Source organism: Pholis gunnellus, assembly GCF_910591455.1.
Source record: "Pholis gunnellus genome assembly, chromosome: 19".
Taxonomy (NCBI): Eukaryota; Metazoa; Chordata; class Actinopteri; order Perciformes; family Pholidae; genus Pholis; species Pholis gunnellus.
In genome coordinates, this window is record NC_136546.1 from 5727751 (window position 1) to 5799839 (window position 72089).

Sequence of the window (72089 nt, forward strand, 5' to 3'; positions counted from 1 at the left end):
GACGAGTCTTCCCCATGAAACAGTGGAAAATGGCCAGAGGCTGCTGGAGGAGATGCAAGGTGTACCGACGACGTTCATTGATTGGTCATTGCTGCCGTCAGTCCATTATTACGAAACCCAGACAGTCCGGGGACTGAAAGCCCATTTGTCCGACAGCCTGATATCCCAAAAACAAAACGTTGATTGTTCCGGGGCTAAGCGCTCCCAAAATACACAGCACGTGGCTAATGATTATGAACAATGATGGCCAAGCCATCACCCGACTCACTCTGGTTGGCATACCATGACATTGCTACCCAAACCCTGACTAGTCTCGCTCCTCATGCCGAAACCTAACCAACCCAACCGACGAAGGCAACGAGCAATAAGTGGCAGAGTAGAGAGTCACGCCAGTCGGAAATAATTTCGGAATAACCGGCCGGCGGAACAATGGGCAGTCCCCCATTGAATCGTTTTTTTTTGTCATGTCAGAATTCTCTCAAGCTCACTTGGACATTTAGCTGCTTGCTTCATGGATGTGGACTTGGTATGTTTGGCGTCCCCATTATTTAAACTTGAGCCTAACTTAAAGCAGTTAATAAGAGCAGTTGATAGGCCCCCATTCCTCTGCTCTGAGCAGTGAAGTGTATTATTTTCAATAGTCGCATAATCATAGAGAAAAATTAGAAGACAGTTGTTGACTGGTATTCATTCATTCAGACTTGACCCCGTGTTTGTTTGAAGCTCTGTGATTGGATGGGCCTGAGCTCCAAGTGGGTGGGCCCAGGCCTACGAAGGCCCACCTGTGGCTATGCGTATATTTTGTTTGTGTTTTGAGTCAAAGGTGCAATTGAGTGTGAGAATATGTGACTTGCTCACTAAAAGTACAGTTTTTATTCATCATCACCTGTTTGAGAGCTATCTACAAATATTGTTCTAGATTTCAATATACGTGTGTCACATAAATGCAGTCTACATTTCAATTAATTAAATTTGCGCCTTTAGGAAATGCACGCTGATCCTGCTGGGAAATGTTTTCCCCCCCGTTAAGTTTTATGAAGTCAATTTTCAGTCACAGTTTGCATCAATGCAAGAAATGGGAAGGAAAAGTGTGTTTGAAAATGATTAGTCATTACATTACACCAGGAGAGCAGCAAAATACTGCAAGGAGCACATGCTAATGAGAAACAAACACATTATGCCTTTTTACGCTATTTCATCACAAACACGGGCGCCTGAAGACGGGAGGGAAACGAGCGCGCCGTCGCAGCCGGAAAATCAAACCGTGGCGTTACGACTGATCAGAGCCTCCCCCTCCGGCGTCGGTGAGACGAAATACGCCTGAGCTTCACTCTCTGTCCGGCGGTTATGAGTGGAAGGAGCAGCTGAGTGTTTGAAGGTGTTTCACAGGGGGCCGTTCTCCAGCCCTGAGAGACGAGCAGAGAGTGTTTCTGATCTCCCGTTACACTTCATTTGAGCCTTTGAATGCATTCACTGGATGTAATTGTTCTGAGGCTGAGGAATAATGGGATCACTTAGAAACAGAATACAATGGTAATTTAATATACGTGTGTGTGTGTGTGTGTGTGTGTGTGTGTGTGTGTGTGTGTGTGTGCTGCTTTGTATCCAGTTACGTCTTTCAAAGATCTCCCAGCTTCTCCAGGCTCTGTATTGATTTGTAACTCCATCCTCTGGCCTCCAGTCCGCTGTCTTTACACACTGGTGTACCGGCTGTTTTGCCCTCAGCTCATTTGTAATGTTTCTTACTGACATGTTTGTCCAAAAGAAGAGTGTCTGGGGGCCCATTATTGAAATAGGACTGCCACTACGAAATGAGGAGAATTTACCATCGGAGCTGACGGCGATTTAGAGAAGATCATCCATTGCATTAAAGCTTTGTACAAAAACTTTGTTCAGAGTGATGACTTGACTTGTTTTGAAAGTAGGACAAAGAACAGGCTAGCTTGTGTGGAATAATATTTACCCATCTGGATCAGGGCTGTCACAATATCACATGTTCATGACATGACTTTCCTGGTGAAAATAATTCATGGATATTATTGCTTGCGATATCCATAAAAAAAACCAAATATCTATATACGTATATTGCTCTCAGTCAAAGTCCTCTTCAACTGTGTTTATTGTTAATTAATTTTCAGCGGACTAAAACTAATTTCATCCGTAAGAATGCGAGGTCTTTCATCAGCTGAATTATGCATAGCCCGTATGTAAAATATTTATCAGCCCAGTAACCGGTAATTGTGAAAAAGTATAATATTTGCATGTCAAATATTATACCCAAGTAGCATGCAAGTACTTCTTAATCACAGTACTTGAGAAAATGTACTTACTTACATTCCAACACTTATTAGCACACAGTATTAGCATTCATCTGAGGTCATGTTTGTGTCCACCTGGACAATGTCAAGCTCCATTATGTTCACCAGCTAGTTGCTAACTCTGTCTGCTGTGTACAGGTGCTTCACAGCAGGTTTATCAGAGCCTTTTCCCTGAAAACAGCTGCAGCTGGACTAGCGCTAAAAGAGGCAACGTTCCACATATCACATGATATCTGATTCATTGTAGATTAATGAGTGCAGGTTTGATGTTTTCTGACTCAAATCCATATTCTGTGCGTTCTACATATTCTGCGTTTCTGACATTTGTTCACATTGGTGTCTTTTTTCCCCAGACTTGTTTGTTAAAAAGCCTATTTCCAGAGCAAATTATTAGCAGACAGTATGGCACTCATTACACATGAAATGTTTTCAAAGAGATCCTCTCGCGCGGTGCAACTCATGTCTGTGTTTAGAGAGGTTGCGCTTGCTGTGCATCCTACGCACATATCCTACAGCAAAGCCGATTGTATCACAACTAAGCTGACTTTTTCAACTTTCTGGCAACACGGCTTCAGATAGGGGAAATTTGCATTAATTAGATAGGCTCTTTGAGTAGCAAGAATATGCTGCAGGATGAATATATTAAAAAGGAATTTTGAGACATGCTATAAATACTAAACAACATTGTTTTCCACAACTTGAGATAGATATATAGAAGGGTAGATACGGTGCTTGAGCTGCAGAGAGGCTTACCCATTAAGTACTTGTTTACAGAAATGGTTAGTTCAAATAAAATGACTGATTAAAAACTCCTTTTTCAAATGGGACCTTTTGCGTACCTGTTAGAGCTTCATCACTCTCAGTGGAGTTGTTTCCCTGGTGTTTTCAAGGATTTTCATTATGAATGTGCCTCCTGGTTTAAGGACAACATTCAGTAGAGTACCTTCAAGCTACGAGCTGTCAAAGCTCAGCCAGTTAAAGCACATAATTATACTTTTTAGCATCATCAAGCACTTATGCTACTGCTTTCGGTAAATATTCAGGCTTCAAACTCACTGGTCCAATCAGGGCGTTAGCCTACTAGATACTATCTGTCCATGTGGCACTGGGAGCTGTGTTGTTGGTGGTCCGTGGAGGCTTCCGAGGACAAAAAGGTCCCATGCTAGGGGCCAGGTATAGTGCAATTCAAGAACCCTTAGGCCCTGATCAGAGAGGTTGAAAACGGACTGCGTCTTTGTTTTTTTGCTAGGCAACCACTGAATGACTGCTGATATCAACCTACCAAACTATGAACTTATGCTACCTAACAGTTAATAGTACAATTTAAATGAATGAAAACAACTTTCCCGAAATCTCAATTACCGCACTAATTTGTCGCAAGTTGTACATTCAGATCCTGGTAACTAAGGTTGGGAAAGTCATATAGCTCTGGGTATCCAGCAGGGCCTGAGAGGTCACGATGAGTCAACTCTTTCAATAGGAAATGTAGCCTTCACCTGTAAAACTAACCCTGATCACAATATTTCAGGGCCAGGGAAGAAGGCAGGCCAAGAGGCCTGGGTACAGGGATCGTCGCTTCGGAAAATGACTGGGAAATCAGAGTTACCCTCGGTAGCAAACTCAAATGTCCAGAAGAAATTGCAGACACAAACCTCTGACCTGACATTGCGCTCTGGTCAAGAACAACAAAACAGGTGGCCCTACTTGGAGCTAATGGTACCCTGGGCTGAGGAGGTACACGAGCACGAGCTTGGAAAAATAGCAGTCTGAAACATCCCGATCGAGGTTGGTTGCAGGGGGCTTCCCAGGGCAGTCACATTGAAGATCATTGGTAGACCTTGGGGTCAAAGGTCAAGCCTGCAACAAATTGGTCATGGCCATCACTAGGTGGGCAGAAAAAAGCATCCAACGTCCTCACGTATGGTACAGGAGGCAGCACCTGCCAGACGAGGCGGCTGTGATACTCTATTGTGTAAAGATATGACATTATAGGTAGATAAAACACAAGATAGAATATTATTAAAAGAGAGGCAGAGGGTCCATGTGTTCTCATAAGCTGCTGGCTAGACGGAGACTTGTGGAGTCAATGATGTGAGGGTTATGGGATAATAATGACATGAGTGAGGTGATAATGACAGCTATTATCGTCATATAGCAGCACTTCACCAAAACAGCTTGCGAGACTTAACTGTATCTACATCGCCTCCGTAGGTCAGGACATAGGAGTCACGGTGACACGTGTCATTAAAAAATGACAGGGTCGTTACCATTTGTCAATCTGGATCGTTGGCGAGCGTTTGCATTGTGACGCACCATTTGATATATCGCTGCCGGAGCAGCGCGTACTGTCCTTTACCAGATTTTATGACCGAGCATTTTTCCCAAAAGCTAACATCAGCAGTATAACAGCATCAGCGGGGTACTTCGGCAGGCCTTCCCTCGAAGACGTCAATTCCTCAACATCAGTTTCCTTCAGGCATGTCATGCAGTATTATTACTGTGAATTAAATCTCGGCAGCTTTATGATTATTGTATAGCCATATGTCATAAAAAAGCAAATTTGTTTCCCACTGGTGGTATAAACCTTTTAATTAAATATGGGATTTGCAATGGAGCAATGCATCATAATTGACTGTGTTGCTGCGGAGGTTTTGAGGTGCAATTTCTAAGGAAGAATTTTCAAACATCACAACACTGAATGTGTCAAAGGCACATTAACAACTGATGTGTATGGGAGCAGCTATTCTGAGCTTTTGATGAGTCAGTGAGGTCACCACGCGAAGAAAAGAAATCCACCTGAGACAGACAGCTGTGTCGGTGCTGGCGGGCTTCCTTCTGCACGGCGGAACAAACAGCAGCATATGAAAAGGGGGGCCTCGCTTCAATTATGCATGTGTTCAAATGAGGTTCTTGCAGTGTTGGCTCCTTTTTGCTTGCATATGCATAGGCAGCAAACTGGATCTCTGAACTATCTTCAAAGACTTTTGCTCGTCAAGTTTTCCTTACACGTCACATCAAGCTGGACGTAAAGATGCATCCACACACTGGAGTCTAGTTCGGTTGAAGATGGTCGGATATGAAAACGGCTCAGAGGTTTTGGTCAAACAGTGAGGCCACCAGGTTGTATTCTTGACAAGAGTCCGAAGGGTCTTCTTTATGGAAAAACATCCCGTCTTGACCCATTTGTCATGACAATTAAAGTACTGACTCATGGGCAAATTGGGGGTCATGTCTGCCCCCCCCCCCCCCCCCCCGCCAATATCTGCAATTGAAGGATACATCACCAGTTCCCTCTAAAAACAACAACAAAGAAAGCCCAATATTTAGTATTAACCCGACACTAAAACGCACTGTGTACCAGTCGGGACATCGGGAGTGAGTACGAAAAGGTGTTGGAGTACTCCTCTGCACGGCTGGCACAGATCTCTGATGCACAAGTAGACATACAAGTGTGGCTGCGCAGGTAAAACGGACCGCTTGAATCGCGACATTACAGATGAAAATGTTAAAAATAAATATAATAATACAGAGTTAGGGGATGTTCTAAGAAAACACTCAGAATTTCTGAGATTAAAGTGGTGAATTTATGAAGAAAACCACCCAAAAAAGAAGTTATTCTCAGAGATTATAGTCACAATTATATGAGAGAAATATGTGGGGTTTTTTTGTCAAGGAACCTCTTCACACCACATAAATCCTAAAGATTGCTGTTTCCTCTGTCCTTTTTGATGGCCGGCCTCTGAGGTCCTGAAAGATACAGACATGTTTTCTTTCACGCTCTTTCTGCGTTAATTTATGAACATAACTAAATACTAATTTTTTATTTCTCCTTAATTTGTGACTTTATAATCTCAGAGATCATTTAAGGTTTTTAGGCGTTATTTTTCTCAGACAGTACCCACTTTTTTCAGAATACAACCCCACCTCCCAATATTTACTTTGTTTTAACCCATAATACTGATAAGCTGTCATGGAACACCCACACAATAAAAAAGAAAAAGGAGGTTAAAAGGTTAAACATAGTCTTTCCACCACGCGGCTTGCCGTTAACGTGTGCAGCGTGTTAGAAATGCGCTGGAAAATAAATTCCTGAGAAAAATCATCCACTTCAGCGGTTCATCCCCGGAGGTCACGTCTCGTGTAAACACACCCGGTGTCCTCACCTCTTTATTCGACGATTGCCAGGCGTCTGATGTTAAAGTCACTCGCGCTTGTAGACATAGTCTGGGACTATGAAGTGCGAGTGTTTTGACAGGCTCATAATATATCTCTCTGTAGTGCTTGGCAGCGCCGATCAACAATAAACATGCCTGGATGCCTGCTGTAAGCTATTTTACAGCTCTTGAATTTTGCTTCTACTTTTTGGGGAGGAGAGACACTGCCTGCACGATGTTCAACACTTTCGCTGTCTGGAAAGTGAAAATTGAAGTCTGGTAATGGGCCTTGGTTGGTCCTGTGCTGTGACCTTGCAGTGAAAGAGAGGTCTGTGTGGGAAAGATGGTCGAGCCACAGTCAAGTCCAGACAACAGTTACCATGTGTCCTTAGGCTGGGGGTTAGCTGTGTCATGTAATACAATGGTTACAATTATGGATACATAATCAGTTATTTACTGATAGAAATATGTTTCCCAACTATTAGAGGATCCCATGGTCCAATCCAGTGGAGGCTGAGGTCCTGGAGGCAGACTGGTACAGTAGATGGTTCACAATGGCATCCAAAGTCAAGAAGTTGTTATTTCTTAAGCCTCTTTCCTACTGGACAAAAGAAACCTGACTAACACCCGCTAATATCTGGCGTTTGTCTTCAGTGAGGGCTAAATGACTCTGCAGTAGTGTATTATATGTATTAATCGGCTCCAGCTTCGATCGGCAGGGATGGAAACATGGCACCCGGGTGGTCATTTTCGCCTCCTTTTAAACATATTTTCTTTAAGTAACTTTGTTATGTCCGCACTAGGTGGGTGAGGACTAAAAACATAACGGACAATGATTGCAAAAGAGCAAAGCAAGAAAAGCACAAGAAAAAAGCAATGATATCATTTTAATAATACATTCTATTTCCCTTAGAACACCAATGCAATATAATAGTATAATATTACACAAGACTAAAATATATAGGTTAAGTTTCCATAAATATCTCTGAATTATATGTAGCATTTTTTATTTGGGATAATAAAGTACTGCATCTGTATTTTTTGCAAGCACATTCTTTCCAGCTCCAGTTTCATGTGGTGCAGTATAAATGCCGTGCTATTATTCACTTTAAATCACAGTTTAGGAGTCTTTGTCCCATTTTTTGCGAGCAGAAATTGGGGCACGTTCTGTATCATTTATGATGATATTCTCCCCACCAAAGTAAGTGTGGAGAGCTCAGACTGCAACAACATCAATAAAAATAAGGTTCAGTGGTGCACGAGTGTTCCCACGATAGACACCCTCATCTCCTATCAGGCATGAGGCCAGACCTCTTTCGTATTACGGGACAACAAAGTATTGTTTTGACAATATAAAAATTCTCATCTTTTGTTTCCTCGTAATTATAAAATCAATTTGTAATCACATTCATTTGAAACGCTGCACAGGGTCATAGTTAAAAGATGGATGGCACAACATTTTGAAATAAGCAAAAACAATTACTCATGAGTGTTACACGACTCTTGTGTGTTTGCAAAATAATCCGCTTTTTTTCTGATCTCAAGAATCAGTTTGTTTTTTATATGATTAAAATGTAACTTTTTTTGTGATAATGAGTCTCAAAATGTCATACAGAATGCATGTGCTGTTAGATCGGGACAGAAGGAACACAAGAAAATGTTTGCATTGAACATTTCTGCAGAGTGTAGAATCACACTGCCATGAGTTTAGGAGAGTTACGAGTGAGAACAGTCAGTGGTACTTGTGGCCTAATGGTACAGGAGTAGTCCAAATTGTGGCAGCAGAGGACAAGTGATCCTGAGTCTGGACAACCCCCCAGTTTGTAATGCAGGTTTTCCATTAGACATTTCACGCAATGATGACGAGTTATTTTTGACAGACTCAAAGGACCAATGTGTAGGATTTGGCAGCATCTAGGGATGGAGTTGCAGATGCAACAAACCAAGTGTGTATGAGAAAAATGATGGGCGACGCAAAAATGCTAAAAACGTTCAAACGTGAAAATGCAAAAGACCCTCTCTGGAGCCGGTGTGTTTGGTTTGTCCGTGTTAGGCTACTGTAGAAAAGTGGCAGTACAGCATGAAGAGGACCCACTCCGTATGTCGAAGACAAAATAAAAAGATATAAGCTAACAAAAACACAATTCTTATTCACAGGTGATTATACAAGAAGAAAACATACTTATTAATATTAATTCCATTTCTGAAAAAGATTCCCACTAGTTCATACACACTGGACCTTTAACAAAGCTTGAGTAAACTGACCTTCATGTGTCAAGTTGGTGGAGTACTCCTTTATTAATAACTTGTCAATGGAAAGAAAGAAAAAAGAACAATTTTTTGTCCTTTTTTTTTATTTCATACAAGCATCAACACCTGCAATTAATTATTACGGCACCCCTGTCGTATAAAACCGTACAACACCGGTGTTATGTTTTAATTTCATTACAATTACTAGCATTCATGTTTATGAGCTGAGGAAATTGGTACAGTACTGGAAGCTAATAGTAATGTAATACAATCTGGTGCACAAAGCCGCAGTGAATTTAGGAGTGTGGAGAACTACTATTATTGTACATTAGGGGAGCGCAATATCCACAGCGGATCCATTATGTTTCTGCTTACATCATCAAATAAAGCTCATTGCTGAATAGCTCAACGTTTCTTTTTTTGTTGTAATTAACTTATTTTCATAACTCTTGTATATGATCTTTGGTGTTTTATCTACATACACAATATTGCACAAAGTATTACTGGAGTAACATTCCTGTAGCATGTTCCTGCATTACACAGGAGTTAAGAACGCCGAGCTCTGTGGCCACAAATACATGAATTATCTCTGCCATACGTAAGCCTGTGGGGAGATCATGCACTCGCTTGTGTGTGTGTGTGTGTGTGTGTGTGTGTGTGTGTGTGTCCACAGCTAATCTTGCATACTACTGGACCCATCGGCATATTTCCTGTGCTCATTTATTAATGTATGTTAAAGGACTTCTTGTGGTTGTGATGATTGGTAATGTTTTAAGGAAAATATATGTTAATGACGGTTTGATACCTCCGTTGACCACTGACTCCTCACTCCTGCTAACTGGCCAGTAAAGGGGTCGCAAGTGATTAACGACTGCTTCAGCTAAAAGGCATTTCCAGCTATCGCCAACTAAAAAAACAGGCCTTCCCTGTTGCAGGCCACATTTCGGCCTTTGTCGTGGCTCAAATACTGACATCCATGGAATAGTTTGGGCTCATTTTGAATTGGTTAGCATGACCGCACCCACCATTGAGGTTGCGGAAGTCCGAACATTCTTACTTTTATGACTTTTGTGCGGCAAAAAACACGGCAAAATGTACTGACTTCCTCATCTGATCGCCCTCATTGCGATGCGCGGTGAGATGGATGATCTTGTTGTTTAGATGACATTTTTACTCAACACGGTGCTCCTTTTGATTATGACAACAACTAGAGGAAACCAGCAGCTGAATCAATCTAAGGCCTGATTAAGGTAACTTGCTAGTTTCACCAGTTTTACTGCTTGTAGTTGAATGCCACTCATCCCCAGACAGACGTCATCTGAGCAATGGGTCCTCTGTGGTTGCGCTACAACAAGCGGTGTCCGGCGGTGGCAGTTAGTTAGTTTCACTTTCACCCTTGTTTAGCCTAAATGTACTTTCTTCACTGAGAACAGCTCAGCTTTGGGAACAGAAGAGATATGGGAGCAGATGAGAAGACTGAGAGAAAAGGGGGGGGTGATGATGGAGGTGAGAGAGGAAGAGGAGGTACTGCCCACTGTGTACAGGATAAGATTAGCATAATAATAGCAAACTGTCATTACCACAGAAATGTATATGTTCTCTGGTTTATACAGTGGTTTCTAGAGGCTCAATTTAACAAAAAAATAGCACAATTATAGTGTAATGATATAGTATTATTGTTTACATATTTTACTGTAAAACACACATTTTGCTAAAGTTCAGGTGCTGTTTAAGATTCCATAATTCAAAATGGTGCAAACTCAAAGATCATTTTACCAAATTATTTCTAACACATGTTGGCAGGAGTCAAGTGAAGAGTCACGAAAAGAAATGGACAGGCGGTGATTGAAGAGGGTGAGAAGAGAACTGTAGTATGAATTTGCTTTTACTTCAACGCTTTGGTTCAACATTAATTTACAGATGTTTTGTGATCATTTCAGCTTCTTCCGTATTCTTTTTTTTTCCCCAGGGGAATAGCAGATAAAGCAGCCGAGGTCCCGTTAAAGTGTGCATGACGCTGAAACAAATCAAAGTCTATGTCGTGGGGGATAAATGAATTGTATTTCTTCAGCCGCAGCACACTTTACAGCCTCTTGATGTGATGGGAAAATAATTGTCTGCAGCTGCTTGAGTCCTCTCATTCATGTGTGCGTTTTTCTTTTTTTTTTCCAAACGTGCACTCGCTTTTTCTTTTTTTTACAATGTCATCGCATTTGCTCCGTTTCATACGAAACGTGCACGGGGAGGCTGTTGGAATAACGGCACCGCTTAGAGGTTGAGGTAACCGAATGGAAACTGCGGCGCGGGCACCTTCTTTATTCCCAGGGGCCCCGCACGGAGCGCGTTTTTTCCCCTCCCCAGTCTAGAAATGGAAACCTCCTTCCTTCAGACTCGCGGGAAGCACATCTGAAATTCATCCATCAGGTCTCTCTGGTGTATATAAATACCCATGTGGAGCAGTCACACACAGGTTTTGTCCTATAATATGAGGCTCACAGATGGGAATGGATGATTCAAGTAGGTGGTAAAGTGCCGCCAGCAAAAAAGCACAGCACTCTGTTTCCAGGCCTATCTCCCCAAATAAAAGCAATCAGTGAAATATTAGGCTTGCTGATCCACATTTAGGGTTGCGGGGAACCGTCTCCCAACATGGCCTTCCTGTAAAGAGGTCTACCGTAGAACGGGATTAATCGCACAGGCGGACATGCCGGACCTGCTGTTGGTGCTTCAGGAAGCGGGTTTTCTCTAAAGGTTCTCTCTGTGAAAGTGATACTTTGACATTTTTGGATTTATTTATTTTTTTCCTCGCTAGGCTTCTGTTAGGGGATGGGAAAAACATTAGTGTGCCTCGCTGAACGTGGAAGACAAACAGTGTTAACAATTCGCTTTCAGCATAACTCAGAGGCAAATACACAAACATTTTTTTTTTACAAAAGTGACAAGTGCTAAGAAAAGAAACACAAAAAAACCCGCCAAAATGTCAAGGTCTGTGGTTATTTGTTGCATTTTAAGTTGTTTAACCTTTTACTGCTGTGCATGTATCAAAAACCATTAGCTATTAGAAACGAAGCAGACGGTTTGTTTTTGTAACAGAGGTATAAAATGATTAATAGCTTTAGGAAATGCCAGATGTATAAATATCACTGTTAAACCATTTACATTCTAAGCAGCCACAGTCTTTGGAAAGAGCAAGCTGCTACCACCATAGTGACTGTGAGAGGAGGTGCTGAGGCACCTGTCAATGAGGTAAATAGACCCCAAATACATATATACACACAATACAATATCTGGTTATTTCTGTGGAGCTGTGTCCAGAATTAGTTAATTTCTTATTGGTAAGCTGTTTCCTACGTAAACGCCCTGAAAAGCAAGTTTCATTTTCAGATAGCAATGTTTGTCTGTGTTTCTTCTAATCATACTACATTATATATCTTATTATGTTTTTTTAGCCTGAACTAAATTAATAAAAGTCTTGAGAAAATAATAGAAATATTCAATAAAAAATAACAATAATAAAACTATTTGTATTCCTCCCTTCCCTTCATTTTTTTCTCTTTTCTTCTTCTCTATCTCCCTTTTTGTTTCAACTTTCAAACAACAAACAAAAAAAACAACACCCCCACCTCCATTGTTCCTCAACACTACATAGATAACCATTCACAGGATCCTCACACAACAGACTGCCCTGCACCGTCACCAATACACACACCCCACACCACAAGATCTCACTTTTATTGCTTTTCTCTTTTATGTTTGTCGATAAAAGGGTGAGAAACATTACACCGTCGGAAAGAAAGTGAATAAATGTATTGACCAAAATGTAACTTTCTTTGATTGCGCACAGTAATTATGTACCAGGGGATTTATTTATTTTTTTAATGAAATGCTCTGACAAAACAATAGTTTATTGGAGTTTTTTAGTTTTTTTGTGGAGAGGCAGAGATTCAAAGCTTTGGCCGTTCCTCCAGAACTTCGATGACGACGTTCAAAGGTTTTGACTTGTGTCCTAAACAAACAGCTGAGGCCAGGCGCCTCATTTCAAACAAAATGAAATAATGATAGCACCCAATGGACGCTGTAAGCCGCTTCGTGTTCCTCTTATCTCCTGTGACTGAGAAGCGGAATTAGTTGGGAGGCATGAATGTTGAGAGATGGTTAATGGTTCCATGCAAGATTTAGTGATCTTCGGGTTCTTCAAGTAGTTTACGCTGTTGGCAATTATGTCGGCATAAATCAACCCTTTCATTGCCTGTGAAAAGCAACACAAAAAAAGGCACTTAGCAGATTTATGGCATCATAATATGGGCTTCGTTACCCCCTCCGGGGGGGGGGGCCCATGTAAATCCCCAAAAGTCGAAAGCATGCGGGCAGCGTCAGATGGTTAATCGCCAAGGGAAAACCTTAACTCATTCACACACGACTTGTACGCATGCAAATCCAGCTGTTGTGGCACTTTGCATGTGGAAATGGGGCAAACGCAGTGACGGTGTGGTGTGCCCAGCAATTAAAAAAAAAAGCTGGCATTGAGTCATGCCACACCATCATACACGCTAGCCGGGGGGAATGATTCACTGCGCGTTGCACCAAACGTGGATTACATGAAACAATTATATAACTCAACTTATTCTTTGCTGCAGAGAACCCCGCTGACAAACATGTTTCGATAAAAGAATAGATTATTCCTAACCCCTCATTGATTGTGTAATAATAATTCAGATTTATTTGGCCTTCATCACACACGGTTAGCACGTCACATCATGTATAATGATCGCAGTGTCCCACTGTACGGAGGACCAGAGGCCAGGAAAACACGCTTTAAGCAAATGATCAGACAAAGCTCCATTTGCAGAGGAGGCTTGGTCGGTTTTAAGGATCGGTGTTAGTGTTGTAGATGTGACATAGTTGTTGGCATAGCGATATGACAAAAAGGAGTACCAGAGGAGGGTACCATGAAGCAGGATTAGTGGAGTTTTCAATGTCACAAAGGTGGCTTTCTTTTAGCCTGGCTAGATCGCCATGGTATCTTGTCGACTAACCTGGTTCGGATCAGTTTGTGTTCAGAGATTCTGATTGAAATCGGCTCTGAAAAAGCGCACTTGGACCATAGGCACCATGACTTCACGAGGTTTTCCTAAGAGGGATACAGATACATTTTATTGCAGTGGTAACATTAGGTGATATTAGCGATGCTTAAAAATCTGCGCAATAAAGGAAAACCTCTAAAATCACAGGAAGCATACACTAATAGTTCAAAATATTATGTGTCAGTATGATGTCTCCTTGCTTATGAAATGGGGTATAATTCAATACAACCATAATGTTACCACTTTGAGTTATGTTTTCAAGATTGGTCCGGATTTTGCAGTTTTATAATGCTGGTATATTGCAGCCAAAGGAACACTATTAATCAACACCACTTAGTTATTGACCAAATCAAAGTGAAATTAATTGTATTGATTGATTTCCACGTATGCCGAGTTTAAATAGTTGAAGCTGTAGAATGTGCAGACGTCACGGTAGAAATAAACCGTCTGTGCTGAAAGTACATTGAGCAGTAAAATAAATATGAATGTCCAAATTTACACAATTAAGTCATTTTTTCTGCCAGCATTCCTCTCCTGCCCTTTTTGCAGCAACAGTGTAATGTTTTTGTTGACCTGGATCAACAAAGCAAGTTAATAACCATCGTGGTCCCGGTTATTGCTGATTGGGGCTTAAGGCTCAGTCTAGCCAGCTAAAGCAAAGAAAGCCTGGCTCTGTCAAACTTGCTTCGTGGAACGCCCCTCATGTCAGTTATTGACTCCATGTCACATCCCTATATCGGAGTGGCACTTAAATCCGTTCGACACCAGGTGCTTTTTTTATTGAAACTGATCCACTTAAAATCACATCTGTGTGATGAATGTAGCAAAGATAGACTTCAACGCAGCCATAAAATCCTCTCTCTCTCTCTATATATATATATACTTTCGCCGTGGTTTGTACGATCGGCGAGCTTAGCGGCATCGCTTTGCCGTCCACGGGTGATTTACCTGTGCAGGCTGACCAGCGGCAGCGTCAAGAGTGACGGGGGCCGGGCTACTGTGCAAGAGGAGAGGAAGGGGATCAGGGCTTTAGAGGGAGGCTGCAATGCCTATAGCCTACAGTAATCCCGGATCACAGAGTTAGCTCCGTTAGCTTCTCCCACTCACTGCGGGGATTAGAGACACTGAGCTGACCACTCTGATGAAACACTTTCAGTATCTGGCGGACTGACAGAGACCCGTCAGGAGGGAAGGGGGTTATTCAGGGGGTGATGGGGGGCCGGGGGGGGGGGGGGGGCCTGCATCACCTGATACAGCTCTGATGGAGACGTCCGCTGTGGCTTTCTAATGAAACCAGAGATCGTAGCGCCCTAATTAACATTATTTCCATGTGGGCACGGGCTATTATGAAAACTGCACGGTGAGATTATCCTGCCAGTAGGCCTATTATCTACAGTTGATGGAAAAAAAAAAATACCTACAGTTCTTTAAGCAAGCATACCATCTGAGAAACAATAGCCTTCGTCCCAAACTAAATCTGCAATGCATTATTATTGTTTCTTTATGTGGATAAGGGTCAGGGTCACATGATCACATGAACCTCATAGCTGTGTCGTTGACGCTTATGACGTTTTGGTTCGGCCTTCAGCACAAGGACTCAGATCATATCATTTATAATATATATTTATCATTTATGAATTTCTTAAAATTCTAATCGTTTACCAGGTATGTTCTTTTGAAGACAAATAGCTCATGAAACTTGAGAAAGTAATTTCTGAAGAAATTGCGGTTGGATGTTACGTACATAACATTTCTAAGGTTTGTTGAAAATATGACACCAACCACCACTGGATGCTGGCTTTAATCTGCATGAAAAAAAGCAGTTGTAGGACTATGAATGACTTATTTAAAAGTTGAATAATAACCATAATGTATGAGAGACGCAGAATATTCTAAAGTTATTTTGAAAAGCTGATGCTCAACTGCATTGCTGGCTTTACATACCCATAGTGTTAAAAAGCTTTTGAATATTCCTGGTGTATGAAAGATGTGGAAAATGTTAAGGTCTGAATGGAGTAGGAATCAGTAGATAAGAGTTGAAATTGCATGAAATAGCAGCTTAAGCCATATGAATAGCTGGAAAAGAGATGAAGAATGCAAATAGCGTGAAATGACAGAAGCTTAAATGGGAGTTTTATGAGCTTAAGTGTACTGAGAAGGAGTTGTGGTTTCCTTTTAATTGTTTTATTTTTGGAATAAGAATAAAACATCAACTGAGGTCTAAGCCCTGACGAGAGTTGAACTAATAGCTTTTATTTTAAAAACTAGGTCCAACCCTAGTTTTCTGTTAGCATACAGGGCCTAGCTGTTCTAGCTGTAGACTTCTGAAACCATTTTGAAACTTAGTACTATAGCTGGCTTTAAAAGTAGAAAAATACCAGTAACGTAATGAAGGATGTGGAACATTGTGAGGCTCAAACTACAAATAAGTAGAGAAAAAGCCTGAAAATTGTGCGTGTATATGTGTGTGTGTGTGTGTCAGACTGCACTGATTAGCTTGTCTCAATCAGCTGTCTCATCCAGCTGCAATCAAAGTTAACTGCTGAGAAGTCCTCAGTCAGACAGTTGATCTCATAGGGATCGAGCTGAGGCGCACCTCTTTGCTTCCCATTCAACACCTGTGATTTTCTACAGGAAGGATTGAGGACTCTAAATCGTATGAAGAAGCACCTTTTCCTACGTTTAGATCTAAAATGATGTTTGAAGTGGGAACATTTTCACAAGATTTTAAAGACACTCTAGTTCTAATGTAAGAATTTGATAGGGGCGCTTTTAAAGAAAGTTGATTATTAAATGGGATTTAAGAGTTGAATAATATCCAGAATGTATGAAAGATAATGAACATTTTGATAGCGGTATGAAATGCATACAAAAGACTTCCGTCCATGCATTTGAATGAAGAAATTTTATCAGAAAACGTTGAATGTTTCTAAAAGTATGAATGAGAAAAGTAATAGCACACATGTCCTAATTATACCAAACATAATAGTATAATGACAAAAAAAATGCTGTGGAATAATAAATATATACATAATAATAATAATAATATAATAAAGTGAATATGTTTTCAGATTCAGAAAAGTTGGAGGGGATAGTTTCTCACATAATGAGTCTCTATGACACTGCACACAACATCACTCTCATTCACTTGTATGGACCAATTGTGCAACCAAGTGGTAAATGTGAACAACAGAAGGAAAGACTCTAGAACGCATTTAGGATCACAATAACACCAGTAACATTGCAGCAAAATGAAAAAAAGACGATATCAACGATAATACCACTGCCCCACTGGGGGTGCCGACCACCACGGGGGGTCTTGAGATCAGTTATGGGGGTCACCAGATGGTTTTGGAGAAAAAAACAAACATGTTATGTTATAATAGAATAACATATATTTGACTGGGGTTTTTACATTGCATTGCCTGTACTAGTGATGTAATGTGCCTTAGAATAGATTTCATTGAGCGTGTTTGTGAGAGTCACAGTTTGCGTGATGGGGGGGTATTTCTAGCAGGTCGGGGGGGGGGAGAAGTCACGGAAGGCATCTAAAATCCACAACGCCTGGAGCACATTGGACGAAACAAAACTGTCATCACAAACAGAGAGCATTATTTATTCACATTTATTTATCGGAGCATACACAATAATGACTCGCAATCAGCAGGGGTAGCAGCTGTTGCGCCGGTTTGCAGCTCTCTCCGTCTCCCTCTCGTTGACGGTTCCGTCACTTCCCTACCGATCCCCCTCTGTCTGTGGGTAAAAAAAAAAAAAAAGGTATCCAGACGGAAAGTTCTATTTGCAGCCATGAAAAGCATGTTTTCATGCTCCATTTTACTGACCTTTTGTTATTCATTTTAACAAAGCGCTTATGAAGAATTAACTGGGGGTGGCGGATTTCACTTCATACGATGGTTACTAAATGCATAATCAGAGAGGTCAAAGTCACGCCCCGTCCGGTGGACCACCATGGGACCTTATTTGAAAATAAAATGATATATGGTAGTCAACGGCTAGAGGCAAATAATTATTTGATCCCACTTGAATTGTGCCATTCAACACATGTATGATGTTTTGTCAATTCAAACGATCATTTTGAAAGTCAAGAAAGTGGCATTTTGTGGTTAGACTGTGAAAATACGTAATTAGACAGACTACGCAAACACGGGAGACGCACCAGTGAAGTCTCTCTCTGTGTGATACCGGGATTTACTCACACAAACAGCAAGTCTCTCTGGATAAAAAAACACATCAGGCTAGATAACTTTACATTTGTGCATGGAACATAGCTATGTTACCTAGCTCGCTAGCTAGCCAAGACAGCGGCCATGTTGCCGATGGTGACGTACATTGCGCAAGACGAGACACTAAAGTTAATGATACAACGGAACCTACAACAAACTGCGACTTTCTTGACTTGCAAAATTATCTTTTAAATTGACAAACATTCCGTGTAATTCATGATACAACATTGTTTTTCGGAAACAAGTTGTCATGGGGTCCACCAGACCGGGAGGAACCACCCCTCCCTGTACAATAAACGGGGGACAGTGTCCCTTGGCTTCTGATTCCTGCAACCAATGAACACTTTACGCTCATTAAAGCATGAGCGAGTCCATCATTTACACAGCAAATTGCTTCTGTCATATCTTAAGTGCCACTCATTGCGGTTGTCTCTGTCAGGTTGGCTAGCTGCTGGTGATTTTATCAAAACCCTTCTTAAACGAACCCTGTCGCCGGAGACAGAAAGTGGCATGCATAATTAAAATTACCGTAACTCCTCTTTCACGCTATCGACGTAATTCCAACGGACTCTGAAAGCTGAGAAGCGGAGCTTTCCAGTGATATAAGGTACATTACGGTAGTGGAGAAACCAGTGCCAGGATTGGCTGTGGGGGAGGGGTGAAAGTGAAGAGAGCAGGAAAGCAGCACCTGAGATTCTTCTGATGAATGGCCATCCACCAGTACCAGCAGTGGTACAGAGTGGGGGCGGAGTCGGAGCCGAGGCCGAAGCAGTAGAGGTGTTGATACTGCTGGGGATGCCCCTCGTAGCCGGTCACCAATTCGTCAAGAGGCCTGGAAAACGGTGGTAGACCCTGACATTGCCAACCCTCACCCACCCAGATTCATCCCCCAAGAGGAAACGGTGCACTCTCTGCCATAAAAGCACACCCTGGATGTGTGAGTGCAAGATTGGGCTCTGTCTTCAGCTGGAAAGGAACTACTTCAGGGACTACCACTGCAGCTAAAAAACGCCTAGACATGGACAAATATAACAGCCTGTAGCATGGACACTGAAAGCTCTAGGCAAACAAAACTGTTTGAGATGTAAAATAGGTTGAGTTTCATTTTTGTAATCTCAAAAGTTCTGTTCATGTACATTTACAACTGTTTATAGAGAGAAACCTGATACATTCAAATCAGTGTATTTACTTTTTTGTTATTACACTGTTTTAAGCATTTATAACATAAGGACAAATACTTGCCAGATTTTGAAAGTTACATTTCTCCTGAAAAAAAGAGCAAAATAATTTTCAAAAAATGACATTTTCTGACACATTTATTGAAGAAAAAAGACAAAAATGACCAGGCGGACTGTCATAATTATAGTATTATAAGGAGACCAGTGTGATTATTTATTTTTATTTTTTTTAAAACTTAAAGATGGCAATAAAAACATGCAACAATAATGCCTTGGTTCCACGTAAAGTCAGACCAAGGTTTGTTTGTTTGTTTGTAAATTATGTATTTTATACTAACCGTTTGTACATTCAGCTTTAATAGCAATCACTCTGTGCCTCTAAGAGTGAAGTGAGTTCAAACTGCGGCATCTGACTCTTAATGTATAATGTATGAGAGGCCGTGCAAGATGCAGCTTTTTTTCAAGCACCGCTACCGGCATTATTTATCAACTGTGTACTGAGTCATCACGCCAAGACAAACCCCCATCCCTCACTTTCTCTGGGTTTGCAATGGAATAGCTGATTTATATATATACACGCACACATCACTATTGAAAGCTGAGCATAATGTATCTCATGAAAATGGCTCATTGAATCAGACCAGCCTAACTTAGCTCTCAAACTAAACTTTTAAGAAATAGTTTTTGAGAAATATGCTTTTTTGCCTTTCTCCAAACATTGGATGAAAAGTTTGACACCAGTTTTAAGTGCAGAGCTGGTGCCAAGTTGTAATTAGCCTAGCTTAGCATCAAGACTGGACTGAGGGGGGGAAAATAGCATGAAGGTCTATCTTTCTAGATTATCCAGTATTCAAAAATAAATGTATGTAATAGTTATATTGATCCAGTGTCTGTTATTTCATCCACTGCCGAGCTAGAGTCAGGCGTTGATAGCCTAGCTTAGCATTGAGCCAGGAACCAGAAATAGTTGAAGCGTCTAACTCGTTTTTACATTACGGTTTATGTCCACGTTAAGCAAAGAAGGTACAAAATGTTAATCAGTGAGCTTTACAGGTGTTGGTTGGTGTATTTGGGGATTTGAACCAGGATAGCTGTTTCCCCCAGCCTCGAGTCTTTATGAGTTCCATTGCCTCCAGACTCCCTTAAGAAAACCTCATTTTACTGCAGCAGGGTCTGACAGTCTGCCCCGCTCAGTCCTGTTTCTAGTTCTCCCGTGCCTTACTTCCCTCCAGTGGGTCCAGCATTACCGCCTGGTCTTCCAGCAGCTTGGCGTCGATGTTTGCTCCCTTGATGCGGGCAGTGAGCTCCAGGTCCTGCAACGTCAGGCGGCCACTGCTTCCTCGTTGCACGCCCGGATTGAGTCTGAGCTGAAGCGGTTTTTGTGAACCTGCGTGCCATAATATTCTCGCTGATGGTCCCGTTTGCTTATGTGGGTCATGTAGAGGCATCCGTATTACATGGAGACTGCTTCATAACCAGTTTAAAGTTCCTCGCAGTAACTTTCAGTACACATTCACTTTAACACACTTCATTATTGTAGCAGAACAGTTGCAGATGTATTTGCATGCCAGTGCCCATTTTGTTGAGGGGACTTTCATACCACTCAAACGTCAAGGCAACATCAGGTTTTGGTATTTTAGCTTCTGATTGTGGTACACAGTAAATTCTTCTGTCACCACTGTGACATTTTTTTACAGCTGGAAAGTCACACTGCACTGTTTCTCTCCACCTACATAGGCGCTGTGCAGACAAGCCTCTTCTCTGGGGATCAGCTAAAAGCCATTCTGGGAAATTCAGGAAATCGCTACTTGAAGAACAAGAAGATGAGGCAGTTTGAGGGAACATGGCTCATGGAACATGGAGGGAAAAAAAGGTAAATTACAACACTTCATCACTCCTGGGACACACTGAACATCACAAATTGATGGTATCTAACAGTGTGAGAGTATGCGCAGGTGGATTTTTTCCCCTTTCACCTCCAGAGTCAGTAATGCATGGTATTAACCTGGATCTTACATTTTATTTTTTTTATAACAAGTGGAGATACACCACATTCTACTGAGACCACATTTCATTTTCAAGGGTTTGTAGATAGTTTCTGTAAGAGCTCTCAGTTATGCCTCACCGCTGCAGTGATGGCTCCATTAACGCCACCAGGCCCATTTAACCTAGTTACCGCTCAAACAGCAAATGAATGTTTCACTTCAGTGTTCATGAGGGCCCTGGCGTCACATTTTAGGGCTTGGTGAGATTAATGGCATCAGTCATAATGTGGTAACATCTACCTCTGTCTCAAGGAGGAGGCGCGGACCAGAACCCCCCGCCCTCCAATATGTGACCAACATTTCACGGTTCTCCAGCCGCTTTCTTTCAAGGACATAGCAGAGCAAAGCTCCGCCGCTGCTCGGAGCTAATGGACCTTGAATGTGGAATGTTCCAAAAGAGTGGGCTCCTCACTCCGAAGTGTGGCAGGCCCTGATTACAGAAGTGACAGTCTGGACATCCAGAAGAATTACTGTGATTGTTCTGCCGGAGTCAAAGGAAAGGGGAGGGCCCGCGGGATAAATCACTCTTTATCTAGTCTATCAGATGATTCCATAGTGCGTATAGCAATAACAATTTCTCCTTGAGGACCCTTGAGTAGTGTGTGCTGCACTTACACAACTCTGAGTAGATCTTTGAGAGTATAAGACGCAGTTGAGAGACCATAAGAAAAATAAAATTACACCAGAGCTCCATCAACCACACAGGCTTTTCTTTTTGGATTTGCACGAGCTTTGATTTTGCCCATCAATGCGCCTAGTTCACTTGCATCTCGTTTCCCTTGTGCAGGCTTTTGAATAATCCATTGATGGAGAAGAGAGTGAGTGTTTACGATTACAAAAAAACAAACAAGTCATTTTTAAGCCGCGCCAATGCAAGCTCGCGTTTCTCAACAGCAAGCAGGTTCCTCTTTCCTATTAAATGTCTACTCAACTTGAGTGTCAACAAGTGTGCAGCTCTGCAGATCAATCATTTTCCTCCAGTCCTCTCAGACATTACTGGGACAACGTAGAATGAAGCATCAATTCAGTCACAGCCAAAGTAAGCAGAAGAAAACAAACAGCCATTTCTTTGCATATTCACCAGCAGACTGAAAAAGGTTACTTTTTATGGGTGATTTGAAGAACTTAAAGTTACAGCAAGGAACTTTTAACTGATCGTGTATCAGTCTCAATTTGATCTTGATGCCTCTATATGACCTTCATAAATAAACAAGACCATCATCAAGAACATTGACGATTTCTATGTTGTTTTTCTACATCATGAGGTCTGTTTTCATGAGTCATCGGACGAAGCGACTTACAATATGCACGACCAGCCCACCATGGACAGACCTCTTAGATCGGGCTTCGCTGTCAACTTCAACCTGCATTCAGATCTCCGGTCTCCAGAAGCAGAGCTTTGATTCGCTGCCAGTGGACGGAAAAGCTGCATCCATGGTGGCGTGATGGATGGGTGTGTGTATCAAGTCTGACTTTCATGCAGAAGACCAGAGTTTATGTCCAGTCACAGACTACCAAATTATTGTTGGCCTCTTTATTAACCTTAAACACAAAATGTCTCTCACTTTAACCATGACAATGACAAATCTACAGCCAGTAACCTGAATCCCTCCGTATTTTGCTTGGTTGAATATTGTAGTGTTGGGTATGAAAAGGCACCACAACCACGTGGTTAGGTTTAGGAAGTGATCGTGGTTGTTAACTTTACTGACTAACAACTCACTTGACCACCAAGTGAATCACAACTCACAAGGACCGAATCGCGGGACCAACGATATAACGAGTCACATGAGTTACGACTGACATGACGATACTAACAACTCGTGTGATTAACGTGACAAAATGAGCCAAAATTTACGTAACGCACAGGGAGGTTTACATTGGAGTTAGTCGACAGCACGGTGCGTCGCATACGGTCGCCAAAGGGGGCCTCCATGCGTCAATATCCGATACCGAGGGTCACTGACAAGGTGGCGGAATTTGAAGAGCTGGGAGTGAGAACAGGTTGCTTCCATACTAAAGTAATGTCACTTCCGCGGTATATTTTTTCCCCAAACTACAATCTTTTCCTCAACCTTACCAGGTAGTTTTGTTGTCGAAACACGGCAGGGGCTTGCACCGGCGCACTGCTTGTTCACTTTGCTGGACAGTGGGCCATTAACATTGCAAAAAATGTTGGCATTGGACATTAAAAGCATCGTCATTGGACATAATTCTGTAATTTGCAGAACCGTCAAGTCCTGATGTTCTTTCCGGCAACATGTTGCTGCTGTCCGTTATGTCAGCTTTTAAAAGTACTGAGTGAGTCAGGTGTTATTAGACAATACAGTAATGATTGAATGAAATGGTTCCAAGAAACCACAACATCCCTTTAAGTCGGTTAGCTGTGTCGGTATCAGAATGCAGGGTTTCCTCGGTGCGAATGTAAGAGTGGAGCCGAAATGAGCTCTGTGCCGCGTTGCGCCTTGAAGTCTTGAAGGACATGCCGTAAGCCCTCCACCTTGTGAGCCAGGTCATGCGTGCTTCCTGATATACTTTTTCATCGTGTCGACGATAGCGCGGATTACAAATGTCCTTTTTCCTCTTTTTATTTTTTGTTGTTGTTTGTGACGAGCAGAATGTCATTCTTTTGTTCCCCTCCCTCAACCGCCAGCACCCCTCCCACCTTATTGTTTTACCGGTCGCCTTTCATTTGGCCACTGGCCACTTCAAAAGGCAATGCATAGTCAACTCCCCTCCTGAGATGAGGTCAAACACATACAGAGCATTGCCCACCACTCTTTTTATTACCATAAATGTCAGTAGGCCTCTTCATCCTTTACACACTATTATTACACCGGTGGAAATGTCAAACGTATTTGCAAGTCATAACACCGTGATGGCCCTGAGGCTGAGGAAAAATAATATGTTTTTTTTTTTTTTTTACAGCTGCTCTCTGTTGCACTTCAAAAAGCTTAAATCATGAAAACTGACTATTGCCCCATCTGTGTTTCTAATATATTTTCTCCTAATGGGCTTCAAATCCTTTCTCTTAGATCATCCACTGAACTCCCACTCGGAGGCCATCAAATATGTAGACCACCCCGACTGTGTCATCCCAGCAGTGCCTCACAATGACATGTTAACATATAGGAATATGCCCCAGAGGGATACAGTTGCCGTGCAGCAGCCGCACAGGAACTTTGCTGCTCTTCTCCCTGCTTGGTTCGCTCTCGGCGAGCCAAGGCGCCATCTCTCTTCGTGCATAATGATATACTCCGGAGCGCATGAATTGAATTTGTTTCCTGCCACTTTTTTGCATGTTGTCAACACTGTGGCAGTTGCTCGCATTTCTGGCAGCGGCCGGCGGAGAGGCTTATTAAGGGTGACACGGTGGTGAGAGAGCACTGCTGACGCGACTCGTTCAGAAGTCATTGGCATTCTTGGCTCTGTGATGTTGTCAGAATTGAAACTTTGAGCTAGTGGTCATTGTGGACGGTGAGGTGCTCAGCGTGAGCATGACATAGACCTGAGGCCAACGCCAGGTGTGATGACTTTACTATGCTACGCCCTATGCTTTAATAAATGGGGGACATTTGTATATGTTTCCGCGACCACCTTCCAAAATATATGAGAAAAAAACACGACATGACAATTGGACTGTAAATATGTGTTCTGCCTAAGTCAGCTTTAACAACCAAAACAAATGCGCTGTTTACCCTCACCCATCACTGCTGGCCTTTAGTTTTTAATATTCAGGGTACTATATATATATATTTATTCAGCACACTGGTGCAGGGTTGACACCCACATCACTTTTTTTGTCGTGTTGTGGTTGTCGTCGTGATAATGAAACGTAACTGGTCATTTGAAATTGTGCATTTTAAATCTGTGTTTTGTATTTATTACAATGATTGAGCATATTTAGATATTAAAGTAACTAGCTTTGTAAATGACCAACACAATTTAATTCAGGGGCTTTGCCTTTTGTTGAAAAAGAGTTGATGTGCTTAATGAGATAGGAAAATGGTTTTGTCAAATAAGTTCTGATGTAGCGAACATTTAACTCACATGGCGGCCCTTGTTCATGCATTAGAATAATTGCATTCATTTGTCTTCGTCTCAGGGGAGCATGACTCTTGGCTGCTGAAAGAACAGTTAAATCTTGCCCAGTTTAAACAAATTCCCGAAGATCTCTCTACATTTTTCTATTGTACATGGGTTTTATTTGCCGTACTAAAAAATTGCAACAATTCTGCATAATAATTAGCCATGTGCTTTTCTTTGTTGCAGGGAGAGAGTGTATTTTCAGAACAATGGTGGTTTATTTCGGGGATAACAAGCTATGGGACAAATAGGTTTTCGTCCAATGGGACATTTTCCGCACTATTGGGGATTTGGCCCTTGGTTCAATAGGCAGTCCCTGCATGAAGAGCATGAAGAGTATAGTGCCAACTTATGACAAAACTATGCTTTGCATCGCCAAGTTTATTTGATGGCATTTGATGGAATACCGCCTAATTCACAATTATTGTTTTTGGGGCAACATTTCAAAAGTTTGATTAAAAATAGCTATTGGCAATTAAATGGAAACACGACTAGTGTGATTCATTGAGTTGTTTTTAATAGTTTTTGGACAACAATGGAGCTCTCTGGCCAGAGAAAGACCATGTTTAAGATAGACACACACTTTGTTAGTAACCATTTTACAGTCCTTAGCTCGTTGGTTATTGTAGTTTTAAAACAGTTAGCCAAAACAAGTTCAATGCAAAAACTAAATTCTAGTGCAAGTGTCTAATAGCAAGTAACTCAGCTACTATTCCACACTGAATTAAACTAAATCTGGTGTACACGATGAAAAGTCGTTCTGGTGAATAACCTGGTCTCATGTTAGTGTCGAGGGGGAAAACTGAGCACATTAGAAGCCCTAGAGCAGAGTAAAGAGCTCTGTGGCTGAGCTGGCCTGCTACCCTGCTCAGCTGTCTGCCGGGTGAAAGTGGAGATGGGAGGATTGTTCTCAGGTCATGGATGAAGGGATGTTTGAGCCCAAAAGCTTGCAGTGTCCACTGTCCCATAACTGAGGAGATTGTGTATGTGAACCAAGAGTGAAATTTGCCCTAAGCCTCCTCACGAAAGAAGAACATGAACCACGGAATGAGCGGTGTCGAACATCTAGGCAGGAATAAAGATCGATGACAAAATCAATCTAAAGGCAATCCTTTACACCTGTGTACACTGGGAGCAGTATTGTATAGTCTGAATACATTTTGATATGCAGATGCGAAAAATGCGTCAATACGTGAGAAAATACTGCGGCTTTCCTCATTAATCATCACCATGACCCAGATAGTGTATAGTCAGGTTAAGTAAAGACCCTGCCTTCGAGGAATAAACAGACACAATATCTATTTCTCAGACAAACTCCACTGAGCTCTGGGCCCTCTACACAGACAGGAAAATAGGAGAATTCGAAGAAAAACAAATCATGGAGAACTGTCCCTCTAATGTGCCTGTATTTGCATTATTTATGGATTAACATATCACCTGCAAATACACAGGCACAATAATGTTGAGTCCCTACCTCACAGAACAAATCACGAGGAGAGTGGTGGAGGTACTGTGGGTTAATCCAATTGAAATGTATCATGGGTATGACTCAGGACCTTGTAGCCTGCCAATCAGGAGAAAAACCTGTTCTCTTCAGCCGAGTCCCTCGTGTTTCTTACTTTTAGAGCTTGGGCAGCGGGGTGTGATCACACACTCCAAGCCATAATGGAAAAGTTTACTTTGGTCTTGAGTGTGGTTTGTCCACATGGCCCATTTACAGCCAAACCACAGCCGGTACACACAAGTTTCGTGGACTCGCAAGAGATTAGAAACCCTGTCATCCCTCAGGGCAGTGGTTCACAAACCTTTTTCTCAGCATTGCATCACCAGTTTTCTTGTCCTTCTTGTGCAACATGTAATTTTGCTTTGACTGAATCTAACCAAGCTATATCAACATGTATCTAACACTATCCCTAACGGGAGCACTTGGTGACGTTATTAGTTACCTGTTAATCTGTGTTTGACAAGTCCACATTTCTGCTGTAAAAAATGAATTGTAGACTGATGGGACGAGAAGTCTGTCACAAGACAATGACATTGCTTCATATCTAAAATCACAAAATCACCAGATATGAACATAATTCCTTTGGAGACAGAGCTGGTGTCAAAAGTTGTGTGCACAAGTGTCTTTCAGTGTATTTTTCATACTGCCAAAAGGAGTCGCCAAAGTCGGTCAGTCCATGTTAGATTCTACAGGGACTTTAACGAATGACAATTAAGATGATTCGGGGATTTGGAGAATTCTCCAATACCAAGATTCTGTTTAGCAAGTGAGTTTCTGACACTTTAAATGCCACCGTTGGCACGCACTAGCTCAACCAATGGCATACTTGCAAAAAGTGTGCAAAAGAGTTTTTAACGAACCATCTCGATAACAAACAATCTTGACAGTTAAAACCGCATGCAAGGGAAAGGGTGTCCTGCGGCTCCCAGTGGGTATGGGGATTTCAGGAAATTCCGTTTTGTCTTTGGCGAGTTAAGTGATGACATAACAACTAGAGTTAAATTGATTTATAATACTGGGTCTCATTCTAAACCTGAATGTTTCGATTGCATCGTCACTCCTAATTAACTCTCAAATCTTAAAAAAAACAAACTAGTAAGAGTTTGTCCAAGATTTGTGTTGCAGCCCTCTCAGAAATCTGTCTTTGCCAGGTGCAACCTGCTCCTCTGCTGTCCGCTTCTGCGCAGCAGGAACACCCGCACTGTAAACTTGGCTTTAGTGAAACGTGGCGAGAAATGACTCGGCGCAATCAAATGTCCCGTTGACCAGAGTGTGCAGAGCGAACACCCTGCCGATCCTGTTGTGGCTGGCCTGTTGCAGTAAAGCTCGGGAGCCCTTTGCTGTGAGTTAGTTCCACATGCTGACCCAACTCCCTCAAAGAAGACGCCTCTCCTGTGGCACCATGCGGCCAGACAGAACACACTCGTCCTCTCTGACATTCTTGCGTGCCTGTAGCCTGGGGAGAGAGCTTTTCATGCTCCACTGTGTCCACAGAAAGCAGTGCCACTTCAACTCCCAACTGCCGGGAGGCTGGGACCTTTTCTGTGTTACTGTGCTGCGAGTCACGTAGTCCGGCCCACTTTATCTGGGAAAATGAGGCAAAACAACCAGGATCCACGTTGTATGGCCAGTTTAATTGCAATTTGAAAAGTTACATTTTCTTCTAGCAGTCATTCACTGCTTTACATGCACAACATCTGAAACACAAGAAAGACGAATTCTTAGCAGTATTGAAAGAACCCTGGTTATAATAATTGATTTCTGCTACAGAAACCTGATTAACTGGCCATTAATCACTTGACCAGGCTTCCAAAGTGTGTGTACGTCAATGACAAAGACCAAGGACAAGTAGCGGCTGAGCAAAGTAAAGATCAACAAGACTAGGAATCCAAAGTTGTGAAGTTGTGTTTTGAGCTAAACGCCATCATCAGCGTGCTAACATCGACGTGCTAACATCGACGTGCTAACATCGACGTGCTAACATCGTCAAAATGAGAACGCCAACATACTTATGTTAGCAGGTGTAATGTTTACCATGTTCACCATCTCACCATTAGCATGCTAATATTTGCTAATTAGCACAAAACACAATCTGCAACTGTGGCTGATGGGAATGTCATTAGTTTTGCAAACCTTGGTCATAAATCAAAAGTATTTGACGAATTGATGATGGCGCTAGATGAAAAATCCGGGGATTGGCCGAACTGAGGGCATTGCATCCTGGATAAATGGGAGACCGATTGACCGACGTTGCCAGCTGCCTTTACCTGATTTCATAGAGGAATCAGAATTCTTCTTAGCCTGCAAACAATCACATGTTGTGTTCTGTGCTGCCTTTGCAAGAGCTGAAGGCATCCGTATGTTTACCAGAGGCACAGACAGCGGTGTATTTTCAAAGATACAACAGATTGTGGATCAATTCTCTATACCAACTACAACTCCTATATTTAATGACAAAGTGTTGTATCTGTTGTTGTCCTCGTTGAATGTTTAAAGTCAGCAGACGCTGTGGCTACATACACTGGTAAGTATGAGTCTAGCAGGACATCTTTTGTTCCAATCGAAGCAGAGCTGGAGCTGTTGGAGCACGATGACCTCAGGTGTTAATTCCTCACGCTTCAATAAAGCAATCACAGGGACAAGTAAACGTGAAGGAGAGGCTTTAGAAATGAAAACAAACCTTGATGGCTCTCAGAGCCGAAGCTGCTGTAAAAAATAAGAAGAAGACAAAAAAAAAGAGATTTAGCAGAATAGCCATGAAATGAAGAGCTTCATTTGAAAATCAGAAACCCACTGGTTAATAAATGTGTCGTCTGCTCTGATGAAATGATTGCTGGCATTACATTTAAACTCCTAATGGAATATCATTTCTAGAATGGTTATTTCAGGACGTGTAAAAGCAGCTCCACTTCAGATGAAATAATCACCTTTGGTTTTGCCCAACATGGATATAAAGCTCGCATAGAATGAAAGCCATTAATTTCAGAGACTATAGGCATTGTGAATCATAAATGCCATGCATAGGGATTTAACGGCGGTTTTAAGTATGGTATTAAACCCATCAATTTGCATTAATCAGCTTTGAAGAGTCTGAAGAGGACATTAAGAGCTTAGTTTCAATATGGTTTATTTTCTATATGCTCCAGTGGGGGTTTCACAGTTTGGGCCTAAAGCCTTTAATAAGAAGGAAGGGAAGTGTTAGTCATGACTTACCGCTACCGCTCAATGCAGTTTCACTGTTCCTCCAGTGTGGGCATTTGTGACCTGTGACACCAAAGATTGAACTCCATTTTTCCTGGTGTAATGTTTAACATGCTCGCCATCATAGTTTAGCGTGATAGCATGCTCATATTAGTACTAAACACAAAGTACAGCTGAGGTTTATGGGAATGTGGCAGGTATTTCATCATAGAATCATTTCGAAGGGAACGCTAACCCTTTAACCAAATTGTGCGCATTAAAGCTATGCTGCTGCATTCAGTAGCAGCTGTAGGCTGAAAAGTGTATGGTATATTTCCATGAGTGAACTATAATTCCTCGTGACAACGAGGCATGTACTGCTTTTGCCCAGATCACCTCACAAGACATTCCTCAGCTGAAGGAAGGAGGATTTTACAAACTCTAAATCAGCGCAAACCCAAATTTTGTAGCTGTGGGCGTAACATTAGCTCATTGGCTTCAAAGTTTATCTTGGAATAGTAGTGTGTCTGTGGGTGGAAATAAATCAAACTCCATATTGTCCTGATCAAGCTGCAAGACGCTTTGTAGTCTGCTAGCAATTAATGTCATGGAAAAATAGGTCCAGAGGGGAGTTAGTGTTATTACTAATTTAATTAGTTGCAAGTTTCATGTCTTCATCAATACAGCATGCTGTTTGTTTCGTAAATTATGGTAACTTATTTTATAGAATACACTGCATATTTGTCACCTTTTATACATCAAAGCTCCATGTTTAAATTCAAATTGGTTTCAAATTTACTCAAATCCAATTTACTTTGTCCTCTTCTAGTCTTTATCTGCTTGATATTTCCAATCAACAACTTGTCACCGAGAACATTATTCGATGACACGTCGCATTTAGTCGCGTTCCAGCTGCAAAACATTTTGACAGACACCAGATAAAGACTTGTCAGTTAGCACAGCCATATTGTTTTCCCACCTCGCTAACCAGAAACCATTTCCCTACAGACGAAAACTGTTTTGTGATTGTGCAAAACGAAGAAATAAGCCCTCTGTCTCAAATGCCACTTGTCAAATGGATTTGACTGACACAGATTGCAGAGGATAAGGTTTCAGACCACAAATTTCCAGCCTGACGTACTTTGCAAATCTGGCTTACCAGTGAGGCATAAAGAACTGTCGTGTTCCCTCGGAGAGGTTTACTTTGGAGAAAACTTTGTCTTTCAGACCTTTTGACAGCATCTCCGGCTCCACTTTCCCTCAATGTATGACCCTGAATGTGTGCCATTGTTAAAACCTTGTTATTTCTAATGTATTCTCTTAGTCACTCTTAAACAGTTGCCAATTGAACTTGCAGTATGTCACTTCGGAAGCAATTACATGCTTACAGCAATTATCGGTCTTCCATGCCTTTTCTCTCCTGTATCTCAAAAATACTTTTGGATGACTTCAAAGTCATATGCAAACTCTGACCTTAATGTATTTAGTGAATGGGTTTTTAAAAACACTTTCCATAATTCTCAAACTGTATGTGTCATCATGTCAAGAGTAATAAAGAGTACAGATTAAACAAAGCAGACTAAAAGGGGTCCAACAGAATAATGTGTGTCACCAGTCTCACTCCCAACTCGTCAAATACAGCAACTTGGCCAGTGGCCCCGTGCTTCAAACTGTGAGGCTGGACGTAACCCTTTACTGTCAGTTTTGCATGTAAATTATTGCTCGTTACACACATACACTATCTTTCCAAACTAAAATAAAAATACTTGGTTATTTTTAGGAAAAGATCGTGGTTTGGGATAAAAATAAGTATTTTTGTTGCATAAGTAAAGTAAGAGGCTGGTCTAAATTCAGGTCCATTGAAAAAACAATCCCACAGGCATCCATTGTAATTACGTCTCAGTCACTGCATACGGGTACAAACACCACTAATATTACCGAATCAAGTGCGCAATACATCATCATTATAAGTTACATGATGCATTCAAGCCTACGTTGGCCCTTTCACTCCCATCACTTCTATAACACAGACAATACATCAAGGTCGATGAGTTTTCATGTTCACGTCATTTTCTATTGAGGAATTGCTTCTCTGGTTTGTAAAATGTTTCCAAGTAAAAATGAAACGCTGTGTTGCAGCCAGACCTGACATTGCCTCAAAGTAAACAGAACATGTATCACGAGTAATTCAATTCCAAACAACAATGAAGCCAACGGTAAGGCACGCAATTGCTTTGATGCTGCAAGTTTGCAGTCAAATTGGTGCTTTCAAAAAAGCACCAGGGTACATCTGTGTTTTTCGGACCAGCTCTTGGGTATAAAATTCAGCTGCTCCTCTATGATTCCATCTGAGGGCCTGTATTTTGCAGACAGTCGCTGTAGCGCCTCAGGTAATTGTGCAATAGATCTCTGCCAGATGGTGACCCTCTGCCAGTGATGCAATAATGGGGATTGGACTCTCGCAGGTTAATTTTCTCTGGCTCGGCGAGAGATTTTCCAGGAGCCCCATCGCTCTTTGATACAGTTTAAGATCTGCATCCTCGGCCCTGCCCTCCCGCCATTCAGCCAATTCACTGCAGAATTTGTCATTTTAGCTCCGTGTGGTTTCAGCCGCACCCGTTGAAATGATGACAAACTCATCAGACCCAACAACTGTTTACTACCTCATCTATATTCCGCAGCCTCATGTCCTTCCTTTTATTTACAGCTCGTGGCCTCACTTCCTCTCCCACCTCACCCAAGTTGTTATTGCCGTCATCATCGCAAAAAAAAAAGAGAAAGAAAGAAAGGCAGCAGTTCCGACTTCCACATGGGAAGCAAAACAGTCTCATATGCTCGGTATGGCAATTTTTACTGAGGGGAAATATTTCACCTGTGATGAGCTCTGTGCCACAACACGTCCGCAGAGCACCATCCCTCTTCCTCAAGGAGTTAATAACATCCCCCGTGTGCATTTCTGGGCAAGGTGAAGGTCAGCACCGACATGATTTCAGTGCTGCTCCATTTCAAGTTATCACTAATAAAGGGCAGCCACTCACACTCTGCTGTCAGAGTGACACACCCGATCAGCCCCTCAGCTCCTCAGAGGGCCGAGGCTGTTCAGGCCGCAAGGTTACATCTTACAAACCTCCGCAGGCCCGCCGGAAAGGAAAATCTGTCATATCTAGAATGATGGCATTGGGAAACTACATACAGTATTTTTGCAAAAATATTGTATGTAGGCACTAAGCAATACCCTGACATTTCTATCCTGGGTTCTAGACCTCCAAATACTCCTCACATCTATGAAATCTTTTTTTTTTTTTTTTGCCAGCAAAACACATCTGGTCTCCCTTGCCCAGTAGTAAATAATATTAGAGCCAATCCTAGGTTTGTAGGTGGGATTAAAAATGGGACACCATCAAAGCTTTACAAAGATTCCGAGCTGATAGGAGTAGGAATGAGGGGACAACAAAGACACTTTCAGGTGTTATGGTAATAAATTAGTACCATGTAAGACAAGTATTAAGTAAATCAGAAATCCAAGTGATCTGACATCCAGCCCGATATCCAGTCCGAAAATGGCTCTCGCCTGCAGTACACAATGTCAGACTGCATAATGAGGTGAAAAATGGTGACAATGCTCTCCCAAGAAAGCATCCGCATCAGGTGTTCAAATCAGAGGTGATCTCCAATTCAATATTTGGGAACCAGAAGTGATCACATTTGGACGAGAGGATGGAGCTGGGGAAAAGAGAGACCTGTAGTTAACCTTATAAACCGTGGTTGTTAACCCACATGGGTCCCCGGTTAAAAACAACTTATGTTTGTGTGTAATGAAAAAGTGACCCCTTCTGGTTGTATGAAATATTACTCTTCTGTAAAATTAGGGTATGATTGTTTTAAAGCCTCAAAACGACGTTATGAGGAGGTGAGGGTTGTTGGATGGGTCAACAAATGGTGTGGGATGCATGAGTATGTCCATTACATTTCACGGTACATTCAATGTTATTTCTCTTGTCGGAAATTTGGCCAGATGGTGTTGTATTAGTGACAGTGAAGAGGTAACGAAAAACTTCATTCGACGACCCTGAATATTCAAATGTCACAGCAATCCGGCCAGTATTTGCAAAGATATCTTTCTCATTGTTAAAAGTGTTGCACAAGGCAACAATTCAGAAAAGGACCAACAACAGCAAACACGCTCCATTAATGACACTGAAGGTTCAGAATTTGATTGACATTTGATCAAATATACCGAAGACATATACTGCTCTGTTTGAGCACACATACAGTCTGCCGTGAAAGTTCCCACACGCCGCGGCTGCTGAGCCCGAAGTTCCCTGACAAGGTAATCAGTCGCCGGCTCTGCCTCAAATAGGCTCAGTCCTGACTGAGCTGTATTAATAAAGCACAAGATATGTTCAAGGTTATTACTGCTTATATAGGAGTCGCGCTGCCTTCTGCGACTGAGAGAGAAAGTCAGTGTAAATTGTTGAGGGAGAAAAAAATATGAGATTCGAATATTGCTTCTCTCTCATCATCCTCCCCCTCAACCTGCGTGATATCATGAAACCTGGAGAGCAGCATCTTTTACCATGAGCTGCTCCAATATGGTTATTTATTCTGATTCAACAGAGCCTGTTCTTTTCACAGTGCATGTTAGAAAAAAAAAAACTCTTGCAACACGACAATGCCTCCACGCACAAAGCCTGGTTTTTTCCCGCTTGCTGTAGAACAACATGACCTCTGACCTCAACTCCATCAGAACACCGCCCTAGACCGGACTTTTCCCAAACACCAGTGTTGGACCTCACTTGTGTTCTTGTGACAGAACGGGAGTCCGGGAGCTCAGGTGTCTGCACGTAGTCATCGTGACATCACCCATTGGTTTGTAGAATGCAGTTTTGAAGCCTTGAGTTCGTCGATTTTGCCGTCACCATCTTGGAATACGCCCGTTGCTAATGTGGTTATTTTTGCAACTGATGAACGGAAGTTACGATATTTGGAGTGACGCCAGGTATGGCTCTAGTACAGTAAGCCCGCCTTAAAGCATACTCTGCATCTATTTTACTCTTAAAGAGACCATCATTTACTAAATGAACGTCATGCTGTATTGAAGAAGACTTGAAACTAGAGATTGAGGCCATAAACTCATGTTTACAATGTTTACTGAGGCAGTAAATCAAGTGAGAAGTAGGGTCATTTTCCCATAGTCTTCTATACAATCTGACTTCTTTTTCCAACTGAGGAGTCGCCCCCTGCTGGTCAGCAGAGAGAATGCTGAGAAGTTTTTAGACACTTTCGCATTGGCTTCACTCGGCAGAACCAGAGCGTGCCGCCTGGTCTGCATGCTATTTGCTATGTAGAGTATCTCTATTCAGCTGCAGGTAGCTTTGAGACATTATTACAGTAATATCATCCATGCCATTAAGAGGAGATTTGATTGACTTCTGAACACCCGCTGCTAAATACAGAAATAGCCGCGTAACAAACTGTTTCCTTTTGATCCGTCATAATTAAACTGTAGCACATCAACCCAGGGACCAAAATGCACAACCTCCCTTTAACTAGTTTTTGCTGGCCTGTGGCTATAATTGACCCACGTGGCTTTTCGAGTCATGTGATGAACATGAATTAAGAGATAGCTAATTGCATCATTGAAAGTGTAGCATGGCCCAGGGTTGGGGTTTTTTTCCGTTCTGCTCCAGCCTTATCGAGACTCCTCCAAAGCACTACATACTCTTGCAAAAAAAAAAAAACACAGCTTCTTTTCATGCACTAATCAACTTTGAAAGTTTATTTCAGAGGAAATATGCACTGTCATCACTGCATGAGCAGGATACTGCATCCATTAAGTCCTCATGCATTTTTTAACAAGCATAGTTCCTGTGTACTCCTGCAAATACAAACAAAATACACCTTTCGCCAAGATGTTGAGTGACTCCTGATATAAAGACTTTAATTAGCAGCCGACTTGCTTGGAAACGCTGAGCTGTGATGTGTTAAGCAGTACCCCGACCCCCATCCTGTGTGTTTCAAAGAACATTTGCAATCCCAAGAGGCGGATATTACTTTCCTTTTTCTTTTTTTTTATTCTATTATCAATGTCCCCTCGTCTCGACCTCACTGAAGACGGCCGGTGTGTTACAGGACAATGCATGGACATTGCTGCCCAGACGGTCGGCTCCTGCTGGTTTCTTCTGCGGATTAGCCGTGAGGAGATGCGCGCATGCCTCCCCAAACAATGCTGCCCCCTGAGCCCCGTGCGGATTATAATGAAGACACAATATCCACGTGGCCATGGACCTGCTGGCCCCTTCTCTCATCAAGCCTGTTTGGGTGATGTTCCAGCCGTACAAAACACAGCCAGTTTGGGGGAAGCTGCCTTAATCACCCTCTCCAGAGGCACCACGTGAAGGTGAGAGCGAGTATCAAGACTTTTTTTCTTTTTTTTTTATCACCACAGTAGTGTGATACAGACAGTGGCGCTAGTTATCCCTGGGTGTCTCGCAGCTGGGGCTTTTCACAAATCAGCAGAGAAAAAACTGATTTTTAGGAAGCATTCTTGTACTACGATTCATGTTTGGAGTTAGGGCTTCTTCAAAAGGTTTGACAGAGGATAATAAGAGTCAAAGAAGTATTCCATTTTGTTAGAACTTGGTGCTTTCTTTCATATTTTCCCTATCACTCATTAAAACATTGTATTCTCTAGTTTATTTGAATAGCTGGGCCCATCGATTTCATGGTGACATTGTTGACCAAATTAAAACCTTTTCTTGTACATGTATGAATGGACTTTCTTGCCGATGTGGTCAGGTGCTCAGGTTTCCGAGGGCTTACGACGCTGCATGTGCACATTCTGTAGATTAGCTATAGCTTCCATTAGCAGACCTCCCAAATACAGAGCTACTTGGAGTCCCAGCAGGGTAATGAGTGCGGCCCTTCGGAGAAGCAGGTTAGCGTGTTTTTATTGCTGTGCTGAAGCTAACGGACTTAGGTTGACTCACTTTTGGTGAGCCCTCCAAATGAAGTGGTTCATATAATCTGTACAAACTGTTTGCTTGTGTGCAGTCCGTCTGATCGCCCGAGTTAACGTGTTTCAAACTTTGTCGTCACGTTCCCAGATCTCAGCAGTTGACTTGATTTCTGATAAAAGTGATTGCTAGGACTACAAAAATAAGTGGTAATAGATCAAAACTGTTCTTCATGGGTGTTGAATTTGAAATTCCGAGTGCATCTATAGCCTCAAACGACTCTCAACATGGCGCTGGCTGAGCCGGCTGGTCGAGAAGCTAGTGGTGCTAACCGCGTCAACAGCGCTGACAATGCTAACAGCGTTCGCCTGAGAGGGAACCGGAGGATGGACGGCAAGCTTAGGCTACGCCCAGTGTTGTGCAAGTTCACATTTCACAAGAGCCAGCTCACAGTTCGAATACAGATTCAAATTAACTAGTTCTTGTTCGTTATTCACAACTTTTGAATTTTGAACTAAGTTTACAGTCCTCAAGAGAAGACTAACGTTCATTTTCCTTTTGAAAACATCACAATGACTCTTTACCTCTATAAACTTTACTTACAATTCTGTATGTATATATCTTCGTTCCTGTTTACATTCAGTGTATACTTTCGAAAATACTTTTTCTTACTTTCTACTTTCTAAATTTCAGCTATGTTTGTATTTTAGCCCTTTAAACCTGCGCACATGAAAACCAGGCAGGTACGCGTGATTCGAGCACACAGAACAGTCCCCGCAAGCAGAAAAGAATCCTCACGAGGAGCATTTCTGATCGCGAACACGACCCTTATGGGAGAGTGACTTCATTCTCTGCTCAGGAAGAGACACACTGTATCCTTACCATAGCAGATAGTTGTTTGCTGCTATACTAATGCTCTGAATGTCGCATATAGAACTTGTAAGCAAAAGGTCACGCTGGTTTCTGGTTGAGCATCATGCAGACCAAGGCCCCGGCTGGAAGAACAACCCTCACCGGGTTCAGCCGTCTCCGTCGCTGAACTCCTCACCTCCCTGCGCCGCTCTCCCCATGTTAACAAGCATCATTCAGAGCAAAATGTTGCTCGGCTTCAGGTGAACGTCCAGTTGCAATAATGCATCTGAGATCCATGTGGCTGAAAAACGCATCTAGTATCTGTTGGATTCATTTTCCCCAACTAACTCACTTTAGATAGGAATGTCTAAATGAAACTACCTCGACCTTTCGGTAAAGTGAAATACCACTGGTCTCATTATTCTGAAAGATAGCCAGAGGCAGGAGGAATATATATATAACCTGTTATGTTGGCCACAGTTTATGGAAGACTGCAGAGGGCTACTTGGCTTATGTTACATGCCTTTGTCATGACACACACCATTCCACTTCTATAAAGCTTGAATACAAGCGGGCATTGCACATGTATTCTGGTCATTAACAGCTTGCAATGGGAAGCGTATAAAACAATGCAACCTCCAAAACCCCCAGGTGGCATTTTATAAGTTGTGTTTAAAGGACTCAAACAAGTATTCCAAATGACTTTTCCAGCGACAGGGCGGCATGTAAAAATCCAATTGAACGGCACCCGCGCTGGTCACCTTGGTCTGCTAATATGTGATCCAGGGGATTTTTCCTGACTTTAATGCGAGAGGATTAGCCTTTTCACAAAAAGAGTGATATATGGGACAAAGAAAAAAGGAAAGCTGCAGCTTGTTTTTTTTTTTTACACAACTGAGGCAGCCAGCGGCGATTTGACAGCGATTTTCCTGTTATTATTCCTTGGCATACATATTCATCGACGGAACACACGGGGGGTGGGGGGCAGGCACACGGATCAACCAGGGATGAGGTCATAGTATTATAATAGGAAGACAGCAGGGGGGGGGGATCCCATGCCCCGTGACTGCAACATCTCCTCGGGGTGAGAGCGGATCGTTTCACTCCGGGCCGGTCGCCAGGAACCTTAGCACCGAGCACAAAAAGCAAGATGGATGGGCTACGATTATCCGCGGCCGCAGCGGCGGTTTATTAACAATCACATCACAGAACAGATTTGAGCCTGATGCAGTGAGGACAAAAAACAAACATTAAAGTCGCATTAACAAAATTCCCTGACAATTAATACGATTCATGAGAGAAATAATCTGATAGTCTGAGGAAAAAAAATCTGGACTCCACGCACCTGAGAAGTAGCACATTCCATCATCATGCTGGACGCTTATAATGGAATCAAATGGGTGAATTATGCCTGTGAGTATTATAATGTAGTGGCATTACTGATTAATGCATGCCCTGAAGTGCAATATTATTTTAGTCAAGAAAAAAAAAAGAGCTCCGTGGCTCTTTATCACTGCTCGAGCTAATTGTGCTCCCCCTTGAAACATGATTTCCTACAAATGAGAGTGTAAGGAAGAGTGGGGTTATGTGCCAGAAGATGCATTGTCTTCCTTTGAATGCCCCATTAGGCTCGAGCTAAAGGATTATGAGAGTCCTCATTAGTTAGCCTATTCCTCACCCTGACATGCCATCTCTTATGGGTATGCCTGCAGTCAAGGCTCTCTTAACTGTGTTAAAACAAGGATAGGGCCTTGTACGAGTGAAAAATAAAAAAATGGAAGTACGAGCAATGTCTGAAAACTGCTCACTGACCAAATAAAGTGCTGTCGATTTTTACAATGCCTTACCTGAGTCATTCTTCTCCGTTAATCCCAAACAGTTTTTGCGTCTAGATTTGTGGTGTCAAAGCAAAAGGCTCTGTCGAAGAAGCTGACAGGGGGATAGGATTTAAATTTGAATGAGTAATGTGCTCCCTGGAAAATATGTGTGTCCGCTTCTATTTTTACCCACTTAATTGGAAACTGATCTGCTGCAATGGCAGCTTTCAGGAAGACGTTGTGGAAGGGGATTAGCTTTCAAATGGTATCAAAAGGTCGTTAGGCGTAGCGGGATTCAGCGAGTCATCCAGAGTGCGATATTGTGTCGTCATCGAGAATGCTCGGCGCCGCCGGATCAAGGTGGGAGCGTTAAAAGGGACGCGGTGGTTTCACTGTGACGTAAACAGTTTGCTCGAGGTTGATCAGTGGTTAAACTTGTCTTTTCAATGCGATTTTATTTTTTTTTGTGATCAAATGAGATCCGGATCAGAACTCAGCTGTGTCCGAATGTGTCCACTTTGACACTTCAATACGACCTGCCGGATGGGATATTGATCAGATATAATTCTTGGTCAGAGGAGTGGCTGTAAAACTGTTGAAAAACGCAATTTATTTCCTTTACATTTTTCACAATAAAGGTCGTTCATTTTTGCTGCTTCCTCCCTGCTGTATTATCAGACTTATTTTATTAAAGACTAGCCGCAAACAAAGTTTTGCTAATTTGGTGGATAAACAACAATAAATTACCAAAGAAAGTTATTTATGCTGCATACTCCCTGCGGTGTTAGGAGACTTGTTTTTTAAAGATTAGCCATTTACAAAGAATAGCCATTAACAAAGAAACATTACATTTCCTATATATTCTTCATAATTAAAGTCCCCTGTTATTTTTGCTGCTTACTCTGCCTCCCTGTAGTATTAGCAGACTTGTTTTATTAGGACTGGCTGCTAACAAAGCTCCACTAATTTGGTGGATTGACGCATTTTATATCCTGTCATTTTTTCAAAACAAAAGTCCTCTCATTTCTGCTGCTCACTCCTTCCTGCTGCATTAGTAGACTTATTCTATCGAAGAATAATCGCTAACAAAGCTCCGAGATTTCAATGATTAACACATGCTCCGATAAATTCTTCAAAATAAAAGTCTCCCGGGCATTTTTGCAATTTCAAAAGCTTTTATTGTGAAGGAGCAGAATCAGGAAACTTTGGGTTTTCATCGGCAATAACTTAACAGGAATCAGACAGAGGGTCTCAGCTCTGCTCCAGCCCCAGGTTTATTTCCTCCTCTCTTCCCTTTGCTGTCCCACGAGAGAGGAACTCCTGTGTAGACTTGGTTTGATAAATTGTCCCAATTGTGCCAACGTGATGTCCACACCTCCCCAAGAGCCGTACTCCAACTCGGCCACCACAGTTAATGCAGTCGGATGAAAAAAGTTCCATCGAAAAGACAAGTGTAACCACACATAATGTTTGTCCCTGTAAAACAGAGGAAAGAGCCTCACCTTTTTACGAGTTGATGAGCTATTACCACATCACCATTTCCTGCAGGGAAACACAGTCAAACTGCCTTCTCCCCTCACTTTCATGATTTAAACATGAAAGAGGCGTTGATCCACATCACTTCCAAGTCTGGAGGAAAGTTTAAATGAGTGGCGTCTCTATTACATCTGTGCAATCTCTTGAACCGTTAACGGCAGACATTGACCTTTGTCTTCGAGGGAACCCAAGTAAATCAATCAGCCAGGTCTACAGATAGCACAGAACCCCCCTGATCATCCCCCTCATCAATAAAGGAGCGGAGCGGTCGATGGTCTGAGGCCAAACTACTGCAAACTACACTGGAGCGCCAACTTTGCCCGCTGAACATTGGATATACCCAGGATGATGATTGCTTTTCTTTTCTCTCTCTCTCTCTTCAGGGAAGCGCTACAGTAATCAGTAAAGCAGAAATACTTAATGAAATGGGACCACTCAACACATTTCATCTCCATCAGCATTAATATAGGCTGCGGTTGCTAGAGAGTATTAATTCTCTTGAAAATAATTTCAAGAAGTCAGGAAGCAGTACACCTTCGTACATTAGTTTGCAGTCCTTGTGGTTTTCGAGAGAAATAGTTTTTTTTTCAGTTTTTGAACTTTGTAATACATTTGAAGACCCAATCGTTAGTCAGTTCTTTACAAAGAGAGGTAAAATGTTGAAGGAACCCCCCCCAAAATGACCTTTTGTACATCAGTAACTCGACCTGTGTTACCTTGAATTCATACCTTCTTCTTACGTGCCTTCATGGCAAAGGAAGAACCAGAGAAGTCTTGATTTATTGGAGTAAATAGTTTCACATAGTCAGGTCTTAGTAAAGATGGATGTGTTTGCGAAGTAGTGAGCATACGACTGGATTAATGAGATTATACTGCACGAGTTGTGTGAGAGTTTGTAAAGGGATGGTTATGACGAGGAAACCCTTTTACTTCACTTTTCTCCTTTTATTTTTATTCTTTGTTTGCTGTGGAGGCATGTGATCAAAACAAAGCTTTCTTCAAGAATTCATGGTACCATTGAGTGAGTAATTGATACCCAAATGATATGTTAAGAGGTGGCTTTTTCTCCCATTCCACTGGATCCTGTTCCCCAACATTAAGTGTTTTTGTGTCTGTTTAATTTAAATTAAATTGCAAAAGCTTGCAGCTCAATCAAGGAGAGTGTAGGCAGGTTTGCGTCCTTAAGTCCTCTTAGCAGGGAGGGGCTGGGCTCTGTTAAGATGTAGGAAGAGAGGTAAGCTAGTTCTGCAGTGAACGATATTCTGTTATATTTGTTGTGCTCGTTGGTATGGATGGGTGTCCATAGACAGATTGAGATGTCAGCAGTAACTTGGTGATCTTTTATCAACGGTATGTTCATTATTCTGCGTGGATTTAGATGCTTGCTCAGTTGAGCTCCCCCTTTACTGTACCTACCCTATATTGGGGCAGGTGGTGTGTTCCAGTCAGGCGAGGCTGGGAAGATTAAAAAAAAACATTCACTGGAGTAAAGGGAAAGGAGTTGGCAGCTTGCTGTGAGGCTTTGGTGTTTGTTTCAAATAATGTTTTCTTGTATTTCCCTGCTTTCACTTTCATCCTTTGTTTTAGTGAACCTTTCGTTAATAAATGCCATGTTTGGTTTTTTTTGCACTACTCCTGCTTAACAACAGAGTTCGCCAACATCCCTCTTTAAAGTCTCCTGGTGCCAAACCACCTGATCTGCCCTTAAAATGGGGTGGCATCATTACATGGTCATTTTGGGGGCGAAATGTTCCCGTAAAAAGGTTCTATTTTTGTGAATCAAGGTCATTCACAATAGCTCTGTTTCCATTAAATAGTCATGGGAAAACTTTGAAACTTGAAAAAGAAATGCTAATTAGGTGCCTTTCCATCACTGGTTTGGAGTAAATGAAGTCACAGTTTGGTCAGAAGTTGACCGACAGCTGTTAACCGGCCGTGGGCAGGACATGGGGAGCAATCAAATGAAAACTTATTTCAATAGTACGTGAAGAAACGTGTTTCAAAGTGCAGGGAATGCCAGATACATTAGTTGCATGAAGTATTTATCAAAGAGCACTACTTGTATTGTAAGGAAATCAATGGGCTGGTTGGGACAGCACCCCCCCCCCCTGTCTGCAGGTCCATATAAAGCTCAAACCCTGTTGGAAACCGGCCCTATTCAAGCCTACCACACCATTAAGCCTCTACCTTCTTCTCATTATGAACATAGTTAGAAACCAATTAATTGAAGTGATTAAAGTGTTTCTGAACTCAAGTGAAGTTAAGAAGATTGAGGTCAAATAGTGTTAATTTATTTTAGTGAATATTCTACCGGTGCCCCCTCCATACACAAATGATCAAAAGCACCCTGCTGCCTATACACTGATTAATTCCCAACCTTAATTGTTGTCTGAAATAGCTCGGGGGTGAATGGGCAAGGCTGTCCTTTTCCTTCGCTCCGGTGTCTTGAAGTGACGTCGCTTTGCATTGGAACAATGTCACCAGATAATCACATGTCACATTTAACGACAGAAGCTCGGGAAGGCAGAGGTGCAGTGCGGTTAGTACTCAGAAGGTTACGTTTCATGACGGCAAGCGTCCGGCCTGCTCGTAGTGTTGTAGAGAAAACTGTGAATTCTCACCGGTAATAGAGGGCAATGTTGTATAACCTGCGGAAAAGGACGTCTGTAATCTCTAAAAAGGGGAACAAGATTTGCATTTTGGTATCCGAAGCTGGTTTCCGTTTGTAGTCGGAGTAGTATTGACCGATCACGTCGAAGCAGGCTTCGGTTGAGTGCAGGTAAAAAGTCCATGTGGAGACCAAAAGAGGTGGAACGCATTGGCAGAGAGCATATCTGGGAACTCAACAGCTATTGTCTGACGACAATTTAACGATTTTATTGATTTAAATTGGCTCGTTTTAACTGGCTACTTATGAAACAATGTGGCGGTCGTCTCTGAACTCTAACTCCAGTCTTGCATCTCAGGTTGCTAATCAGGACTGTAAAACAATGATCAGTGCACGGAAAGGGAAGTCTTTGCCTGGATATCCACTTGCTACAACGAACCCCAGAAAAGTAGCCCCTTTGCCCCCAGAGGCGTATCCCTCATCAAACCGACGGCCGATGAGTTCTGAGATTGGTTATGTAGTGGTTATGTTGGCAGAATCTGGAGTATTAAAGTACTACGCAGTGGCTGTGGCTCGGAGGTCGAGCCGGTCATCTTCCAATCGGAATATCGGCGGTTTGATCAAAGTGGGCAAGACACTGTAACCCAATTTGCTCCCGAAGGCTGGACCAGGGGTGTATGAATGTGTGTGAACAGGTAAATGAAAGACATGTACTGTAAAGTGATTTGAGTGGTCGGGAAGACTATGAAGGCACGACACAAGTGCAAATCCATGAACCAATATATTAGATACTGCTGAAAGCCTACTGCAGCTGTCAGCATCATTAGCCAATCAATGTATTCACAGTATTCTGTAATGACCTCTCTATGTTTTTTTCATTGTTTGTGACGAACTCCCGTCATTCCAATGCTGGATTCAGATTGCCTCGAAACCCACAAGGGATCCAAAGAAAAAGATGCAGATAAGTCACTGCTCATACTAACACAATGTGTGCTCCTGCAAAACACGGGGTGACTTTCATTGTGAAGCGGTCACAGGAGACACAATGTAATTAAACTAAATCATTTAATGTAAACACAATTAATTTAAACTAACTGAAGGTTTCATGCATAACCAGAAAGAAAAAAACTTTAAAAAGCTTTATGACTGCTTAATACTTATGGCATTAATGATCATTTTCAATCTGGTTGTCAAGCATATCACAGAACTCAAACTAGCCCTGTTAAAAAATGTTACACAAGCCCAGTAGTGCCATATCTTCTCAGACAAGCAGGAAGAAAAGTGACATTTCCCAGCGAGCCTACCCCTCTGCTCCGTGAGTGAGACCTGCAACTCCATAGCTTTGTCTGTATTTGTATTCTCTTTATTTCCTGCTGCCTGCCTGCAGTCAATATCATGTTGCTCTCTTTTTTTTCTCTCTCTTGTGATGCCAGCTTCTCAATGATTTACCCTCCTCCACTGCAAAAAGAAATGGGTCGTGTCAAAAGGTTTTTGCATGCGATCTGGAGTCTCAGCGCTCTTCGAATGTTGATGGCGGATGGTTGTTCTGGAGAAAATTTCAACAATATTCATCTCTGAACAGCTGGCTTGTCAATCATCAAGTCGAGAGTTTAACTACTGACCTACAGTCTATGCAAGTAGGCAATTTTAAGTGGGGATGAAGGAGTGCCGCCTCCCCTTGTTAGCCAAATGAACCTTCCATTCCCCCATCTCCATCCCATAGTAGCAGAGAGAGTGCAGGGGCAAAGGGGTTGATGATTGGAACATGTTAGTCCACTGATTAATCCTTTCTCTGACTGAGGTTCGTGCAAGTTGACATCTGACCCGGGCGTGTCTAGTTCATAGCTCAGGTTAGCATCAAAGATAGGCCAACGTTAGCATTTAGCAGACATCTAATCGCGGGCTTCCCCAAAAGCACACGGTCATTTACCAATCATGGATAATTTAGATAGCAAGAATAAATAAATGAACAAAATTACAAATAAAGAAATAAATGTGGCAATAATCAAATAAGTATGTAATGAAATGAATATACAAATTAATAAATACATACATAATTTGAGTTTTTTTATTTTATTATTTTTTTCACTTCCACATCTTCCACTTACAATATGGTAAAGCACAATGGACTGAAACAGACAAAGTTTATGCTCACGAATAAGATTTGAGAACACGTGAAAATTCACTTTAACTAAAATAAACTTAAATATTTGCACAGAATCAATATTTTAAAGTTAACCGTGAGGAACTTTTAACTGGTTAACAGTGTTAACCTAATACTGAGGCCTCTACATGGCCATCAGCGAGAACATTATGTTAAAGCAATGTTGCAGTTCTTACATTAAAAGTCTATGTGGCAGAACCTGCACTTCATTATTCCTGTCGCTGGGTTAACACACACTCACACTCACACACACACAGTCCAACAACTCCAAGGCCAAGGCAGAAACAGCTTGTCGAACACGGCGTGTAACAGTGTATTCCCTTATCCAACACTTGTGTACATGAAAAACAACACTTTCCATGAACCCCGAGCGCTAATTATAACATAGCAAGAAGTGTATTTATTTGCTTTGCTCACTGTGCTACAGAGCCGTACTTTTCTGGCTGCTGCATAAGCTTCATTATCCCAATGCTTATGGAATGGTTTTTGGAAGTGGGTTAGTTGTCAGACAGCTCTGAAAATCCCCAGCTTTTGGCTGCTCTTGACACTCTGGTTGAACCCGTCCTATTAACGCTGGATTACTGCGGAGAGGCCGTGTTTCCTTGACAAGGGAATAGAGCAGAACATTTGAGCGGGGATGATTTCATCTCGCAGTTTTTAATTGCTCCAGCATCTATTCATGCACTCTCAAGATGCGCCAAGCAGCTTTGCAGAGTCCCAGGGAAAGAAAAAAAAAAAAGGGGGAAAAAAAAAAACGTCAAGGTTCAGCAGAAACGGCTGATACCAAACACGGAAGGTTTACGGCTGCAACATCCAAGTTTCACGGTCTCAGGATAAACGGATCCCTTTTCCGGCTATAATGTGTTTTCTACAAACATATGCCAAAATCTCGCCGTTTCAAGGGAGCCTTTGTTGTCTTTGCATTCACTGGGAGTCAGCGTGAGCATTACAGAGCGTTTTAAATTTGTAACTAAATGAGCCTCCTCTTCTAAAGCGATGATAGTGATCACTGAGCTGACAGAGTAAAGTCAACATTAGCTTCTCTGCTGGTGGTAACTCGTGGAAAAAAACCCCAATAGGCTGATTGTGCAGATGTTCCCTGCTACTAGCGCGGAATGTTATTAATCATGTAAGATGCCAAGCGGAAGCAGTAGCTGATACTTCGGCATTTATAGGTTTATAGGTTTTGGTTCTGAGAGAGGACAATGCGGAGGAGTATCTCCCTCGTGGTTGTTTTAGGTCTTTTGGTGTCACGACCGCTGTCCAGGGTGCTGAATCAGGAGCCGTACTGGGTGTTCCCGCCGAGAGGATTAAATAGTTATTTAGTGACTTCAGTGTCTTTGTCTATGGGCAATTCATTTGTTATTTAATCAACCTTGTTTTTTGTTTTTTGCCAGCCTGTTCTGTCTGAAGAATTCCTTGTTTTCTGTTGACTTCAGTAAAGAGAAGAAATGGAATACAATAATATACAATAAGGAATATAACATGTTATGAGTTAGAAATTATGCATTTGGTGGGTTCTCTGCTCTTAGGTCCATTTATCTAAAAAAACTTGATTTCACATATCTGGTCTCTCCGGTGACAGCAGTCTCTGTTTTTTAACTGTACCAAGTGTTAGGTCTGACCTTTAACCCTTCATTAACCTTTCAACCATACTGTAGTTACCATGCAGATGTATTGTAGAAAATAAACTAGAAGAACCTCCTTGCGGTCGTATGCCTCCGCCAACCAGTCGAGTTGCAGTTTGCATGACAAAATGTCATCACTTCATCATGTTGATCCTATTAGACATGTGTGTGAAATTGTCACAATTAGCATATGAATTCACGAGTTTTGGCCGCAAACGTGTTTTGGGAGGTCACAGTCACCTTCGACAACATTATTCTATTTAATTCATCCTTGAGTCCAAGTGGACGTTTGTGGCAAATTTGAAGAAATTCTATCTAGGCGTTCCAACGAGCAGACGGGCAACCTGGAATCATAACTACAAATGTATATATATCAACGTTCTCTCTCTAGTGACAGTGGGTAACTTACTTTTTTTTGGAAAGACATCATTGCCGGAAAGCTTTCCAAGAGTTCCAATCCTCAATATCTCAACATCTGCACAATGACCAGTCTGGCAACAAACTATTTTAGTCTGACCCTATGGCAGAACTGGACTAAACACCAAAAAAAAAATCCTGGAGGCCATCCACTGTTGGTGGGGGGGGGTGTGCTATGATGCACACACACACACACACACACACATACTGTCATGCCCCAGGTGTGATGGAGACATAATATTGAATTCTTTCAACACCGATGACAAAAAAAGAGAACTTCCCTCTGAGAATTGCACATTTTTTAATTTCCCCCTCTAAATTTAGTATAACAACCTCTGCGGAGGTTGATTATCGCACATCGCCAATAACAATAATGGCATAAAGTATGAGAGATTCAATTACACTCCTCATGATTTATTTGTGGTTTAATGATTAAAAAAAGAAAACAGCCTGGTTCATTAGACATTAGAGCTCATACCACTGGCAATTATGAGGCGGCGTGATTTACCCCCAACAATACGCCAAACTATAATTTCCGTTCTGTTCCGCTGAACCTCATGCCAGCGATAATTGACACGAGTCTCGTCGACTCTGGCGTCCTCGGAGCAGCGATGATTATCTGATATTTGTTTGCTCGGTCACGTTGTGCAATCGCGTATTCAATAATTTACTTTCTTATTCACCCAGGTGAGTCTGCCCTTTTTTGCTTGTTAGCCCAGCAGACAGAGGCATGCATCTTTTATCCTCTGCTGCTTTGGCACGGCAAGTTGCTGCAGTGCTTCAACTTCTTTTCTTTTTTTTCTCTAATGTAATCGTTACCCAAAGAAGCAAGGAAAGTGCGCCTGGTAGCAGCGTGTACACCCAGTGTGTTCTCTTTTGCCCGTATCCTGTATCATCATAATTCATCAAAGCGGAGAGCTGGCTCACCCCTCGGAGAGGTGAAGCCGAGAGCAGCCCCGGCTGTTTGTCATTCGACAGCAGACACAATGCAACCTTGGCAAAGTGCAGTACAAGAGATACAAGGGGGAGATTGTCAATACAGAAGTGCTCGGCTACAAATAAAGTTTATACCGATAGACGTGACATTGACCGGCGCTGTGAGCAAGAGGTGTTCGCTGAAGTGGAATGATGAGACACTTACACTGGAATGAGAGTTTCATGCGCTTAGACCTTGTAAACAGCAGTTGGACAAAGGGATATTTGGTAACAGTGTGGAATCAGAGGCGTCTGTGGCCCTGAGAGCTGGCTCTTTCTTTTTTTCTCAGCATTATGTTTGAGTTGCTTCCTTAAACTCTCTTACACAGACCGTGCCATCGTGTTGTAGTTATCATGAGGGTATTTCAAAAACAAGCCTTCTGTTAGCTCTCGTGGTCTTCTCCATCTTTTTTTTTATATCCCGAAAAAAACGCATGTTTGGCGCGTGGACGCGCCCAGCAGTGGCATTTCCGGTGGATGGGTGAAACAAAACAGGACTATGGGCCAAATCCCAATGTCCTCCCTTACGGACTCACGGACTTTGAGGCGCGCTCCTGCGAAGTACGTGAGGGTTTAGGGCTGTCCCGCTGTCAAATCATCGAGTGTTTGAGGGGTCTCTTGCTGACATTTTGAGCCCTTTATGAACCCTTTCCATAAGTCAGCATGGTATGCTGACCTAGCCTAAGGGAATTACCCACAAATCATTGCAATGTGACGTTAAACACGGGGTAACCAGTGGACGCATGGAGACATAAACAAAAAGGTAAACAAAGAGGACGGCTCACGTGTGTTCAGCCTGGAGTATTCATTTACATGAAAGACGTGATATGTTGCAGCAAAGTACTGTCCCGTTCCTATTTACACCATTTGAAGCCCTCACAGCCTCTCACACTCAACCACTTACCAGGTGACGTCAGTAAGTCCTTGAGGGTTCAGGGTTTGAGGGTTTAGGGGGGACATTGGGATTTGGCCTTAGTTCAGGAAACCGCTGTCCGTTTGCCGTGCGAAACGACAATTTTGAGTTGTTCGTTTCGATAGTCACGTTACCCACGTGCGGTAGTCGCATACGTAGTCGGGGTTAACGTCAACTACACTCTTTTCCCACACCTAATAAAGTGGTTTTGTTGCCTTAAACCGAACTTTCTGTGAAGACGGAGCTTTATTTTGAAAAGACGCCATGCGTGTGCCGTGTATGACGACACGCCGTCGCTGAGACGTGCAAAACTGAGGCTCGAGCGGTACGTAGAAAGCTCAACGCCACCGAACACGCTGCATTATGTGACGCATCGGTGTGAGAACGTGTTCAATGGTTGTTTGGCTCTATGGGACAGTAGGTTGTCAATGATTACGAAGTAAAAATAAAAACACGAACACCCTCAAATGTGGCACTTTTGTTTAAAGCAATTAAAATAATGCAAATATTGTACTTGGAAATGTTCTGCTTTTTTATCATGAGAGACACATTTGACAGGAAAGAGGTAAGTGGAAGCAAATTTGTAAATAGCTAATTTGTTGATAGCATATTGTTCTTCTGTGTTATGAATATGAATGTTCTTTTCTCTATAGTATTGTGAAATGTTAACATTATTTAGGTGGAGGCGTCAAATAAGCCCAGTGTGTGTTCTGCCTCTTCCTGCACTGCGATAATGTAAATATAAATAAATGATTGCACTGGCTGGTGCGAGTATAATTGCTTCAGCTGAAGTGAAACATGTGACGTAATGAGGAACTTGCAGGTGAACGTAGCAGAGTTACAGAGTCGTGCCTCTATGTGGCTCTTAAATCCTCCTTTCAATATACCGCAGCGTTCACACACTTGCATTTCGCCAGAAACGTCCGTCCCCCTCAGACGGATTAATTGTGACGGCGTCTCGTGGTCTCTCATGTCACGAGCTGACAGTCGCCTCCCGTGCTGACTGCTCAGTGTTTCACCAAAAAGCTAAATCTCTGTGCTTAAGGAAGGCCCTATTAATAGGCAAGCTTTCAGATCCTAATGGGGCTCTTAATTGGTAAGTGTTTTATTTATTAAAGGCTGATTCATTGGGAGGTTTAACTGTCTAAGCCATGGACACAAAAATATATATTTAGCTTGCACCTGCATCGCTTTTAAGACCAACTTCAAGATCGAGCATACCGTCAACTACCTGAATGTTTAATTAGAGTCATTTAAGTGTTGAACATTTCAAACTAAATCAATTAGCGTCAAGATCCAAGTCGTAATTAAGGCGGGGATTCTCTCTTTGATAGCTCCAATAAATCCAAACTTGGCACCTAATAGCAGTCAGTGCCTGTAAGCCAAACAAATGTGAATGTTCAAGGTAATTAAACCCCAAACCTAATGAATACAGAGCTATACTGTCAACTCACAGTACTTTTCTTTTGTTTTTAACTCTCATACAACCGGCTTCATTTGACCGGTGAAGAAACACTCACAAGGAAGTGAGATAGACTCTTTTTAGTGCCGGCGCACAGAGATATTGAACCAATCAATCTACAGTACTGACATCAGTCCACACAGAAACATGTAGGGTGTGTTATCACTGCAGAAAGATCTCAAGTTTCTTCTTTTTAGAAATGCCTATTTTGAGTACAAAGTACAAACGTTTGTTTTACTGAAAAAGGGGGAATTAAAAGAATAAGATGGCCAACGTGCATTTATTTGGCCTCATTTATTAAGTATTTAACGTGTGTATATGTGTTTTCATGAACACATGTATCAAACAATGTTATTTATCCCATAGCTCTTAAAAACAATGCTGGTTTACCTATTCAAGATAATATAAAGGAATAGAGGAAATGGCATTCATGATCAGGAACCTTCATTTACGCAGAGATCTATTGTGAATCTGTGATGGTTTGACATTTCTTTAAAAGTGGGTCCCCAGATAAAAAGTTTGGGGAAACACTGAACTAAAAGGACGAACTCCCACTGACCAATGGCTGATCAGTCTTGCAGGCTACTTTTGTGAAACCCTTCCTCCCCGAGCTTTGAACATTCCCTTTGAAGATGCCTGTCCCGGTGCTGGATAACGATGTAATCACATCGCCCACAAAGCCCAGGGTTCCTGCGCTGGGCCGCCCGAATCTAAACCCCACCAACGGAACGCCTCGGGCTTCTCAAACGAGTATTTCCCTCTGCATCAAGCGCACGCTAATAACACTGCTGATCAAAATGGACAATTTGTCATGACGAAAATGAGCAGGAAACCCGTGCCTCCGGCTGACTGCCACGGAGCTGTTGAAGCCCGCCGCTGCGTTCTCATCTTGCGGGAGAAAAAGTGAAGCGACCGGCGGAGAACACGAGCATCCTGCTGTCCGCTCTTTGGACTCGTCTGTGACGCGCCTCTCTCCCAACTCTCCCATCAAAAACACTGACGGATTGTTTCATCCACTGGAAAACCACTATCCCATTATCTCTCTCCGTCGTATCTACTAACTCCCACTGCTCAGTGCAGAACGCAGGGAGGCCACCTTCAGCTCAGGAACAAGTAATCCGCTTACTTGCTGAATAGAAGAAAGTGTTGTGTGGGGGGGGGGGTCGGACTAAATGAAAATGCCAGGAGGTCATCTGTGTTGATGAATCACACAGATGTTTGTGAATAGGCGTCATAGTGGAAGTGATTTTGCGAGAGGTTAATTGGACTAAAGATTATCTTAGCGGCCTGTGGCATCATTGTGACATTATGGATTTGCCTCCTTCAGCCCCTCACACGTCGTCACTTCTGTCTTTCTCTCTGGGAGGGATGGGACTACAAAAGGGAACGAAAGAAACAATGATTTCTTCATTTAACTATTTGAATACTCCGGAGCTGTCTCCACACCACCAGGACCCATGGTGGAAAATCACACCTGTTTCTCGTGCTTCATAAATAATGTCTTTTGAGCGTGTATTTAATACCATTGTATCACGTACATGTCAAACGACCTCCACCAATAACACCAAGGTAAACAACTTAATGTTTGCTTAAATGACTTTCACTGTCGATACCTGATGACTAACAGAAACCTGGCTCGATCAAACTGGTAATAAGGAGCTGATTGGAACATCTCCTGCTAACTATGAAGTTGTACATCGTCGTACATCGGACTGATGGGCGAGGGAGTTGCTGTTAAATATGATGATGTATTTTATTGTGTCTTGTGGCAATTACATTTAGTTATGAAACACAATCAAGTACATATACACTGACAACTTAAATAAATACAATGTGACACAGATTGTAAGTGAGACACAAAACAATTTACATTAATTTAAGATACAATTAATTTAATTTAGATGTTAAACAAAAAAAAGAGAACAAAGCTAAAAATATACAATGAATGAGTGGTAAGAAACACATACAAAAAGTTAAATAGAAATTAAAAGGTACAAATAAATAAATGCATAAATAAACCACATAATATAGAGTCAGCAATACAGAGTTACAATAGAATATCAGTGGCGTCCATCATAGGTTAAAATTGTTGCCATATAGCTTAACACTTATTATATTCTCCAATGTCAAATGATGGAAAATGTCTTTAATCCATTAAAGTTGGAGGATATTCGTCATTTCATTTCGGCTGAACAAGTCTGTTTTCTGAAAGAATTGGGTGAGCTTTTATCCAAAGCCGCAATTGATTCATTATCATCATTTCGGTTGATTTCAATATTCACAATAATGTCAGACAACAACTCGGATGCAAAACAATTCATCAGCTTTGATTTCAAACAACACACCACATCTCTGTGGAAATGTCCTCCACGGGGTCCGACTCGTCATTGCTTAAATCTCATCAGGTTGTTATCTGGAAACAATGCAGTTGAAGTGTCGCCACCCGTCTTCCTATAATGTGGGACAAATGTACACCGTGTTTGTTTGTTTTGCTTACAAAATCTCGCATGTGTTGAGAGTCTGATTTATGAGACTTCAGTCTCTCTGTTTGAAAACAAGCATCACTGTGAAGTGCAGAGGTAGCAAATCATCTGATGTCAAAATCAGAGGAGAGATGAGTTTTGTTTTGAAACCAAATTTAGAACTGAGCCGTGTTGGTGCTTTCAAAAAAGCGTTTCAGAATGAAACGGATCTAAGGCAGCGGCTCATTAGTGAGCTGCCAACCTCCAGGAGCACTGTGCTTATCAAGAAATGAAATGTTAACAATGTGACCTTCATTTTAAAACTTTAGGTACAGTTCGACTCAGACGGTTGCTTCTTAATTACAATATACAGTCCTTAGGTTCAACTATATTACCAAGGCAATGAGGTTGAACAAATGTATTGCAAGGAACCTTAGATGAGTTTGTCAGCATACACGTGTGTGTGTGTGTGTGTGTGTGTGTGTGTGTGTGTGTGTGTTTGTGTGTGTGTGTGTGTGTGTGTTCATGCTGGGACAGCAGAACAATAAATTGTTTAATTCTTTAGTTGTTTAAATTTGACCATATGTGTATGTTGCTCTCCTGATATGTTCTGTCTTGTTGTAAAAAAAATAAACAATAAAATTGGGATGGGCGGGGTCAACCAAATGTTGTGGGAAATGGTAAAGAGACGTGATGAAACACTAAATATACACAATCAACTGTTGGAGAGAGGGAGGAAGAGCAGGGGCGTGTCCGGGGAGTGGCCTGGTCTACAAATCTGATTGGCCCAACCCAACCCAACCCAACCCTACCCAATTTCCGTGCCATCTTTTGATAGTATAACCATGGAGAGCCCAGTGAGCAAGTGGTATGTTCTCTTGCCCCACCTTAGACGTTGACAGTCTATATCCTGGCAATGTCATGGGAAATTTGGACACCCAAAACAGTGGTAGCATAGTTTTAGGGGGGAATTTTTTTTTCACAAAATATCAGGGGGAAACCTAAAATTTCAGTTTGAGTGGATCGTTAGAATGCACTTTAGACCCGACTCGTGAAAGGAAGACTCCACTAGTAACAATGAAAACATTTCATAAAGAGGCAATTACAGAATGTCAGCACGATGAATGGCTACAGCTGAAAAATAATCGTTTCAAAGATTGTGTTTGATTCAATGAAAGTCTGTACAAAAACACAGTGAACCCAGAGCCTTTCCTCATTGTTCCCCCTCTACAAAAGTAATGATTGGGCGTGTTCATTATTTTATCCGCCAAATGTGTCATCGTTATTTCTCCACGTGTATGATCGTCGGCAGTGAGTGTTTCTACCGTGGCCACCGAGCCATGAAGTGAGACCGTGTTGTCGAGACATCGCAGGGTCAAGGTCATCCTCTTTATCAGGCAGAGAGAAAATAGATGTGCAGCCACACACACACACACACACACACACACACAACCCCGTTCATGTGATACATATATATCATCAGAGCCCTCTACATGAATACAAATATATTCAAATGCGTGCATTACAAAAACGCATAAAAAGGGGAATAAATGTGCTGCGCAGAGGTGTTGAATAGGAAATGTCATTACATGTGAGAGACAGAGACGTCTCTTTGGGCTCCGCTTTAAACAGGAATATTTGTATTTATACCACATACTATTTAATATCCACATTTTTAAAAGAAAGCCATGGGTTATCAGCAGTGTGATCAAATCATAGTAATAAAGTGGATGCGCAGAGATTCCAGGAAGGATAAATGTGGTTGAACTGGTGTGCTTTATGGATTTTTATTAGAAATTTGAAATCTTAGCTTCAAGTCTGATGGTTAGAGGAGATCTCAATCTGTAAAATAGACACTTAGGATTTAAGGTGGGAGAAGATAACATTCTTTCAAAACACAAGTGGATCTAATGACAAGATATGATGAAATGGCACATCTTAAACTCAGCTCGCAAGAACAAACTCAGTGAAGGAGATGGTTGATGGCCTTCAGTTTTATCTGACTCAACGAAAAACACATTTTCTGTACAATGATGACCTGCAGCGCATAATGCTAACGACCACCACACAAAGCAAAAGCAAGTTTATTTTGAACCCTGACGTGAGGACAACATGTGGATGTCTTATTTGAAGAAGTGGGGATACATGCAAGACGTTATGCGGTTAGAATGTGGTTGAAAGCACTGTTTAGCTGAGTAAGGTCTTCTAGCAACTTTGTGAATTATGACTTCTTTATCGAGCCACACAACCTTGTGAGGAGGAGGGGGAGGAGGAGGATGGGTCAACAAAGTCGGTATGATACCTCTATGTTTTTTGGTTAAATCTTTGGTGTGTTTTCCTGCAAATGAGCAACGAGAACGATCACAGCGCAGGGGCAATGTGTTCAAAGTTTTGGTTGGGTTTAGGAAAATATTGTGGTTTGGGTTCAAATAAATACGGAAGAGAGTACGGATGTTACCTGACAAATTTCGACTTCTGGGTTTCAGGACGCAAACAGCGGTCTCCTGGGTGAAAGTCAGGGTGTTTAACACCAACCCATCCAACCCAACCTCCTCTCTCGCCCCTTAATTACACATCACCTATCCTGGCTGACAATTGATTATGCGGGTCATGTACCAAGTTAGAAAATTGGTGTCACTTAGACACAGAAACAACACGGTTGAAAAGTTACCCTTTAATTAAAGAGCATCGTCCACCCTTACCGACACCTAGCTATTGGGTTTTTAGCTCTGAACGTACCATAACCTCACGTAGAAGTCTACGTGTTGAAGGTTACTGTTCTCATCTGGAAGATGTCTTGTCAGAGCACAATCTGAGAGTTCCAGCCTGCTGCCATCTTCCAATATATTTAGTTTAATGCTAATGTTCAGATCTGATTGTTCACTGAGGGGCTTGGCGGGTTTCACTCTGAGCTGACCTTTCATTCGGGTAATAAGCCATTTTGCTCCGTTGTATTAATATGGGAGATTTATATTGTCATAATGGAGGGCCTCCGCAGCGGCATTACTCACGGTGATTAGTGACTAATGAATGACTGCCAACCTGTGTTGTGGTAATGCATTCCTCTGACTGATTGTGGTCAACCCTGTTTCGGGCAGGCAGCCAAAGAGAAAAGTTCATTAGCAAAGCCATATTAATTAACAAGTTACAGGAAATTAATCCGGGGAGGGGACTCTCCATTACTCTCCTTAGCATGATCTCATTTTTGTCATATCGACCCTGATGACAACAAAAAGTAATATTGCGTTTTTTAAGAATTACATATGAGGGATTTCCAGATCCCCGAACAGATATTGCTCTAAGATGTCATCGGTGAGCTACGGTTGGCTTGTTCAGTAGGTAAGTGAAGTAGCAAGGTTGAGCTAAGGGAAGAGGGTAATGGCTATAACTGGTTGACAACATCCCCCCGCCCCCTCGGACCAGCACACATTATTACCCATCATTCTTTCCTGGGTGGATATGGTGAACGTGGGAGCTCTTAGGATGACGAAAGTCTCCAATTTTGAAGAATAACTGCGCGGACATTGGGTGCTTGTTGATAGACAGGACCCAGGTCGATGGATCCTTGGAGTCGCCTATGGCCATCACTTAACTGGGAGTGATTCAGCCGTCAATATAGCTGTTTCCCTAAAACGACTGAAGGAGAACTGTAGGCTTGCGGGGTGGGGGGGGGGGGAGCCTTCTGCAGCCAGATAGATTTGTGCTACCTCCACTTTAATAAAAATGTTCATTCCCGCAGAGAAAAACATTAAGCGTCCCCCCTCCCGTCCACAGATGCCTCTCTCTCGTCTATGACACTGTGTGTCCTTCGACTTCCCGCAAGTATGAATCTGTCACTGATGGTCCCGGCTTTATAAACCTGCATAGCTTTATGTAAATGATAGAAGCGCACAGTGAAAAAAAAAAAAGAAATAACCATTTTGGAAGTCTTGCAGTGCTGCAATGATCAGTTCTTCTGTCTCACTGTATTAAGCCAACAATACAAGAGACAATTTGCTCTGTCGCTCTGTTCAAAATTGCTCCAATCATGACTTCCAACACTTAAAAGTGCAATAAGGAGGATTTTTATTGCTCTGTAACACAAAATGACTGCAATATATCTGCAGGAGTTTGATAGGATTTTAGATTAATTCAGTGATTACTGGGCTGGATACTGATATATGAGGCTTGCACAAATCACGTTTTGATCTATGGTTTCTCTCGAAAAGAAGCATTTACTTTTTCTTATTTTTTGTGGTATATTACATGCTCAGTATACATTATGTTGGATCTCTGTTCTGTGTTTTAAACATGTCGCCGTTTGTGTCAGGTAATGGTCATTATAAAAGTTCTATCTATGTTGTTTTAAATAGTGGTTGCCAACCTTTTTGGTTTTTGACCCCTTAAAGTTAGGCTGGGTAATGTATTTAAGTTCGTTGTAATGCTCGTCACATCCTGACAGTAATCAATGAATCAAATGCTCTGGCAAAAAAAGGAAGAAAAAATCTGGTACTTGTGGATGTCGCAGGATTGTAGTAAGCCGGCTCAATCATTTCTTATGGCCCGATTATAGGTTTTTCTGTCATTTATCACTGATATCCTCAACTAATCAAGTCAATTCTGTCTATAATCAAAGCAACAACAACAAAAAGCACAGTGAGCATTTCAATCTGTTTATAGATCACCCCCAATTGCAAACAAAGTCAATATCCAAATTAGTTATTAATAACTTAGTGGATTGGTGAAGTATTGCACACCATCTTTCTCTATTAATCCATGATACCTTAAGCTACTGTAATGCATAAATTAGGCCGGATCGGGTGGTTGATTAACACATATTTTTGCCGGTTGGGTGGTGCGGATTGGCTCCCATAACGGAACAAGAATAGTTGCGGGTATTAAAAAAAATACCTGACCCTTGCATCACTGTTACCAAAGCCATGAGAATATGTCCTTTGTTGTAATAAGCCAGAGTTTGCCTTTAACTTTTTAGTAGTGGACACAACAGATCTACTTGTAAAAGTGAAACGCGATGCAAAATGTCGAAAAACTGCATTTCGGAGACGGATCAGCGATTTGAGAAACTCCCCCTTCAACAGCTCTCGAGCTCATTGCCAGGCACTATGCCACGGAAGGAAACGGGCAGCCTTGTCAACTCATTGACAGCTAATTTAATAAAGTGAGACAATAAAGACCTGGCCAGACACTGCATCAGCCGGAGCCGTCCTACCTACCTAAATGCATGAACGGCGTCCTCGCAAGGACAGAGGTGCTGCCTGTCAAGATGGCCAGAGCGCTGTCGAAGTCTGCAAACTTCTTTTTTTTTCTCTCTCTCTTCCTGCGAAAGCACAGTGCTACAGCAGCCGTCACAGTCTGTCAGGGATGAGACGCGGCTCCATTAGCACCTCAGGCTACCTCCGATTCTGAGACAAAAACACCAGCGTCTGGGTGCATTGGCGTCCAAATGTTTTCGTCTCAGTCATGGACATTAAAAGTGATGGGGCTGTGCCTTATAGATAAGTGATAGGCAGGAATGTTTTGATGATCAAAACCGTAGAAATAAATCTCCTGTTTTTAGGTGCCTGTAGTGGAAAGTCCCCCCTCATACTGTATATGGTTTTATTTGTCTGTATTCTCCAGTGATTTATATTGTAGACGTTTGTATCAATTTGTGGCCCCTCAAAAATGTTGGCCACACTATGCCCTTGTCAGTATCAGTTTGTTCTGATGTGTTGGTTCATAGATCTCATACATCATCCCAGTCGCCAACAACCACAACAGTGTGTGTGTGTGTGTGTCCAGCAGATTGGTATTTTAGTTTCACAACATTTCTTGGAGGCAGAACTTTCTGGCTCTGGAGAAGGAAATAATCTCATCGGAGTTCAACCTCAATGGCTGGAACCACAACTTTTTTCAAAGTAACCTGTCCAGCAAGTCCCCCTGTTTTCTGTTCATGTCCATTTTGGTGCAGGGACCACTGTGGCACCGATGGCTATATTTAATACCTGTCGTGGCTCTTCTTCAGAGTTGTTTGTTAGTGGGACCGAGTTGAACCTTGTACACAAAATGGGCAGTCAGAAAAAATACAGCTCAGATAATTCTCTCAGCAGCCCAGCTGCCTCCGTCCTTGTTTCAGGGCCAAGGGCTCACATAAGGTTAAACTCTGTCAGAAGCGAGACAAGGTGTTTTAAAGGATGCGATGACAACCGACACAGTGGCCAGATGACCAGTTCATCTACGCTTAATGTGCTCGCCCTCGTAATGTACAGGAATCGGGAGGTTTCCTGAAAAAGTCGTACAGTGCATTGCAAAAACCTCACGTATGACAAGATGCATCTGGTCTTTCTTTAAGGCAATGCACGGATTGTATTTTATTTTATGCAATTTGCAAATTCGTCTTGCAAGATCTTCTAAACACCACCGTGCTTGCCACCCAGATCGTTCAAAGCAGACGCTCTGGAACTTCTTAGGTTTCTTCAGAGACAAAACTAATGACTATTGATTCTCCGTGCCAGTGAGATCTCGTGAGCCACCCCGATCAACTCATTCTGCACATAGTGGCATGTGCACGTCGCGTTACATGGGACAGTAATTGCGTAATCAAATGATGGCTAAAAATGTCCACTCCCTCCGTCTGCAATTTCATAAAAAGCATTTACATTTTCAAGAGGCAGGTGATTGGATACTTTAATTCAAAATTCAATTAAATCAATAACAGCCAAAATATAGTATCTATTGTTTTTCAGCTGATCTGAATACACAAGTGATTGCTTTTCAAATGTTCTTACTGTGTCCCCTTTTCCTTCCACAGAGCCTGAGAGGAGAGGTGCGAGGTGGTGTGGTTGTGGAAACCTCTGTTGCCACTCCATGGCATGCTTCCAGTTACAGTAGCCTTTAAATTGAAATGTTTATTCAAAGCCCCAGGCTGCCCCACTAAGTCTTCGGCATGGATGATCAGCTTTGACCGAATATTCCTGCCAGTCTCTTGTCATGAAACCGCAAGCTCATGAACGCTTTTGGTTATCAGACAGCTGTGAGACAGAAATTGATGGTAAAAAGACCTCTCTGAATATTGTGTCTTAAGTTACTAATCAGTAAGCTAAATAGCTGGATAGGTTGCTAACTGACATTTAGCAACCTGCCATGCGCAGAGAGCCGAGTGCGGCAGGGTTGACGTTTTTTTGTAGGCAAACACTGAAGTTAGCATCGCACCGGCTGCATCGATAAAAAGCCAATGGCAGTCTTTCCCTAGATTTTGGATTATTGCAGGAAATAAGCACTGTGGAAGACAAATGTTTATGATTCTCACATGTTTTGTTCAGAAAGATAATCTTCACAAATGAATACCATTTTCTAGATTTGTTAAGGTAACATTAGGCTATAAACGAACTGCACCACAGTTGCATGACTTCACGTCATCAACACTAAGCTTTTAGTACATAGCAACTTATGAGCAACTGTCTTTTTTAATACACGTAAAAGCTTCAACGTTCACAAGTCTGGTATTTACTGATGTATTATAATTTGTAGAACAAAATGTTAAAACCTCCACAGACCTTATTTAAGATATCTAACCAAAAACCCCTTCTAAAGTCAACTTCAGAGTCAACTTCGGGCTTCAGGATTCATGCCTGCAGCACTCTTTTGTGGCTGATTAGCATGTTCCTGGCTAGCTGTCATGCTAGAGATTAGCTCGCCAGTTAGGCTACAGTAGTCAGCCAACTTGTCCCGTAACTAGTCAGCAAGTCTCCAAGCACCCACCACCTATTTTTGGAAGATGCTCAGCTGAATTTCGCTCTTCTTTTCTCTGGTATCACCAGGCTTTTACTCAGAGAACCTGGTCCTCCTTGACTCCATCCAGTGATATTCTTTGAACTACATTGGTGTTTATCTCCGACATTGTCCATCATTTTGTAAATTAGATTCAACAAAGAAAAATCTTAATTGAAGTTGTAGGCGGTGAAGCAACCTGAGAGCATCTCTGAACTACTTGCCCTCACTCCCAAACACACTCCCACACTTCCCCACACTTGTCTGTGCTGGTGAAGGTACTTTGATTTTAGGTATACAACCACTGTCAACCACATGAGCTGGGAGTGGATGGACGATCAATAAGTTTGTTCTAATGCCTTTCTGAAAAGTACTTGTTTACCACAAGGATGGTCCAAATGAAAAGCTGTCAGTCAACCACACGGATGGAAGATAAGGCTGTGGGGGGGGGTTATTACCTGTGTTATGGGGACATACATTTGTATACACAGACATTGTGGGGACTCTCCTTCCTTTTGCGGTCAAAAAGTCCCCGTAGCTTAAATCAACACATTTTAGGATGAAAACATGGTATCTCTTGAGCCCGAGCTCCCCCGTTTTCGGGGGCTGTGGAGAAAGCTTAGCATATACCGTCGAAAAGATGCACTTATCACAAACAAATATAATGATGCACATCATTGTGCACCTCATATTAAACAGCAGATACTATGTAAGCCATTTTTACATGCTCCAAACACAACAAAAAAATGAACCAAAGAATGAATCCATATAGCGCCACCTAGGCAACCCACTCGCCACATTTCTGGCTCTATCGCTATGATATTTTATGCAATACGGACACACGTTACCTCAAAAGAAAGCAGACAGTCCACAGATTCCGCACATATCAAACGAATCCAGCTACAACAAAGCATCAGCGAGATATGAGCCAAAGAACACAAACAACATAAATCACATTATCGCTTTATGATCAGCAAAATGCTCCTTACCTTTGAATTTTTCACGAAGAAAATCATTTTTCCCGGCGGATTCACACTGGTATATGTTTTTGGTATATCTGTGTCTCACTCAAATCATTCCGAAACTTTAGGGGGGCCGTTCAAACCAGGGGTAAGTATTTAACTTTTAGCGTATCAGATTTTACACTTCACGTTAGACGGCGCCTTGTTGATTGTGACTGGCTAACAGTGCTGTCAATCTTTTCCACGTGGGTATAGCTCAACTCTCTAGCCTCTGACGCGTCGAAAGAGGTGTGAATCACTGAAATCGACCAATGGGTGGAGAGGATTCTGGCCTTCAAAACACAAAGTCAAACTGTTGTATTTGGATGTATTGAACACCATTAGTAATATACAAGTGAAATATATAGTTTGGTACATGAGAAAATTCAAATGGCACACATTGTGCCAAAATGACCATTTTGGAGTCCCCGCCTTATTTCTCTGTACTAAAACCTCTCTAATTTTGTTCTGCTTCACTTTATCAAAGTTAAACTTTGCAGAGAGACTGTTCACACATTGTGCTATGATTTGGGAGAGGTTTAAACCTGTATCTGCATCATTACAAAGAAATAATAATCCTGAAAGTGCTTTTTTATTGGGCGAACCTGAAACTTTTCAATGTGTGCTGTGTGCCATCTTCATTTACTCTTAACCAGTAACATACATACTGATATTTACACATCTGAACAAATCTCACAAGTGTTTCCTTTATTACAACACAAAAATGATTCAAATAGACCTTGTGGTTGCAGAGAGAAATTTTGAGCAGAGGCCTAAAAAATAGGTTCGTTTTTAAGAGGTTTTAAATTGAGGGTAAGGTTAAATTTAGGCTTAGGTTTAGATTAAGGTCAGGGTAAAGGATAGGATTAGGCTGGTAGAGGTTTGGGTTAAAGTTAAAATTAGTCTACAGAAAATTATTGGAAGTCAATGTGATGTTCTCTAAAGTGACAGTGTGTGACAGGTAATGCTCCAATTTGCAACTCCTATAGTTTTTGACTGCACTGTGAAGAAGAAATGACTATATGTATGGAGCATAAAAAAACTATGTTGTTGGTCTGCTGAATCTGTTGGTCCTGAGGAAAAACAAACAGCCCAAAGGAGAGGTTGTGTCTATTTCCTGTCTTCTCCCCCAAGCTGCCTTTAATTTGCTCTGTGGCACAACACCCACATAAAGGGCCAAGGGCCTGGACCTGCTCATTTACTGGAGTGCGAAATGTCAATATATACTCACAACAAAAGGTATGCCGCTGCACATTCAGCTCTGCGGTTGCTCTTATTTGAACCGAAGCCCTTGTTCTCTGAACACACAGGCAGTCTCTGAACCCAAAGTTTCGCATTGCGACTACCGAATGTCCACTTTAAAAGACAAAAAGTCTGCCAGTGCCGGAAGATCCGGCAACAGGTGTTCACACATGACTTTGGTTATTCTCTTTGTGGCTCAGCACCCTGCACTCCAGGGGGAGAGCTCCCTGATAACATGTATAGATAGGGTCTATTAAAGCAAAGGGGAATAGCCTGTAGAAAATCTTCTTTTCCTTCCTCTGCCAAATGTTAATCTCTTATAAAAATGAAGGATGATTTTAGCCCAGGGGCCACATTGTCTGCCTCCTGAGTCACAAAAGGCAGCAATTAGCATCACAGGAGCTGACAAAATTACCTATGATTGTCTCTATTTGAATCCTGTAATGTAGTAGAGGTCTTTTATGCTATTTTAATGGGGAAAGGTAACGTGGAATCAGACAATATTCAAAGCCACACTGGCAGCAAAGGTTATGAGCATTAAATTAACCGACTTGTGACGGCGAAAAATGAAAGTCAACATAAAAAGGCAGCACTTCAGAATAGCTTTTATCTGTACTTGGAGTGAACCATCATCCTGTTTATTCATGCACGGAGAGCCATGTTAAGTTCCCTATATCTCCTTTGATGCTGTTGGGCTGGCAAGGCGCAGCTATCCCTCTTTTTATGATTACTGCAGTGGATCTGATTTAGCTGATCTCTTGTGGGATTCTTCTCCAAACTAATGGGTCTGCCATGTTTAATGATGTGGGAAATTTTACTGAATGGAAGTTATTTATCTTTATCAAAGTTCCTTTAGAAGTGGGGAAGCTATCAGAAAAGCGTTGCATCTGTCATAGACTCTGGGTCAAAGCAATACAAAGGCCAATCACCATCACCTGGGATCTTAAGCAAACCAATTGTGCTGCTAAATGTTGAAATCTTAATACAATTGTTGCATGTCATCACTTCAATATACATGATTTCCAGAGAATAGTCCTTTCCCTACAGGCCACAATGCTATAGTCCTACAATGACAGATAAACTTGTGACTCAATCCAAGAAATATAATTACTGACTTTTACTGCTTCAATGAGTCCTCCAATCAAATGACATCGTCATCACTATATTTGGGGAGCGACACCTCAGTATGTGTTTTTAAAAAACCTTAAAACAACCAAGCTTCATGATAAAAGCAACAGTTACTAAAAATAGATAAACGTTTATAGCAAAAAGATGTCAGGTTTCGTAGTATAAAATAAAATCTGCATAAATATGTAAACTTTGGCATTAAAGACTAAGCTACAGTATTTCGGGTTATATAGGTAGGTTTTTCATTTTAATGTTGTACTTATCTGATCTACCCATCAGGAAAAAGGATCCTGCTTCATATGTGGTAACACTGACCGATTGAACAATTTGAACGATCCTTCTAAAACTGTGAATTATATATTTGTTTTTTTACCTGCCATGGCTATGGTTAAGGTTTGTGTACTGACATGATGGAATAAATGACTATGTGCAATGTAAGAGAAGTCAGTCATTACTGAGTTTCTGTCCAGTTATTTCTATGCACATTTTCAATTTGTGCATTCAAAAACTAAGAAAACCGAGTGGAAATGCACCAAAATTTGAGGAGCCAGACCTTTCTTTCGAGCTTGCACAGCGCTGTGGATACAAGTCAGGCTATGCTTTTGTATTCAACCCATCCTAAGCATTTTTAGGAGCAGTTGGCTGCCGCCCGGGGAGCATCTTGGAGTAAAGGATCTCACTCAAGGAGCACAGCAGGAGCTGGGGACCAAACCACCAACCTTTGAGTTAAAGGATGACCCACTGAGCCACAGTTGCCTTCCCAAAAAAAGCAACTAGCTGGTGAACATACTGGGGCAAAAGTGAGTATTGAAGTTACATTCAAGAAAAATAAGAGTTGGTAATGGGAAGAGATCAGTAGTCTCCTAAAAGTCGCATAAAAGTATCTCACTATACTCACTACAGCTTCTTGTGAGGATAGTCTCAGCTTCATCAACAGCTCTCGGAATGAATCATGAACATTGGAAAAAAAGTTGAATATCTAGACATCATGTTGATTCTATTCTGTAAAAAAAGAAAATGTGTTAGCTTTCCAGATCAATTTCTCTTTAAGTTTCTTTCAAAAATTCTTGAAACACGTTGAGATGCATGGAAATCGAGTGCAACTCTACACTGGTATTTTCTCTCCTTCTCAAAGAAAAGATTTGAAGACTGAATACAAGATTAAATAGCATGAAGGGTTTGGCACTGAAGGATCCAAAGGCGTTGGAAATCTGGGGGAAAATGCTGCCAGATAGAATTCAAATGTCTGATCTTATCGTGTGGTCTAACGATTATTTGTTCTGTCAGACCTCATCGTTATGAATAGCCAGAACATACCAAATAACCTTCCCTGTGAAGCCCTAAAAAAAAGCAATTGCCTTGAAGCTGCATGGATACCAATATTCGCTGTACAAGTCAGACATTGCTCCAAGTTTTGGATTTGAACTTTAGACTTCATTTTGAAGCCAGCAGTGAACACCCTCCAGCGTGAGGGTGTTTTGGATTACCTTCAAGAGAAACCATCAGAAAGACACCACTGTAGCATGCACTGGGAATATCTACTGCTCACCACTGCCTTCAAATAAACACCAGTGGTGAACACCGAGACGGAGGCCAGGGGGGAGCAATTATCTGTTGGTCTTCATCTTTTTCTTCCTCTCGCATTTTTGTAGGCCAACCCGGAAGTTAAGATCGCACTGGTTCCCTCGACACAAAGCCATCTGGATTTTTCCATTGGATTTGAAAACAGTGATCACTGCAGACCCTGTTGAAAACATGCTTCTTCTATACCAAATGTATCTGCAGTTTTTCATGGTTGGCCCTGATAAAACTGGACAGAGTAAATATGGCAATAACTGTCAGACAAGTAAAAGGTTTTCAGGCGAAACGATTGTAAGTTACTCTGTGGAAAATGGAGGATGTGCAGTACTCACAGTAGCTGCTGATACTGAGCAGTTTTTATACAAGATCAGTAATACCAGCTTCCGTTATGATGACATGGGACAGGAACTCTTTTCCATCATGCTGTTGCCTCATTATGGTGAGTGTCATTGGACTGACTTAACTAATGTGTAATCAGTATAACACATGGGAACAGTTGCTACACGATACTATTGCTTTGATTGCACTTGCAACCACACCAACAACAGTGATGTCGCCATGATGTCCCGGAGTACACCTGTACATCACTGCAGCAGGATAAGAAGTTAAACCACTGGAGATCAGCAAAAAGGGGAGATTAAGATACTCTTAACATTTCCATAGCTCACCCAGTTTTCTCTACAGACATTAACAATTTCCCCACTTTTTTTCATGCTTTTCTTAATAATTACTGAATAATTCCATTCCTGAATTGATTGGGACAACTCATTTACATATTGTCTTTTAAATGAGTTGTCTTTGAGACTCAAAGATTTCAATTGTGGTCAATTCCTAAAATCAACAACTTGTTTTCTTAAATGTCACATGAGCAACCCGCTTTCCATAATCAGGGAAGGGAATTACAGACACCTGATTTCCACTACTAGATTTATCCGAGAGAAAGTTGGGTTTCTATTTGTCTTTTTTACATGAATGCATGTACAAGACAAAGACTTCGGACAGGGAGAGTCGCGCTGTGAAAGAAGAGCCCATCGTGACACCCTCTCGTATTCAAAATAACTTCATCCAAACTCCGACTACAACTGACAGACAACTCCGTGACTCTAAATAAATACATTTCCACCTCTTCAGACACATTCACGCTGTAAGGAAAAACTGTGCTCTCATGCAGAGCCTGACCTCTCACTGCACTGACATTTGAAATGCTCCCAAAAAGAAAAAAAAAGGAATAGAAAAAATCCAGGGTTAGGGGAGAAACACATGTACACGCGATGTCTGGTAACCTGTGTAATGTGATTTGTCTGCGTAACCGTGTTTCTTGTGTGCATGAAAACATAGTGAATGTTCTGTAAATTGTTTCCATTTTCGCTTGTTGCCAATAGCCGGGTTTCCATTCTGTTTATTTGTGTGCACATTTTAAAGTATCACATTAGAGAAGCTGTTTGTAAATGGCAAAAAAAGGAGATAAAATGTCCTCAACTGCGCAACATTTTTTTTACACTTTCCACGTTTTTTTTTGCTCTAAATGGGTTGTGGGAAACGCCTTTGCCGAACACATTCTTGCGTAGCGAACATTAAACTTAATTGACCGATTAGCTTTTTCTGCCATTGGTGCCGCACAAATGCTTGTCTTTGTCTCAAGACAGCATGAAACATGGCCAATACTAGCTGACATGAAAGAACAATTAAAAGTTACCCAACTGAAATAAATTCCTCAAGACCTTTTTTTCCATTTGTCCATCTGTTTACTGGTGGACTACAGCCATGCGTAGCCTATAGTGCCAACTTCTATGCTGTAGCCGAGTTCGCTCCGAACCGGTTGATGGAAACAGCCCTAAATCGCATTTCTCTTTTTGCGCGTTTCAAAAGTTTACTTAATGTTCCCTTAAATGGAATAAATGGCTGTTGACACTCGGGGCAAAATAAGTGACAGATGATCCTCTAGTAGTTGTCTCTCTGACCATACATGGACTTCAAAAGTTTCACTTTTGTCTCTTTTGTAAACATCGCACCAGTGTTTTTGTCAGACAATATTTAAAAGTGAAGTCAATTTGCCAATCATATGGATTTTTTTTTTGCAACTCAAAAGTCCTTGAACTGCTACAGAGTAGGAACTAACTGCTAGTTTAACAGTGATTGCAATACTGATTGCCCTGCACGTACAACAATTGGCCCAATTTCCCCTCAAGACTATTTGACCACACAGCTTCATTCAACCATCTCCTTTGTCAAACATCACTCCAACATGTATGGAATATTCTGTCTACATCTGTTGTTCAGTGCGTCATGTTCTTTCTTTCAGAGTGTGAAGAAATGTGAAAAGCATTTTACATGCCAGCGAAAAACTTCTCCTGCCGGGTGCTGCCCTCACACTTGCCTTTTAACAAGTTGTTCGAGCGGTGCTGTTGTCACGCTTGACAAGAGTGCATAAACTGAGCCGACGAATTCCTCCAGCTACAGCTGCATGCGAAACAACCCACTTACTGTCTGTCGACATCATGCTCTGGATGAAATTGCACTCTTACACGTTTATCTGTTACAAGGAGAGACGCGGTGAGTTGCGGCTAAATATTCATTGTTCCTCTTTCAAAATGCTCGTCTGACTCCCGAATGAAACCTAGCTACACCATGAAGTTCTCATTTGTCACGCAAAAGATGTCATCTGTTGGCGGGAGCCGAGTCTACAAGAGAAGACAGCTGTGTGATTAAGATTCTCACACGCTCTCGCAGTCTAAAATACTTTGGGGCAGACGGCTTATTATGGCATTCTCTTTCATGTCTTTGGAATAAACTTATCACAGTAATACTCTCCCCCTGATCTCACATTGATTCGCATCCCCGTCGGCATGTCAGGAAACTTCAGATGGAGATGAAACGAGAAGGGGAATAAATAGTCTTTCAGATATGCAAGGCTCTAATCAGCTGTGAGACAAACAGTGAGAGTTCATAGAGAGGTCATCCATCAGCACAGCTGTTCAAGAGTTATCTAAACCAGTGGTTAATAATCGTTTTCTCAAGTCGGACGCCCACAGACCTGTCACATGAAGTAACCCTTAATGGATAATATTTAACACTATTAAACACTATAAAAGTAGATAGTGTTAGCCTCTGAGTGTCTTAGCGTGATACTCTTACCTCAACCCTAACCAATCTCGATAAACAGAGTAGGGCGGGTCATGCCTTGGACATAGTTTATTTGGATAGTATTTGGATTGGTTTTATTGTTTCATCTATTGTACTGTTTGGTTAGGGTTTAACTCTTGTCTTGCTTTGTTGGGCCTCATTGTTGAGCTTTCTGTTTTATTGCCTTGCTTTTGCTGCTTTGTCTGTCAAAGCACTTTGTAAACTCTGTTTTTAAAAGTGCTATATAAATAAAATGATTATTATCGTTATTATTATTATAGTAAGAACCAATATTGTAACGAGGAAAGTCCGATGACGTCATTTTACGTAATAGTTAGCAATGCGCTAATCGCTGTTTTCAGGATAACGGGCTGTTGGACAAATGGGCTCTCGATCCGACGGAACATTTATCGCACTGTAATGGGTCGTTTCTCCAGTGCTTTTAAATATCCAAATCAACTGTTTAATCATTACTTTTAGCTGTCTATTTCAACTACTTATCCATTACTTTTACATATCTTTAAGTTAACTGTTCCGCTGAGACTGATCGCTTAACTACTTTCAAAAAATATATTTTTAATCAAATTGTTTTTTTCTAATTAGTAGAGCTACTAAACAGTCCTTCTACGTACCCCATGGCTACTACACAATCCTCTGAGGTACAAGGACCTTGTTTGGGACTCATGGAGACTGTGTTTGTGCAGCTTATAGGAAAGGATCGCATAGGGTACCTTATGGTCGGTCCACTCCATGTGGAACCCTAGATCGACTGTGGGAAGTGACAGGTAAAGGATGATAAAAATAATTCATCACTGACCTTGGAAAGGTACATTTGAAGAACTGGTGTCCATTTACTTGTCAGCATGCCGTTGGTTTCATGGCAAGAGCAGATTTCTGTGAAGTCAAGTCCTGCACACGAGACGCCAAGCAGCAACCACATACTTTGATCTCTTTACCTGCTGTGTATATTTGATCTCATCCTCACTTTGTTGAAGTGTGACTGCTGTCTGGCTCCCGACGTGGAAAACCATGGCCGCATGGAGGGTGATTGAAGTTGAATAGAAGACTGCCACACATGTACAAGGTTTTCCATTCAGGCAGTGTAATGTCATAAAGATTTCAATCATTAAGGTTGATCTCTTCTGGGGCGTCTGATAGCTCCTGTTCCGCTACATCAAGGCCTGCCGTCCAGGTGAGGAAACAGCATGCTTCCCATTAATCCTCACAGTGGGACCAACAGTGGTCCTCCTGTCGGCCCCCTGATCAGCTCCTGACGCTGCATCAAGTCACCTCCACAGGCGCGACAATGCTCTGGTTACCTTCGCACTGGGAATTAACAGGAACACGCGTGTGTCCGGGGAGAAATGGGCCCAATTAGTCAGTTGAACCACCTCCAAAATGTGAAAGGAAAGGTCTCTGTTACTAGAGCAACACAACGAATGCATGTACTGCAAAAAGAAAAAGGAAAAGCACAAGATAAGTATCAAGGACAGCTCCCCAGCCCTACTTTCTCAGGCTATTTCTCAGTACTATACCTGCCTATCAGTATAATTACCACTGGGGTCAGTGTACACCCATTGGCCCTCAGCAGTAATACATGTTACATTCCGGGCATGTTGGAGGGAAACTCCCCCTTGATTGAAGGAAAATGCAATGGAACAGTTCCCTGGAAAGATTTCCCAACTCTTGGCTATCTGAGATGCAGTTAAATGGTGTCAAGTCAACATTGCAGCTGCCACTGTGCATTACAGGACACACCATTACGTCGAACAAATCCTCAGTGTAGTCCTGAAAATACAATTAGGTACAACTTCAGTGTGTCCTAAGGGGGTGGGTTTGTTTGCATGTTATACATATACTCAACAGCAAATATAGCTTTTAGCAGAATATAATGATTACACATTGAAAACCAGAATAAAGATTTGCTTTTGCAAGAAAAGCATGAAAAAGGTTTTTCTCACCCTGGATTAGTGTTTGCAGATCCTCCTCTAAGACTACATAAAACCCGAACAAAATCAGAAGTTAAGGGCAAACCGTTTGTGGCCTGAGAGGTTAAACCCAGGGGGAAAAGATCATCAAGCCCTCGCCGATGTTTTTGCTTATGATACTAATTTAAGCTTATTATCTCGTTCTCATGTGCTTAAACTCAAATAATTTATTTTATGTTTTCCTCTTTTTTGTGCTTTATAAAACCCATCTGATTTAGAGTTCTGAAAAGAGGCGCCCCGCAATCCCCGGTAGTATCAGTGCTGATGGTGTCACAGTGATGTCATCAGCGGTATTTTTATTCCTTCCAGTATTGCAAACTGAAGATGTGGAGGTTGCTTCACCAGTGCGGTGCCTGCTCACAGTGCGAGCTGTTTTTGAGTGGGTCGATTGCTTTGCTGCTTGTGGTGTTGTTGAGATGCCCATCACCCATCGGATGGCCGTCG